The sequence below is a fragment of the Triturus cristatus genome, chromosome 6 (genome assembly GCF_964204655.1).
Source record: "Triturus cristatus chromosome 6, aTriCri1.1, whole genome shotgun sequence".
Lineage (NCBI taxonomy): Eukaryota > Metazoa > Chordata > Amphibia > Caudata > Salamandridae > Triturus > Triturus cristatus.
The window spans coordinates 986,385,581-986,457,669 of NC_140589.1; the positions used below are offsets into that span (position 1 = coordinate 986,385,581).

The window sequence follows — 72,089 nt, forward strand, 5'->3', positions numbered from 1 at the left end:
ATTGAATGATTATTGGAATTTGGGGATCCTCACTGAATCATTACAGGAAGCCGGGGACCCCGAACTAATTATTTTGATTAAATGAACCACAAAACAAAACACAAAAAATACAGAAGCAAGCATTCATCAAACAAATTCACAAATGATTAAATATTTTATTTAATTTGCAAACATAAAAAAAAACTAATAGGAAAGTTAGAACTTTTCTCAATTGAATTGAGGCCACTCATCGGCCATACTATATTCTGTTTAATGTACTTGCACTGCTCCAATGACTCAGTAGGAGGATACTAACTTAATTTTCAGTCTTCCATTTCAAATTCTTTCACATCTACTGAAAATTTTCAAACGTTTAATTTTGCATTTTGCTTTTTTATTTATACACACTTAATGAATCCCTTAATATTATTTCATCTTCTGAGCTGTCGCGGACCCCCTGAGAAGGTTTTTAAGACCCCCGGGGGTCCCCAGATCCCAGATTAAGAATCAATGTCCTAGGCCACATTGAGGGTGCATATGACAACTGACTTGCCTTTTAGTTCAGTAATAGACATTATTGTCAGGACGGGGAAGCATGAATGTTTCCAAGTTTATGCTTGATAACTATCACTTTAAAAAAAGAGCCTTTCAATGCAGTGATATAATCTGAGAAAGCAAAAGACACACAGATAATAGATGGAATGCATAGCAAATCAAACATTCACCCCCAGTCAATAGATCTGGGTTAAATCCATAATTCTTTTGCTCCCCATGCCACCCAGTTTATACCCAGCCATATGCAAATCAGTCTTGACCCTGTGTGTAGGAGAGTAGGATCTGCTTCTTATGGTTACCCCCACTTTTTGCTGCTGTGACACTGTTTTTCGACTTTAGTCTGGCTGGGGCCTTGCTATTCAGGACCCCAGCCTAGCTGCTTCCTCTCTAAATTGATTCCATGTACCCTAGGTACATATCATATTGGATCCTGAGGTGCCCTTATAAGTCCCTAGTATATGGTATACTATGTACCCAGGGCATAGGTACCCCAGAGGCCTACCGGGGGCTGAATCATGTATTATGCCACCCCTGGGAAGCCCTCCAAAATGACACCACAGGTCTGCTACTGCAGCCTGGGAAAGGTGGTGCATGTGATGCAGCGTGGAATTTTAAATCCTCCCTTCGTCACAGATCAAATATCACACTAGCTCATTCACTCAATACATTCATTGGTGGGGCCCATAACACCAACACTCACACTTCATTGATCCGTTCTCACGGGAGAGATAAATTGTCCAAACGCTGACATGAAAGGAATATCTTTCAATTAAAGAACCTAATTTACCTGAACATACATTAAGTACCTTTATTAAACTCAGAACCTCAAGATATTCCCCTCATTTAGTCGACAGATCAGTTAGTTGATTTTGGATATTTGGTGACTCAATTCTTTAATCTACATTTAATCTGATTCTAGTCTCTTCAAATAAATCACCCAACACATTTGTTTGTTGAAAGAATAATTTTGTTTATCTAATCAATTGCAAATTTAATAAATCATGAACCAAGCCACGAAACATCATATTTACCTAATCTGGCTATTAGTCGTCCTAAGTCAATCAAGTCGTGGAAAAGTCTTTAATTCATCAAAGTCAGGCAGCAATTTAGTCTTTCAAAGATTCAGGATAACAGCTGTCCAGCAGTGTCACCGTCCTCTCCGTCAGTATAACGTCAGGAAAAAGGAAAAGGATCGTATTAACTCCCTAATCTACCTTCTTTTATAATGAAACTAACGTCAAAATGTAACAAAAATCAGTTTTAGAAAGTCCTGATTGGCTGGTTTGGGTTCATTTTGTAAAGTTCTCACATAGTCCGTTAGGTTAAGTCATCACACTTGCTGGTTCCGGTTTTAAAGACAGTCCTTTGTTTCGTGATTTTGGCGAAGCTCCCAGGGTGTCCTTGATGGGTACATCTTGCCTGGGGTGAGGACGAGGCCACTGTTGCTGGCGGTGGTGCAGGCGCGCTTCACCCAAACCCTCATGAAACGGTAGCAGTCACATCGTGTGTCTCAGTCAGCCATCTTTTCTTAGGCCCAAATGGTCAACTTAAGCAAAACAAACACAAAATGTAATTAAAACATTGAAATAACTAATAAAATGTTAAACCCTCACTAATTCCCCTATGTGTAAGTAATTATCTAGCATGATAGCAACATTTAAAGTGTTTATATTCACCCAGTGATGTCAGCTGGTGCAACTTACAATTATGTCACAAAAGCAACATATATCATGCAATATTCTAATTTTCTATCATTAGTATGCATAAGAATATTAGTATACAGTTAGTTTAGCCATGCAAATGCAAATCCCACGTGTAATTCTTTCGTTAACATAATTGGTGTGTTATCACTTCAAACAGATTAATAATATTGTAATTTATAGATTATTCGGATTAATGTAAACATACAGAAATGAGGGGGTATACAAAATGTTGTACTTCCGCTCCAGCAATCCCCCCTTTGGTGATTATATCACCACACCACCAAAATTTTATATCCCTTTTTACGGAATTTCAAAGTGATTTCTTGTTTTTATTCATATTTCAGTTTCCCCTGTCTCTTCTCTTTTTGCTGATTTATACATACCCTCCTTAATTTCCTCCAATTCTATCTCATCAAATTCTCTCTCTTGTTTTATGTCTTTTCTCCTTACATTTTCTCTTTTTGACTTTTTCTAGTTTTTATTCTTTCTACAACAAATACTCCCTAATTTTATCATTAATACTATAAAAATCACACGTTAATGGGAAAAATATCTTACCTAAAAATGTACTACCTAAATTTACTAAGAAATTTTTAATAGCTGATATCTTCCTCCCAATCTTTTCCCATACACCTTCAACCTCCAGTGGTACAATTTCGTCATGCAATTCTGTAATATTTTTAATATAAATTTTCAAATCTTTACTTTCGTCAGGAATGTAAGTACAACAATGTTGAACTTTCAGCATTCCACAGACTCCACCCTCTTTTTTCCAATAAGATATCAAGGGCAAGTCGATTTTGCATTACCATAGCACGCATGGCAACCATTTCAGTGTTTACCAAAAAAAATCCTCCAGCGGTGCTTGTTGACAAGCGATCCACTACTGTTGAAAGTCTTCTAATTTTGTTTGCATTCAGAGATATTCCCACTGCCGGTATCAATGCTCCAAAAATATCACCTACAATTTCTGCCCAAGATTCTCTCTTACTACGTACTAAATTACTACCTAAGTTATGTACACCATCTTCTCCCCTATCCATGTGAAAAATCTTTGGAAAAACCAGGCCTACATAACATGTGCCATACCAACGGTCTGGCAAACGATAATATGCCCTGTTCCCACAAATGAAATATAGTCCAGGAAAAACTGGATCTTTTCCACCTTTAAATCCCCATCCACCCATGATTCGGTATGTATCATGGCACTCACTATTCCCTACAAAATAATTATCATATGCAGTTTGATTCCTTCTAATACACAATTTTCCTTTCTGAGGCCAATCTAAAGCCATAGTTGGACTCGTTTCCCCTTTCAAGTGTTTTTCCATCTCTACATCCCATACTGTTTTCTCCACTTTTCCTTCTGAAGCCTTTCTTTGCATTTTCAGTCTCCTTTCTTCAACCATATCTAAAAATGTCTTTTGCTCTTTCTTTAAACTGCAAGTCAAATTGTTTTTAAATATGTATTCTAATGTTAGTTCTTTAGTCTCTAGGAAAAATCCACCTAACACCTTTGCAGGTTTTACCTTATTTAACTTGTTAATTGACGGTACTTGTGAAAATATAGTATCTACATCTGAAAAATTATATTCTAATGTTCCTGTCTGATAATATAAACTGGCTATTACACTACATGTTATTCCATAAGTCACTGGAAGGTGATGATAAGTCACTACCTCTGATACAGAAGCAGGTAACTGCCTGCAGACATAGCAGTCCCTTACATCCATTGTTTTTACATATTCATACAATAATTTCGAAAACACATTATTAGAAAAATTTGTTATAGACGTCTCTTTATGTAAATAGTTTTTATCTATTCTAGTCGGAACTACCTTTTGAATCTTCCGTATATTAGTTATGTTTTTACTATGTCCTTCCAATGTATCTATAGTAACTTTAAATGAAATCAGGAGAGCAAGTACACTCCATAGAAGCATTAATAATCCTGTACAACAACAACACATTTTACACCATCTCTTCAAAAATTTAAATCTATCTTTTCTACTATCTATGTTTGCCATCTTTGCTAAAATGGACTGTGTCTTTTGACTTAGCCTCTTCTACTTCACAACTAGTTTTCTAACCCAAGGCTCTAAGCACCTACTTGGTTCTACCAGTTTTTGTCTTTTTCGTTATTTAATTGTCTTTCTTTCAGTTGTTTTCTTGTCTCATTCAGTTTGGCATTTCATCATTCTTCACTTTTCCTTCGTGATCGGTATACTGAATGTCCTGAACATTCGCTTCTTCTCCAATATCGGACAAGATAACTCTCAGGATTTCCGATTCTTCGTCTTCCTCAACCACTTCTGGTACAACCACCTCTGGATTTCCTTGGCTATCCGCCTCTTCTTTTACTTCAGGCAGGGCCACATACGTCCATTCTGATGATTTATACTTCTGGTTAGGTTTTCTGGTTCTTTTGCACTCTTTAATTTCAGTGGTTTCTTCGTCTCTTGATTTCACTTGACTTGTCACTTCATTCACCTGTTCAGCTCTTGGTGAACTTACTCGTGTCAGTCGGTATCTCAACCTTTTTATTTTATTTGGCCAAACATCATCTTTTGCTGCTCTTTTCAATCTACTTCCTTTATCATTCTTTTCAGTTCTCCAAGCTCTCTTTCTTAGAACTCGACCTTCAGGTATTTCGTCTTTGCTTTCTTCTGACTCTGTTTCAACTTGCTTTTTACTCTCAACCGTTTCTTTTTCCACCACTTCTTTCGTTTTCCCTACTTCGTCCCTCCTCGAATCTCCGTCACGCAATCTTCCTGCTAACTACTTGTCCCTGTTCCTAACTGGATGTTGGAGTTCCCTACACCTCCTCAGGGGTCTTCCGCAATAATCTTTCCCTCTCTCTCTGTATCTGGCACCTGTCCATCTAAATGTGTTGTTTCAGGTGGAATTTCTCTCAATCTTTCATCTGGGACTTCCTTCTCATGAATCTCTTTTATTGTCTCTTCACTGTCTTTTTCTTTAGTTTTCCTCTAGTTTTTCCTTTGAACACTTCACTCCTTGTTCAGTCTCTGAGTCTGAACTGGTATCAGAAATCTATAACCTTCTTCTCAGGGAAATACTTCTTGGAACATGTGTTAGACTTTGTTCTGCTTCCCCCTTTCAGGGTTTTCTTTTGTTTTCGGCTCTTCGTCATCTGACTCGGTACTGGATTCTGATTCATCAAAATACTCCTTCTCCTTGCCGTCTACTGGATTTGGAATTCTCAATGTATGGCTTGCATGGATCCAGTTTTTAAATCCAGCACACTTTACAGTTGTTGTTGTGGTCAAGATGACTTGTCTTGGTTTTCCCCACCTTGGAACCAAACAGTTTCTTCTTCGGTGTACTTTTATTCTCACCCAGTCCCCTGGGCTTAGATCATGGGCTGGCTTCTTTTCAAGGGTGGTGGCATCCGCTCCAACCTGATGAAACACAGAATGAACTGCGTCAGCCAGGCTTTTACAGTATTCCAACACCATGTCATCAGTTATAGCCATCAGCTTGTTGACTGGTATAAACACGTGCCGCATGGCTCGTCCCATAATGATTTCATGGGGGCTTAACCCTGTAGTTCTATCTGGAATTGATCTAATAGTCATGAGTACTAGAGGCAAGACATCAGGCCATTTCATACCTGTGGCTAAACACATTTTCCCTATCCTGTTTTTGATAGTAACATTCATCTGTTCCACCACACCAGAAGCCTCTGATCGGTAGGCACTATGTAGTTTTTGATGTACATTCAATGCTTCACAAACCAGTTTTATGATCTCATTATGAAAATGTCCTCCTCGGTCTGATTCAATTGTCACTGGGAACCCAAATCTAGGGATGAATTCCCTCAAAAGTAATTTTGCCACTGTCGTCCCATCATTTCTTCTTGTTGGGAATGCCTCTACCCATCTGGAAAACAGACAGACCATAACCAAAACATACCTCAGTCTGTTACAGGGAGGCATCTCAATGAAATCTACTTGCATTCTGGTAAAAGGCCCTCCTTCTCGACCTATTGTTCCTAGACTCACTACTGTCTTTCTTCCTGGATTGTATTGCTGACATATTAGGCATCTCTGACAAAGACTTTCTGCTACAAGTCTGAATTTTGTATTATACCAGTTTTGTTTAAAGGACCTGACCATAGCATCTCTCCCTATGTGTCCCTGTCCATGATACATCCGTGCCATGTCAGACATCATGCTATCAGGCATGACTGGTCTTCCATCTCGATAGACCCACACTTGATCTTTCTCTCTGGGTGCACATCATGCTTTTACCCACTGCTTCATTTCCTCTTCTCCTGCTTCTTCCTGTAATTGTCTCACTTCTTCCCATGTTCCCACAATGTTAGTAAACATCAAAGAGCAAGAAATCACCTCTCTTTCCTTAGCCCGATTAATTGAATTCTGATTTTGTGCACAATATTGTGCCATGTCATTTTCATATTTGTTACCAGTGGCGATATAATCACAACTTTGACTATGGGCGGCACACTTAACAACAGCCAATTGCTTAGGCAACTGTATCGCCTCAAGCAATTTTACAACCACTTTAGCATTCTTAATGGGAGTTCCACTTGATGTCAAAAAGCCTCTCTGCAGCCATATTTGACAGAAGCCATGTACGACTCCGAATCCATACTGGCTGTCAGTCATCACAGTCACTCTCACACTCTTTCCAATCTTACATGCTCTCATCAAAGCAACAAGTTCAGCTACTTGTGCCGAATTTACTCCTTTCAGATATGATGCTTCCATCACTGCTGCAACCGTACATACCGCATAGGCTGCACTTAACACTCCATCATCTGTTCTCAAGCAAGACCCATCCACAAACAGAACAAAATCACTTTCTGGTAAGGGTACATCTTTTATGTCAGGTCGAGGTTTTGTACAGAAATCAAGTAGATCCAGACATTCATGATCTGCTTCATCTCTGACTTCCACATTCTCAGCATCAGGCAGTAATGTTGAAGGATTCACATTCAAACATCTCACACGACTTACATTTGTGGAACCTAGTATAACTTCCTCATACTTAGTCAGCCGACTATGTGTCATATACTGAGTGCGACTCCTTGTTAAAAGGATTGCCACATCATGAGGTACGAACACTTTCACAGGATATACCATCACAATTCCCTCACTCTGTTCCAAACTTCGGCATGTACCAGCTACTGCTTTCAAACACCCAGGTAAGGCTACAGCTACTGGGTCCAACATTGATGAAATATATGCAATTGGCCTCCTCAGTTTTCCATGCTTCTGTATTAGCACAGAGAACGCACATCCATTTCTCTCACTGCAGTACAACTCAAACTCCTTTTCATAGTCAGGCATACCTAATGCAGGTGCTTCACACAACCCATCTCTCAATCTTTTGAATGCTGCCAATTCTTCTTTTTTCAAATCAATGGGATCTTTCACATCACTTCTTGTCAGTCGTACCAAAGGTTTTGCAATCAACGAAAAATTGCTAATCCATTGACGACAATATCCAACCATTCCCAGAAACATTCTCACCTCTCTTTGGGTCATGGGTGCACTCATTCTTTTTATGATCTTGATCCTGTCTATCGTTATTTTTCTCAGTACTTTTTCAATGTGATGTCCTAAATATTGTACTTCTTTCTTGCAAAATTGTAATTTTGATGGTGACACTTTAAGTCCTCCATCTGCCAAGTGATTCAGCAAGGCTATCGTGGCAAGCTCACAAGCCTCACGGGTTTTCGACGCCACAAGAAGGTCATCGATGTATTGGACTAATACTGAATTTTTGGGCATTTCTAGACTTTCCAATGACTTCTTCAATAGCTGATTAAATATCGAGGGGCTTTCTGTATACCCCTGTGGAATTCGGCACCAAGCCAAAATACGCTCGCCGAAACGAAATGCAAAAATTTGCTGACTGTCATGGTGCAATGGGATGGAAAAGAAAGCATGGCATAGATCAATAACTGTATACCTTTCTGCGTCATGAGGAATCTGATATAGAATCACAGATGGATTTGGTACAATGGGACAACATGACACAACAATTTTGTTTATCTTTCTCAGATCTTGTACTATCATGAACTTCCCACTAGGCTATTTCAGTCCCATTATAGGTGAATTACATGGACTTCTCATTATTTCTCTCAAAATACCTTGTTTTATCATCTTTTCAATCACAGGAGTCACTCCTTCAATTATTTCAGGTGTCAGTTTATATTGAGGGACATTTGGATAACTTACTCCTTCTTTTACTGTTATTTTTACTGGATCTACATTTCTCATTAATCCCACGTCTTCTCCTGTGAAACCCAAACTTCTGCCTTAACAGATTGTTTTAATTCCTTAGGTAATTCATCAGGGTTAAATACAGCAAAGGTTTCAATAACCTTATTTTCCCTGTTTGTCATTGTCATTTTATACAGCACATCTTCATCTGGGGTTTCAAATGCTATCCCATCCGGGGTACAAAATATAGTGCAGTTCATCTTGCACAACAAATCTCTACCTAACAAATTCACAGGACTGGTATCGCACACGACAAAGCGGTGCATTTCGGAACATTTCCCTATGCTAACTTTCACTGGGTCTGTAAGGTAGGTTTTAATCTGCTTGTTGGATACACCAACTACTTGGATCGTTTCATCCGAGAGAGGAAGATTCTTAACATCATCTGATCTGACTGTTGATCGAGTAGCACCAGTATCGACTAGGAAAGTAATGCTTTCATCATTAATCTTTCCATCTACAAATGGGCCTGACTGGTCTATTTCTAGAATTGCGCCAAGTACGCACTCTTCTTCCTCCCTTCGGCACCGTCAATAACTTTCTTCTGAATCACTCTCATTGCGTTGCAGCCAATACTGCGAAGCAGCGCTAGCGCGCGGCGGTTTATATACCTGTTCTCCGTTGTAGAATGCCGTTTCATTACTATACCTATGGGAATTTTTGCTCTGTGGAAAAGGCGGTTTTGCCACCTGATTCTGTTGGGTAAAAACCTGCTGCTGTCGTTGCGGTTGACCACTCACCTCATTCTGCACCTGTGGATTCAATGATGCATTTTCATCGTTAGTACTTGGGGGAAATTTACACTCGGATTTCCTATGCCCTATCCTACCGCAATTCTGACACGGGAATTTCTTCTTAGCTTCCTCTATATTTCCTTTACCTTTCCCAGGACTAATTTTTTGTCTTGATCCTGTATTATTCGCTTGTTCTGCTAATTGTGCTTCCTGTCTCTCTGCTACCTTCACTTGTGCCCACATAGCCTTTTCTTTCAATTTTCGCTGTTTAGCTTCAATTTCATCACTGAAATATTTAGCATGTCTCAATACTTCGTCTATTTTCTTATTCTGCCAGTCTACAGTATGCTGTTTTATCATCTCACTAATTTCTGGACGAAGACCATATACAAACCTGTATACGAAATGACTTAGATTCTTTTCACTCAGATTTTCATCTACACTAAACTGTTTAAAGGCCAAAATCAACCTTTCATAATATGCATGTACTGACTCTTTGCTTTCCTGATGCGTTCTGTCAATTTTTACCCAATCTGTCTCTTTAGGTGGAACATTATTCTTCAGAAAGGCAATAAACTGTATTTCTTCATTACCTCGGGGTCTGGAGCCCCTGTTTTTGGATCTCTTGGGTATTCTTGTGTTGGCCAATCTATCATTATTTTACACTCTGTCCATAGGTCTGCTGGTACTATTATGGCTACTAAACAGGCTATTTAGATCAATCCACAATACTTTGGACAATTTTACAAATCTATCTACCTGTCTATGCCACTCGACGGGTTTTTCACGTAGTCGAGGGAAGTCATTTGTGAATGACAAAATATTTTGCCTAGTCCATGGGACATGTACATATCCTCCTCCTGGAATTTCTCTCATAGGGCATTCTGTTACTACCTTCTCTTTTTCTCTAACAGGGAAAGCTGAAAAGGTTTTATCTGAAGCATCATCTCATTTTCGATACCATCTACTTTTCCATTTGTCCACATCTCCCCATTTTCTCAACAAAATAATTATTTCCTTAATCTGACTCATTCGTCCTATGGTATTCATATTTTCAATGTCCTTTTCAGTGAAATCTACTCGATATGGTTTCTGTAGGGCTTTTACCTTTTCAATATCTATATCCATTTCGTTTGCCACTTCTTCTAATCTTTCACGGAGACTTTTTGCTCTCAAAGTTATGCTTTTAAACAGAAATAACAACTCCTCATCCTGGTAGGTTTTTAACTTCTCCGTAGGGATAGTTCCTACTATTAACTCTTCCAGTACCATTCGTAGTTTGGCCACATCTATTGACTGAGATTCTTTGTCTTTCTTCTGCAAGCTTCTCAACCATTCACTTAATTCCTCTGTAGATGGTCCTACTGACTTCTCTACATTACCTTGTCCAGAATCCTTTTGTGTTTCTAATATTGGCTCCACTGTTGTTATACGTCTTTCTGCACAATTCTGGCCTACAAACGGATTATTTGAAACATTTGGTTCAATCATACTTATTGTCTGTCTCCATGGATTGTCATTTTGACTCAGTTTCGGCTGTTTACCCTGTTTATTGCTTTTATAAGGGACCGTTAAACAATGTTCGCCATCTTTTTGTTTATCAAAAATAGGCATTACTGGACCTATCATTATTGGGACTGTTACAGCTTCCAGATTTTTGGTTAATTCTCTTATTTTCTCTGTCAATTCTAAGGTTGTCTTTGCTAGTTCCGCTGAATTTTCACCATTTATTCTACTTCCAGACTTCCTTTCTACCTCTCTAATGGAATTGTCTTTTCCCAAATCTTGGAACTCTGGTTCCGATTTTATGATTCGTAAAGTTTCTTTCATTGGGGCACTTGGTGTTAATATTTCTGGTTCTGGCCGATATGGGGGTGGATTTTTATAGAACATGTCATCAAGAACATCAACCTCTGATTCATTCACTCCATACCCTCTCGATTCCACATTATGTCTCTTTTCTGCACATTTTCTTCCTTCATTTTCTCCTGCAGTTCTTACGGGAAACAAACCCTCAGTCATACTCGCATTCCGCCACCTTCTCATTCGATCATCATGATTCTCATGTCCGTATGACCTACCAAACATGTACCTATACCTTCCGCCACTTCTCTGTCTTTCTCGGTCATGCATCTCATCTTCCCATTCTGTCAATGCTTCAAATTGTGTTGGTCTAGTTCTTGGTTCTAAATTCATCATTTTCTCTCTTAAATTTCTCAAAACAGCCAAATTAAATGAACCATGTTCTGGAAAAGCCAACACTCCGTGATTCTCAGTATACTTGACCCAATTGTCTAACCAAATACAGGTGTGATATCCATATTTCGCAACCATAAAGGATGCGGGGGTTTTCGGTGAAGGAAGTAATTGTCCTTCCCTAGTTACAATCGGTTTGTCCTTTTTAAACAATTTTTTAATTCTACCAAACCAGGACTTCTTCTCCTTTTCGGGTGGATCGTAATACATCTTTTCTGCCTTTTCGTGTATCTCTAGTTTCTCCTCTTGATCGTAACGCTTTTCTGTCCAATTGTAGCGTGACTCACACTAACGCACCAATCCGGAACGTCTACGTCACTCTGTAATTTTCCAATTCCAGCGCGACTCACACTAACGCACCAATCCGGAGCGTCTATGTCACCCTGTGTTTCTCCACTCCTAGCGCGGCGTAAACTAATGCACCAATCCGGAGCGTTCTACGTTTCCGACTGACTGGCCAATCCCAGCGCCGTCGTTCTGACGTCGGCAGCCGCTGCCGCAGCTCCTGCTCCTGTCTACACCTCCTTTACAAAATTCACTCGGTAAGTTTTGTTTCCAATTTACAATTCTGTTAGTAACAAAACAAAAACACCACCATTGTCCGCTTTGCTAACCAAGGAATAGCAATAGACCTTTCTCACGAGAATTCCGTCTTTCCCGAGAGCAGCGCTTACCTCTGCCCTACTACGGAATCGTTACTTCTGCTGTTAAAGTAGCACATCCCTCTACCTCACCCTTCTAACAAGCATCAGCTAACCGTTTCTCCAGGTTTTAAGACACTTGGTTGGAGACCCAATGCTCCTGAGAAATAAAACTAGAGTTTCACAATTAACCCGAATGCCTTCACATTCACGCACTTTCACATGAGAAAATGTAGTGCATTCACACAGAATCCTGTCTTTCCCGAGAACAGCGAACAGTCTGTCCTACTACAGAATTATGACATACGTTGATAAAGTAGCACTTCCCTCTACTTTATCCTTCTAGCAAGCTCAGAGAACACCTGTTACCTTCCAGTGATAAGCTTTATCGGAATGCCATTTGGACTCCTGGTACCTAAGACCAAAATTTAACAGGTAACCTTTGCTATCATACACACTTCTTTCATACAGGAGTTATTTCTAATGGCAACACACGACGATGTCACTGGATTGAACCCAGACAATGCGTCGTGCAACTTCAATCGTTACACGTTCTTCCCTGTGTACCTACAGGGCAACAACAATACCGTCTTTCCCGAGAGCAGCGCTTACCTCTGCTCTACTATGGAACCGTTACAAACTTCCGACTTCCTACATCCCAGAAGCCGTGCACACAACATAGAACGCGACGCGACATAGAGTGTTAATACATAAACCAATATCAATCAATAACCAATAATCAATAAGCAATTTACAAGCTATACTCACCAAACCAAAACAATACCAACTATCATACTGCATTCCAGAAAAACTGATGCAGTGTGGAATTTTAAATCCTCCCTTCGTCACTGATCAAATATCACACTAGCTCATTCACTCAATACATTCATTGGTGCGGCCCATAACACCAACACTCACACTTCATTGATCCGTTCTCACGGGAGAGATAAATTGTCCAAACGCTGACATGAAAGGAATATCTTTCAATTAAAGAACCTAATTTACCTGAACATACATTAAGTACCTTTATTAAACTCAGAACCTCGAGATATTCCCCTCATTTAGTCGACAGATCAGTTAGTTGATTTTGGATATTTGGTGACTCAATTCTTTAATCTACATTTAATCTGATTCTAGTCTCTTCAAATAAATCACCCAACACATTTGTTTGTTGAAATAAAAATTGTGTTTATCTAATCAATTGCAAATGTAATAAATCATGAACCAAGCCACAAAACATCATATTTACCTAATCTGGCAATTAGTCGTCCTCTAAGTCAATCAAGTCGTGGAAAAGTCTTTAATTCATCAAAGTCAGGCAGCAATTCAGTCTTTCAAAGATTCAGGATAACAGCTGTCCAGCAGTATCACCGTCCTCTCCGTCAGCATAACGTCAGGAAAAAGGAAAAGGATCGTATTAACTCCCTAGTCTACCTTCTTTTATAATGAAACTAACGTCAAAATGTAACAAAAATCAGTTTTAGAAAGTCGTGATTGGCTGGTTTGGGGTCATTCGGTAAAGTTCTCACATAGTCCGTTAGGTTAAGTCATCACACTTGCTGGTTCCGGTTTTAAAGACAGTCCTTTGTTTCGTGATTTTGGCGAAGCTCCCAGGGTGTCCTTGATGGGTACATCTTGCCTGGGGTCAGGACGAGGCCACTGTTGCTGGCGGTGGCGCAGGCGCGCTTCACCCAAAACCTCGTGAAACGGTAGCAGTCACATCGTGTGTCTCAGTCAGCCATCTTTTCTTAGGCCCAAATGGTCAACTTAAGCAAAACAAACACAAAACGTAATTAAAGCATTGAAATGGCTAATAAAATGTTAAATCCTCACTAATTCCCCTATGTGTAAGTAATTATCTAGCATGATAGCAACATTTAAAGTGTTTATATTCACCCAGTGATGTCATCTGGTCCAATTTACAATTCCGTCACAAAAGCAACATATATCGTGCAATATTCTAATTTTCTATCATTAGTATGCGTACGAATATTAGTATACAGTTAGTTTAGCCATGCAAATGCAAATCCCTCGTGTAATTCTTTTGTTAATATAATTGGTGAGTTATCACTTCAAACAGATTAATAATATTATAATTAATAGATTAGTTGGAATAATGTAAACATACAGAAATGGGGGGTATACAAAATGTTGTACTACCCGCTCCAGCACATGCACCCCTTACTGAGATATAGGTTCACTATATCTCACCTATCACTGCACATAGAAACCTATCAGTCACCCCTATGGCAGGCCTTCTCAATCCTGAAGGCAGGGTGCTTGGTTTTGTGTGATAGGGTGCCCATGCATAAGCCGAGCCCCTCTGCAGCCTTCGGAATCTGCTCTCCGGTGTTGTCTGTGATGCAGCCTGACCATATACTCTTAAGTGCATTATAACCAAACGGTAAATGCTAACTTTGGACTGGCTGCATGGAAACATGTCGTGTTTGGTGTCAAACACCTTGGAATCATACCCCCACACCATGATCCCACCCTTCTAGAGGGAGATACATGACAGCACCGGTATACCCGGTACCAACTCAAAAGAGCCCTGGCATCACAAAATGGATGCTGCAGCCACAGACACTAGTCTGACCTCCTGATGCTGACCGAAACTCCGGCAGGGGAGGCCTGGACAATAGGTTTCCTGTCAGAGGGAGGTGTCACCACTTCCCAGACAGGCTTTAGTGTATTGGGGCTGGGTGGGTGCGCTCTGAGAGTGCTTTGAAGTCCTGCACTGGGGGCACATTTGGTGTCCCTGTCCATAATCTAGCTCAAACCAGTTCAGGGGCTACTAGCCCCTGCTCTGGCACAAAACTGGACAAAGGAAATGGGTGTAGCCACCCTCTTTCCAAACCCTCCCATAGGTGGGTCCCCTGAGTTAGTCCAAACCCTTCCTTGGGTATAAAGTAGGAGCCCCTGGCACCAGGACTTAAGATATCCCTGAACGAAACTCTGCAACTGAATCCTGGAACTTCAACGCTCTACTCAAGACTAGAGGACTGAAGAAATCTCCCTTGGGGTCAAGGAGTTACTCCCCTGCTTGGCAGGCACCAACAAAGTATTTGCCGGTCTGCATCTCCAAAGCTCCTGATGGACTCCGAAGTATCTGCAGCCCAGAAAGAGGATTTCCAGACTTCTCAGAGTCCGACCCAAGTTCCCAGCAAAGCTGAGACCCGCAGCCCTCGTGAGTGATGTGGAACTGGAACTCCTGGACACTGTGCAGATTAGCAAGTGCATCAACTTCTCAACATCTCCTGAAGTTGTGCTTTAGGTTACTTGTAGCCCAAGCCCTGCACACCTTTGCACAAAAGATTGTGAGCCTACACTCCATGAGTGTTCCGTGAGCCCGCTTCTTGCATCTCTACTTGAGGCTCCTTTGAGATCCCTGGTCCTTCGACTGGTGGGTCCCTGTGAAGGCAACACTGATTTTCCTTGGGCTTCCCTGGTTGCTCCAGATGTGCCCTGACTCCTCACCATGTGGTGAGTTCCTCAGACCTTGCTGGTCTGCACCGAAGCATCTTTCTCCTTTCTGCGTGGGTTGCTGTTGCCAAGGCTTGTTGTGTCCAATCCGGGCACCAACACTGCAGCACTCGACATCCTTCATGGCACAGCTAGAATCCAGCTCCTGGTCATCCTCCACGCCTCCTGGTCATCGTGGCTGAAGGGTCAAGCTTCACCTTCTTCACCTGAAGTACCCGACATCGGTGGGCATTCGTCTATTGTGCCCCTGGTCACTGGCAAGTGACCCAGACTCTGTCCCCTCTGCTTTAAGGTTCTTCAAATCTTCAATCCAGGCTTGGATCTCTTCAGACACTTTGTATCTTCCTGGCAGCAGCACTGCTTCGCCAGCTTCCATTGAAAGCGACGACGCGACCCGACACCATTTGACACCTATGCACCCGGCTTCCCTGGGTGAGGTAACTCGAGTACTCCGGTGCTCCCGTGGGTGTTGACCCTAGAACTGTCTATGTCCAAGAGGGTTTGGTCCTAGTCCATCTCTAAGTGTCCTTTATCTTTAAAAATCTAACCGCGACTTTCCCCATAGAAGCTAACGGGAGCTCGCGGCTGTGTTCTCACACTGCACACTGCCCCGTGGATCCCCTGTGTCACTACCTTGGGTGGTTCCTTGGGGCCCCAGCGATTCTACAGGCTCTAGGTCTTGTGTCTAGTTAAGTCGTGGTTCTTATACCACTATTTTAGTATTTGGTTTGGCACGCCCCTAGGGCGTAACGTGTATTTGTGCTACTTTACTGTAATATTTAAAGTTTAACTTATGTGTTTTGACCTCTAGCCTCATAAAGAGACTAGTAGGGTGTGTTTAGTAATAAATACATATATTTTATATTATATCATTTAGCTATTCAAAAGATTATAGACTGGTAAAACAAGTTGCTTTACATTCCTTCAAGAGTTAGCCTGAAGGCTGCTCTCCATAGCTACCACTAGGATAGCGTTCAATAAAGGTTGCCTTTAACCTATCATCAATAAGGGATTATTTGGTCTTGTGTAAGGGGTCCACTATAACTAGTCAACAGCATATACCAGGCCAACTTCTCACATTGGTGTGCAGCATGTGGGATTCCAGCTTGCTATTGTTTTACCAGATGATCTCAATTGAGTGACTAACTGAAAACCACTAAAGGTACCTAAGGTAGATATAATACACTACACGGTTTAGAAAACAGTAAGTTCTACTGAACTTAGAGTTGTGTGTCAGGGGCTTAGCACATCCTTTCTACATGTCAAGAGAGTTTAGTAGGCCACACTAGAATCGGTAGTGTATACACCACACCTCACTAGTGATGTCTTCAAGGTCAAGAACCAGTAGGTCCCTGCCAGAAGCCACTGGGCTTCTTCCAACCAAGTGTGATAATCTCCCATTCTTGGAATTGAAAGCATTATGCAGTACTAGGAGACTGAAGACAGGCAAAAGTGCAAACACCCAACGCCTCATAGAGGTACTTCTGTTGGATGATTTCAGAAGACCTACAGGGTCTGTAGGGGTAGGCAGAGTGGGTGGGGCAGCAGATGAGGAAGGACCTAGGGGTGAAATTCCCCATGACCAGACCTCTGATGTTGACCAGGAAGAGGACAATGATCTTGACCTGGATAATACAGCTCCCCTGGAAGATGAGGAAGAGGACCACAATGGCTCTCTCTTTGTCCCTCCTGAGGGAGTTGGTGGTGGGCCTAGAAGGTCCAGATCTCCCTCAGTGGAGTCTAACCATTCTGGTTCATCCATAGGGACCTCTATCTCTGCTCATAGGAGGGAAACCTCCCAGGGGAGGAGAGAGAGACTGCTGAAGTATGAGGAAGCTCAGCTTAAAATCAGAAAGCAGCAGCTGGCATTAGACAGGGTATCCCTAGAGCTCCTGACAGCTAGGAAAAAAGATGGGACTAGAGTCACATGGTGGCAGCAACTTCCCTATTGTTAGGGAGCGGTCTCATGACCAAAGAAACCCAAACAAGATTGTCCCTCCCTACCAGAGCGGGGATGACATCCACAAATGCATAACTGCACTGGAAAGGGCCTGTAAAGTTCAAAGGGTCCCCCAAGAGCAGTGGGCAGCAATCTTGTGGCTCTCCTTTGCAGACAAGGGTAGAGATGAGCTCCTCACTGTTAGAGAGGAGGATGCTGATGATTATTCCAGTCTGAAAAGTGCATTGATTGAAGGGTTTGGCCTAACCACTGAACAATATAGGTTAACGTTCAGAGATACCCAAAAGGCACACAATCAAGACTGGGTGGACTTTGTAGATTGTGCTACTAAGGCTCTGGAGGGTTGGTTACTTGGCAGCAAGGTGCATGACTTTCAAGGATTGTAAAATTTAATTATGAGGCAGCAGATCCTTAATAATTGTCAAAATCAGCTGTTGCATCAGTACCTGGGCGACTCTGATCTGACCTCTCCCCAAGAATTTGGAAAGAAGGCAGACAAATGGGTCAGAATCAGGGTGAGGTAGAAGGTTCAGAACCAAGGTGGTGACCAGAAGAAGCAAGATTCAAAGAACTCTGACAAGGGTGGGGAGAAGGGTAAAGACCAGAAGTCTTCACAAGGTCCCCAAAAATCTTCTTTAGGGGGTGAATCTCAATCTAATAAAGGAAAAGGCCAAAAGAAACCATGGTGCAAGATCTGTAAACAGAAAACTCACTGGACTAGTGATGGCACCAAGTCCAAAGACTCAACTCCTGCCACCATTGCCCCTAAGGCAACTGTTCCCCCTAGTGCAGCTACAAGTGGTGGTGGTAATACTCAGAATAAGGGTGTAGTAGGGTTAACCTTGGGTTCTGAGATGGACTCTGGCCTAGTCAGAGTTCCAACTCAGGCTGTCCTAGTCTGTGGTGGGGGCATGGATATGTCCCCCTTTGTGAGTCCCAGTAACTTGGGCAAATACAGACAGCAGCCTTTGATTAATGGAAAAGAGGCTTTGACATTCAGGGACACAGGAGCAAGTGTCACAATGGTGACAAAAGATCTTGTGGATCCTGGGCAGATTATACTTGGTGAAATGTGTTACGAAGCGGTCCCAGTTCAGATACTCCTCAGGCTTCGGGCGATGCCGTAGGGGGTCCACCTCTCGACGTCCCCAACTTCCTGCACTAAAGGCACGGAAGGCTGGAGCAATCAAGCGAGGGAAGGGAAGGATGGGAACAGCAGGGAGTAGATCCTGTAAAGAAATGTTGATACACAAAACACAACATAATACAATGCATGTCAAAAAACGCTACACTCAGTAATTCTCGCTATGATACCAACTAGTCTGATGGGTGAGCCTCCCTATTCTTCCATAAGCAAGCACCCTATCAACTCAGGACCGTAGCCATACCACTCACAAGCATTCTGACTCTTCAATATAGTATCCCAGTACTTCTGGGATATACTTTTGTTATAATGGAAACACTAGCGACCACAAGTTTCTCCTTATCTCAGGCCCAGGATTCTGGAAGAATGGACCAGGTGCCTCCCAAGAGGAGGAGCTGTAGGGATAAGGCTGTGCCTTCCCCCCTGAATACAGATCAGCCTCCTGAGGGAGATGATCCTGGACCTGAAGAAGGAACCTGAACCTGACCAGGTTGAGTTCTTGGGGACAGGGGGTCCTTCCAGGGCAGATCTGAGCCAGGAGTAGAAAACCTGCCCCACTCTTGAACCCCTCAGAAAGCAAGCGGCTGATGAGGCTGCTGGGAATGTTAGTGGCACCCACAAAGTCTATTGGGATGATGGACTCCTTTATTCAGAGTGTAGAGACCCCAAGCCTGGTGCTTCCAGGAGATTGGTAATACCTTTGAAGTTTAGGGGCTTCCTACTGACACTAGCCCATGATATTCCCTTAGCAGGACACTTGGCCCAAAACAAGACTTGAGACAGAATTGTTCCCCACTTTCATTGGCCCCATATGTCTGAAGACACTAAGGAGTTTTGTCGCTCCTGTGTGACCTGACAAGCCAGTGGCAAGGCAGGTGGAACCACAAAGGCCCCCCTGATACCAGTACTTGTGGTGGGGGTTCCCTTTGAGAGGGTTGAGATTGACATTGTTGGTCCCATGGATCCTCAAACAGCCTCTGGGCACAGATGTTTCCTGTTGGTGGTGGACCATGCCACTAGGTACCCAGAAGCCATTCCGCTTAGGACCACTACAGCACCTGTGGTGGCAAGGGCCCTCCTGGGAATTTTTTCAAGAGTGGGCTTCCCTAAGGAGGTAGTATCTGACAGAGATGCAAACTTTATGTCCAGTTACTTGACTGCAATGTGGAAGGAGTGTGGAGTGAATTACAAATTCACCACACTCTATCACCCACAATGCAATGGTTTAGTTGAAAGATTCAACAAAACCTTAAAGGGCATGATCAAAGGTCTACCAGAAAAGCTTAGGCGCAGATGGGACATCCTTTTGCCCTGCCTTTTATTTGCCTACAGGGAGGTGCCTCAAAAGGGAGTTGGTTACAGCCCTTTTGAACTTTTGTTTGGCCATTCTGTTTGGGGTCCTTTGTGTCTGGTGAAGGATGGATGGGAGTTACCTCTCAAACCCCCTAAGCAGGACATAGTGGACTATGTACTTGGTCTCCGCTCCAGGATGGCTGAGTATATGAAAAAGGCAACTAAAAACCTTGAGGCTAGCCAGGAATTACAAAAGGCCTGGCATGACCAAAAGGCTGCGCTGACTGTTTACCAGCCAGGGCAGAAAGTGTGTGTGTTGGAGCCTGTGTCCGCAGCAGCCCTCCAAGACAAATGGAGTGGCCCCCATAAAATTGTTGAACAGAAAGGGGAGGTTACCTACTTGGTAGACCTTGGAACCCCTAGGAGTCCCCATAGAGTACTTCATGTCAACAGACTAAAATCATATGTTGACAGGGCAGACATGGACTTGCTCATGGCTACTGATGAGGGGACAGGAGGAAGAGAGTGACCCACTCCCTGACCTGCTCTCTCAGAACCCTGATGATGGATCAGTAGATGGTGTAGCTTTGGCAGGCAGCCTCACTGTCCAGCAACAAACTGACTGCAGAAAACTTCTCAGCCAGTTTAGACATATGTTTTCTCTGACTCCAAGTCAGACCACCTGGTGCACTTGCTGCAGATCAGAGCTTCTAAATTCTCCCTACTTCCACGGACAGAGTAACTTCATAGTTATACGCACATACACTCATCATACGCTAGGGCCCATCACACCAACATTCATTCTATTACTCTATCCACACTGAATATACGAGAGAACTCCTAATTCAATCTGCATCTAATTTGAGGTCAATGCAACCTAATTGAATTGTCTCGAGTCATGATTTAAACAATAGGAACACATTTGAGATCTCAATAAAATGACAAAGAAATAACCACCCGACACTGAAATTCAAACAAAGTTATTTTATCTAAATTAGTTCAAATGAAAGTAAGTCATCCAATAGCAAAATCATTATTCTCATAGTTACCTATTCTAGCTAAATGTCGTATTTAGGTCAGGACAGGTCTCTCAAAGTCTCTCGAGTCACCGTCCTCTCATTCAGCATCGATCCTCTTGAGCATAAGTTCAGGAGGAAGTGGCCTAAGACCCTCTCTAGTCTAAAAATATTTATACCAAAACTTACACATTAAAAGTTACAAACAAGCTCTAAGCGTCCATTGAGCAGAGCGAGCAGGAAAGGATGTTGGCTCGCAACATTTAGAAAAAACCTCCGCTCTCGAATATCTCAAAAATAAAAACACAGAAAAAGGAAGCACAAACTAATTTTGCAACATCCATGGATGCTCTTCTCCGGAATTATAGTGAAGCCACCGCAAGTTTATCAAAAATGTTCACTTGTGACAATTGTTCTCCTCCAAGGATATCTGGCGATGAGCCCAGAGCTGCTGTCCTTTCATAACTTTTAGCTCAGACAGAGGCCGAGGTCATGTTCAACCATATTCAGCGAGGCCTCTCTTCATAATTCATCTACTCAAATGCAGGCTGTAGATGTCGGCCATTTCTCGATAGGCCAAAAATGGACAACTTAATTAAAAAGAAACACAAAACAACGTTACTACATCGTATTGATTATACAGTGTTAATTCCCACTAATACCCTTATGTGTATGTAATTATCTAGCCATTTGCAACATAAAAAAGCATTAAAGCATATTATTTTAAATGCAAACACATAACAAATAGCACTTTAGCCACACTTATTTAATTAATTTGCTCACCAACTTAGTTCACTTATTAATTAAGCCATGCAATTGCATTCCCACGTATAATTCTTTCATTAGTAAGGTTGATTAATTAAAACATTCGTCAAAAACTAATACTTAATAATTAATTCTTAGTAATTTTAATTATGACACATGAACATATAAACTGAAGTTTGAGTTTAAATAGAAAACCCTGCTCCAGCAATCCCCCCTTTGGTGATATATCATCACCACAAAAATACAACCCCAAAAATTTTGCCCCCTTTTCTTAGGAGAAGTTCAATTGTCTTTTTGCATTTATACTACACTCCAGTTTCTCTTTCATCATCTCTTTTCGTTTCTAAGTACATGCTCTCTCTAAATTCCTCTAATTCTATTTCTTGTGGGTCTCTTTTTGACTTCTTTTGTCTCTTTTTAACATTTTCTTTTATTATTTTCTTTTCACTTCTCCTGTATCTACAACATAAACACCCTAATCTAAGAATCAATAAAGCAACAATCACACAAGTTAAAGGAAATAATATCTTACCAAAAATGGTACTACCTATCTTAGCAATAAAATTCTTAACAGCAATCATCTTATTAGCCATTTTAGTCCAGATACTTTCAGCTTCCAGTGGTACTAATTCTTCATGCAAATCAGTAATATTTTTGATATAGACTTTCAGATCTTTGCTTTCATCAGGAATGTAAGTGCAACAATGTTGAACTTTCAGCATTCCACAGACTCCACCCTCCTTTGCCAATAGAATATCAAGGGCAAGTCGATTTTGCATAGACATGGCGCGTAAGGCAACCATCTCTGTATTCACCAATAGAAACCCTCCAGCGGTACTTGTCGATAAGCGATCCACCACTGTTGACAGCTTCCGAATTCCATATGCATTTAATGAAATTCCCACTGCTGGTATCAAAGCTCCAAAAATATCTCCTACAATTTCTGACCAAGTTTCTCCCCTAAAGCGTGTTAGTAGATTAATTTGTTCTGCATCTTCTATTCTATCCATATGAAAAATCTTTGGAAAGACCAGGCCAACATAACATGTGCCATACCAATGGTCGGGCAACCTGTAATAAGCCCTATTCCCACAAATATAATACACTCCCGGGAAAACTGGATCTTCTCCTCCCTTGAATACCCATCCCGTTGCAATAAAGTATGTATCATGACACTCACTAGTCCCAACAAAATGATTATCATATTGGGATTTCCTTCTGGTAATGCATAGTTTACCCTTCTGTGGTGCATCTAAAGCCAAAGTCGGACTGGCTCCATTCTTCAACTCCTTTCCCATCTCAATGTCCCACACTGTCTCACTCATTTTATATCCTCCTGCCTTTTCATGCATGCTTATTCTCCTTTTCTCTACCATGTCTAGGAAAGCTTTTTCTTCTTCCTTCAAACTACAAGTTAAATTGTTTCTAAAAATGTAATCTAATGTTAATTCTTCTGTTTCAATAAAAATCTCACCAAAAATGTTAGCTTCTTTAGCAGGATTCAGTTTCTTATTCATAGGCAATTGCCCAAAAATGTTATCTTTATTAGACATCTCATAATCTACTTTCCCTAACAAATAAAAAATACTACTTAACACACTACATGAAATCCCATACGTAGCTGGAAGATGATGATAAGTAACTCCCTCTGAAACGGATACAGGCAATTGCATACAGACGTAGCAATCCCTTACTTCCATTGTCTTTACGTATTCATACAACAATTTTGAAAAAACATTACTAGAAAAATCATTAATTGACCTATCCTTATGTATGTATATATTACTAATTCTAGTTGGTACTACTTTCTGTGAACTCTTCCCTATGTTAGTCATATTCTCAGTATGTATTCCAAAAGTGTCTATGGAAACTCTAAAAGTAACTAATAAAGCAAGCACACTCCATAGTAGCATCAATAGTCCTGTACAGCAGCAGCACATTCTGCACCATCTTTTCAGAAAGGTACATCTACTTTTATTATTTTCTGTGTTAGCCATTTTACTACTTTGACTGTGTCTTTTGACTTAGCCTCTACTACTCCACTACTGAGTCTCTAGGACACTAAATCGTTTCAATCTGTTAATTTTTAAGGCTCTTTGTCCTCACTCTTCTCCAAGTGACTCCTTTAGTTCACTCAGTTTGGATTCTCATCACTTTTCACTTCTTCTTCAGCAACATCAAATTGTATCAGATCTTGAATATCCTGAACATCTGTTTCTGTCAGTCAGGATAACTTTCAGGATTCCAACAGTTTTCTCCTCCTCAACCACTCTCCGTAAGGCCCCCTCTGGATTTCCTTGACTTTCTGCCTCTTCCTCTTCAGACAGTGCCACATACGTCCATTCCGGTGACCTATACTTCTGGTTGGGTTTTCTGATTCTCTTGATCTCCTCTGGTTCCTTCGGTTCTTCTTCTTTCGCTTGATTTTGACTTGACACCTCGTTCACCTGTTCAGCTTTTGATGAATTCACTCGTGTCAATTGATATCTCAGCCTCTTTATCTTGTTAGGCCAAAGATCTCCTTTTACACTTCTCTTCTGTTTCACTTCTCTATTGTTTCTTTCTCCAATCCAAGTTCTCTTTCTCAGAACTCGACCCTCTGGTATCTCATTCTCACTCTCATCCGATTCTGTCTCATTTGCCTTTTGTTCATCAACGATTCTCTCTTTTTCCACAGTTTTCTTCTCCACCAATTGAGATTTCCCTACTACTGTCCCTCCTCGGGTCTCCGACACGCAATCTTCTTGCTGTCTACTTGTCCCTTCACCTGGCTTATCAGGAATGTTCCCTACACCTCCTCGGGGGTCTTCCGCAATCTGTCCCTCTCTATCTTCTTCTGACCCTACTTCTTCAGAAGTTATCTCAGATGGATTTCTCTCAATCTCTTCATTTGACTCGGGTATAGTCTCTGTGGAATCGCTCTTTTCTTTCCTTTCTTTCTCTTTATCTTTTTCACTGTTCGTTAGAACTTCAGGCACTTTTCCAGAATCTGAACTCTCTTCTGAGGTCCGCAATGTTCCTCTTGAAGCTTCTCTTGGTAAGAAAAAAGAATCACCTGACTCTCTTTCTGACTCTCTTTCCCCCCTTTCAGGATTCTTTTTTCTTCTCACTGTTTCAGTGTCTGCATCATCACTGGAATCTGACTCTTCAAAATACTCCTTCCCAGTTCCATCTTTTGGATTTGGAACTCTCAGGGTATGACTTGCATGAACCCAGTTCTTCACTCCAGCACACTTCACAGCAGTTGTCGTAGTCAGAATGACTTGTCTTGGCCTTCCCCACCTTGGAACCAAGCAATTTCTTCTCCTGTGCACTTTTATTCTCACCCAATCCCCTGGGCTCAGATCATGGGCTTGCTTCTTTTCAAGTGTAGTGGCGTCTTCTCCAACCTGGTGAAACACAGAATGAACTGCGTCAGCCAGGCCTTTACAGTAATCCAAAATCATGTCATCAGTTATTGTCATCAACTTGTTGACAGGCACGAATGCATGTCTCATTGCACGTCCCATTAATATTTCATGTGGACTCAACTCTGTAGTTCTGTCTGGAGTAGATCTAATAGTCATCAGTACTAGGGGCAAGACATCAGGCCATTTCATTCCAGTGGCTAAACACATCTTACCAATTCTGTTTTTGATTGTGCCATTCATCTGCTAAACAACGCCAGAAGCCTCTGGCCTGTATGCACAATGTAGCTTCTGCTGTATGCTCAATGCTTCACAAATTAAACTCATAAGCTCATTGTAGAAGTGTCCCCCTCTGTCTGACTCAATTGTCACTGGGAACCCGTACCTAGGAATCAACTCTCTTAACAGTAACTTGGCCACTGTTATTCCATCATTCCTCCTAGTTGGATATGCTTCCACCCACCTTGAAAACAAACAGACTACCACTAGAACATACCTCAATCTATTGACTTGGGGCATTTCAATGAAATCTATTTGCATTCTGGTAAAAGGACCTCCTTCTCTGCCTATTGTTCCTAGGCTCACCACTGTTTTCTTTCCAGTATTGAACTGCTGACAAATCAAACACCTTTGACAGATGCTCTCTGCAATCAGCCTGAACTTTGCATTGTACCAGGTTTGTTTAAAAGACCTAATCATAGCATCCCTCCCCAGGTGTCCCTGGCCATGATACATTCTCGCCATTGTTGACAACATAGAATTTGGCATGACTGGTCTTCCATCCCTATAGATCCAAACATGATCCTTTTCTCTAGGTGCACAACCTGCTTTGATCCAATCTCTCATTTCCTCATCTCCTGCTTCATCCTGCAACTGCCTCACCTCATCCCATGTTTCCAGAACATTAGTAAACATCATAGTACAAAAAGACATCTCCTTCTCTTTTCCCCAGTTAATCGAATGATTGTTCTTTGCACAATACTGTGCTATGTCATTTGCGAACCGATTACCAAGGGTAACAAAATCATTTCCCTGTCCATGAGCAGCACATTTTACAACTGCTAGTTCTTTAGGCAGCTGTATCGCCTCAAGCAATTTCCCAATCACTTCAGCATTCTTTATAGGAGTTCCACTCGAGGTCAGGAAACCTCTTTGTAGCCAAAGCTGGCCGAAGTCATGAACCACTCCAAATCCGTACTGACTATCAGTCATTACAGTCACTCTCACATTTTTCCCAATCTTGCAAGCTTTTGTCAATGCCACCAATTCCGCTACTTGAGCAGATTTAACTCCTTTCAAAGGTGAAGCTTCCATAACTTCTGAAACTTTGCACACCGCATATGCTGCACTCAGCACACCTTCTTCTGTTCTCAGACACGATCCATCCATAAACAGCACATGATCACTCTCAGGTAGTGGCAGATCTCTTATGTCTGGTCTCGGTTTTGTACAGTAATCAAGCACATCCAAGCAATCATGATCAACATCATTTCTCACACTCACATTTTCAGCGTCTGGCAACAGTGTCGCTGGATTCACATTCACACATCTTTTAAGAGTCACATTTGACGCTCCCAGAATGATTTTCTCATATTTAGTCAGCCGACTATGTGACATATATTGAGTTCTGCTTCTTGTCAAAAGGATTGCCACATCATGAGGTACGAATACCCGTACAGGATATCCCATTATTATACCCTCACTCTGTTCCAAGCTTCTGCATGTAGCAGCTACTGCTTTCAGGCAACCTGGTAAACCCACAGCTACCGGGTCAAGTGTTGATGAGAAGTACGCAATTGGCCTTCTCAAACGTCCATGTTTCTGGATTAACACTGAAAGTGCACATCCATTCCTCTCACTACAGTACAGTTCAAACTCCTTCTCATAGTCTGGCATTCCTAGAGCAGGAGCTTCGCATAATCTGCTCTTTAATTCTTCGAATGCTGCCATTTGTTCTGCATTCAATTCCAATGGGTCTTTCACTTCACTTTTGGTCAATTTAATCAGTGGCTTTGCTATCAGGGAAAAATTACTTATCCACTGACGACAGTACCCCACCATTCCCAAAAACATTCTCACTTCTCTCTGGGTCATTGGGGCTCTCATTCCTCTGATAATTTTGATCCTGTCAATGGTCACTTTTCTCAGACCTTTTTCAATATTGTGTCCAAGATAATGTACTTCTTTCTTGCAAAATTGCAACTTGGCTGGAGATACCTTTAACCCTCCATCTGCCAGATGATTCAGTAAAGCTATGGTATCTACTTCACAAGCTTCACGTGTCTTTGATGCCACAAGTAGGTCATCAATATACTGTACTAGTACTGAGCTTTCAGGCATAGTCAGACTCTCCAAAGACTTTTTTAACAACTGATTGAATATTGAAGGACTCTCGGTATACCCCTGTGGGATTCGGCACCATGTCAAAATACGCTGCCCAAACCGAAATGCAAAAATCGGCTGGCTGTCATGATGCAATGGAATTGAAAAGAAAGCATGGCACAAATCAATTACTGTGTACCATTCAGCATCATGAGGAATCTGATACAAAATCACTGATGGATTTGGCACAATGGGACAGCATGATACCACAATTTTGTTAACTTTTCTCAAATCTTGCACTATCCTGAACTTCCCATTAGGTTTCTTCAGTTCCATTATTGGTGAATTACATGGGCTACTCAGTAACTCTCTCAAAACACCTTGCTGAATCATTTTATCAATTATAGGTGTTATTCCTTCAATTATTTCTGGTGTCAATCTGTATTGTGGGATATTAGGGTAAGTGATTCCCTCTTTCACTGTAATTTTTACTGGATCTACATTATTCATCAATCCCACATCTTCTCCAGTAAAATCCCAGACTACTGCTTTTACTGTGTTTCTCAACTCCTGAGGCAAGTCATCTGGATTAAATACAGCATATGTTCCAACAATCTCACTTTCTCTATTATCTAGAGTCATCCTGTATAAGACATCCTCATCCGGTGTCTCAAAAGCTATTCCATCCGGAGTACAAAAAATTGTGCAATTCATTTTACACAATAAGTCCCTACCTAACAAGTTCACTGGACTAGTGTCGCACACCACAAACCTGTGCATATCTGAAAATTTCCCTATCCTTACCCTTACTGGTTCGGTAACACGAGTCTTAATCTGTGTATTAGCTACACCAACCACTTGGATTGCTTCGTCCGAGAGAGGAAGATTTCTTATATCTGCTGACCTGACAGTTGATCTCGTCGCTCCTGTGTCTACTAAAAAAGTAACACTTTCCCCATTTATTTTCCCATCTACAAATGGTCCTGCCTGGTCTATTTCTAGAGTTGCTCCAAGTATGCACTCTTCCTCCTCTCTTCGGCACCGTCAGTAGTCCCCTTCAGACTCACTCCCCTCATTCTTTAGCCAGTATTGTTGCACCGGATTAGTACGTCTCGGTTTGTTTACCTGTTCATCATTGTAGAATCCTGAGTCCTGGTTATATTTCTGAGACCCTCTGTTCTGTGGCAAGGGCGGTTTTGGCTCCTGATTCTGCTGCTGGACAATCTTCTGCTGTTGCTGCTGATGATTACACCCCTCGTTCTGCACCTGTTGATTCAAGGATTTATTCACATTACTCACTAATGGTGGATTTGTACACTCGGATCGCCAATGCCCCAATTGTCCACAGTTGTGGCACGGGAATTTCTTCTTCGCCTCTTCTAAGTTCCCCTTTCCTTTTCCTGTACCATATCTAGGCCTATTTCCTGGATTATTTGCTTGTTCAACCAGCTGTGCTTCTTGTCTTTCTGCAACTTTCACCTGTGCCCACATTGCTTTCTCCTTCAGCTTTCTTTGTTTCGCCTCAGTTTCATCACTGAAGTACTTCGCATGTCTCAAGATCTCATCAATCTTCTTACTCTGCCAATCAACTGTGTGCTCACGTATCATTTCACTGATTTCAGGTCTCAAGCCATATACAAATCTGTATACAAAATGACTCAAATCCTTATCACCCAGGTGTTCATCTCCACTGAACTGTTTAAAAGCCAGTATCAACCTTTCATAAAAAGCATGAACTGATTCTTTTGCTTCCTGATGTGTTCGAGCTATCTTAACCCAATCTGTCTCTTTAGGGGGTACCTTATTCTTCAGGAACACAATAACCTGCTCGTATTTTCTCATAACCTCCGGGTCTGGAGCTCCTGTTCTCTGATCTCTCGGGTATTCCTTAGCAGGCCAATCTACAACTATTTTACACTCTGCCCACAAGTCTGCTGGAACAATTATATCAAACAGCACACTCATGAAGTGGACACTGTAGTCCCGCTGCGAAGGCAGAAAATTTTTCCAGCATCAGGCGCACAGCAGGGTTGAGCTCGTAAATCGACCGTGAAAATCGAGCCGGTCAAGTGCGTCAAAAACAATCAAATACTTCAAAAACGCGGCAGACGGGGGGTTTTCCTGATTAACCCGGGTGAACCATCTCGATCAGCCTTCTCCCTTTAATCTTTTGCGAGTTCAGGCAGGACCGGAGCGGTCAGCTCACACGTCCACTTGCACGGACGCCATCTTGCCTCTGAAAGAGTGTTTCCTAAGAAGAACCCGCTGTGAAAGAGAGGAAATGGAGCTGTGTAAGCCCAGTGTGCGCAAGTACATTGTGTTAAAAACTGTGCCAACCACCGAACCTTATCTTTTAGGACTCAAAAGCATCCATGATCGCTTTTTACTGACACGGTTTTGGCTTGACCTTTTCCATTTTCTCTTGGCACACCCTCGTGGCTCCCACAGAGGTCAGTGCCTCATGCCCTGTGGCTGCGACGATGAGTCTCCTCAGGACATGATGCACTTTTTAATTTTTTGTAGTTTTTATGCGGTTCCTAGGAAGTTATATATTATACCCATTCTTAAAAAGGCGGGTTTTAGGATGGTGAGACCAGCTTTTATCTTTTTACAACTCCTTTCTAACGACACTGCTCTGTATACGATTAATTTTTTACGGGTCACTGTCAGACTCAGGTCAAGTTGTGATTAACTTTTGTTTTGTGATTTATGTATTTCTGCTTAGATTAACTTGGTTGTACTATATTTGTCAATTTGAGACCCGGAAGATGTTTTACTAATGTTTTAATGACTTTTATAGTTTTTCTTTTATAAAACTGAATAAAGTTTGTTGATGAAATGGAGGTTGCATGACGACATGAGTGCCACGGCAAACTGTCTGATATTACGAGGGTCTCGCATTGTACTCCCTGAAAGTCTCCAGGCCCGCGTGATGACCCTTGCCCACGGAGGCTATCAAGGGGATGTTCGGATGAGAGAAAAAATCTGGTTCCAGGAGCTGGAAGCCACTGTGGATGAATTTGTGTGACAATGTCCATCCTGCCTGATGACAAGTACTCAAGAAACCCCAGCACCTATCATCACTGAAGAACCATGCACAATCCCAGACAAGCCTCGACTTCGGGAGCTACCCAAATGGAAGGATCACTACAGTAATGATCAACAGCTACTCCAAATACCAAATAGTTGAAATAATAGAGTCTACAGCATTTACAATTTTCCCCCCGGTACTGGAGAAGGCTTTTGCTTTATTGGAACTCCACCAAGAGATAAAGACCGACAACAGATCTCCATTTCAAGGGGCTGACTTCAGAAACCTACTCATATCTCTCGGCATAAGACATTGCCGCATCACCCTGCAGTGGCCCCAGGCCAATGGCGAAGCTGAGCGTTTTATGCATATGCTGAATAAAGCACTACAAATCACAGTGGCAGAGGGCACCAATCCTGAGATAAGCCTGCACCAGATAAGCTTGCGAGAATTCTGAGGAACGCCACACTGCACCACACAACGGTCCCCCTGGTCTTTAATGCTAAACGGACATTGGTAGGAAAACAGTCTTTTGTCCAGCCAGTGGACACTGATGCTGCATGAACTAGCAGATACCCAAGTCCGGCCCGCCCGGGCCAATGAACCCGTCAGCCTGAAATGGCATGCCAAGTCCTGACAGGCTCCTACCTGGGGATCTTGTGTTGATATGAGATCGACGGCCCGGATGGAAATTCCAGACGCTCTCTGAACCAGGCACTTGGACAATCTCACGTGTGAACGGGACCATGGTCACTGCCAGTTAGGAGCAAGAAGTTGTCACCATGAATGTGCTGTGGTTTTGGCGAGTAGCCCGCCCCAGCAAAGAACTCACCCCATCAAAAGACGAAGAAGCCGACTTGGGTGACCTGAGCCTGCAGCCTAATTTAGAAAGAGGTCCCCCTGCCAGTCCTCAGGTTGAGTCACCGGAGGTGAGAGAAGGTATGAACATGAGTCTAATGATGAGATCAGAAGCAGTCGTTTCCACCCTCAGCGTTACAACCTGAGGCCAAATCCACTGCCAAGCACTCAGACGCAGGTCAATGCCAATTTGGGGAGGGATGTAATGACCTCAGCACCGCTCTAGCGGTGCTGGGATGACCCAGAAACTACACCCTGTAAAACCCTCTGGCCAAGCGGCCAGAGATTATAAAATAAAGAGGCAAAGACCCCATTGGGGTCTTCCACTAGTAATTACACTACAGTGTGCTTGTGTCCTTTGCTGGCAGCTGCGGCGCAAGCCAGAGAGATCCTGTGGCCTTTGGCCATTGGGCAACATCTCACAATATACTTTTTATGTGTTAAGACAGGTTGATTGAGGGACCGTAGAGCACATAGGGGAAGTGAGCTCTTACATGATTTGTTTATCTCGGCTGGTCCCTCTAGCAGACGGAGATTGTGGTGACCTATTTTTGTGACATCTGTACTAACCACCGATGTTCTGTAAAGTTTCTGGAGACTAACAGAAAATATGGCCTATTTTTGGCCAGCAACTCAGCTAACTGACCACGAGATATTTCCTGACATTAACGTGTGATGTGACCTGTCTATTTCTGCTGAACCCAATGTGTTTCATCACATCTCCGCTTCTGTACACAGGCCTGTCGTTAAAACTATCTCTAACCTGAAAGATTTGCATGGGGGTCTGGGGTCTTAGATGTCTGTGAGTCTCTACTGTATGCTTCCCATTCGTCTGTGCACCACCTCAAACCATACGTGAGGCGATCCCCTCAGCAGGTCCAGCTGAAGCAACAGAGCCTTTGTCGCCGTTGCCTGATCAGAGTGGACTGTGATCATCTCGGATCACCCGAGCCAGCAAATACGAGTGCCTCGCCGACTAATCGAGGATTTTGTGATGTCTGCCACAATTTATTTAACAAAGGGGGATGTATAATTTTGATGCTATGAGCTCTAGTACCATGTAGTTCTGGGTGGACTCTGAAGAGGAAACACTTAAGATGCGGGGAGGTGTTAGAGTGTGATTAACGTGAAATATGATGTAATGCGCAGCGTGTGAGTATATTCTGAGGAATAAAGTAATGCTTGAAAGCAGCTCCTGTGTGTCGTAATCCATCTGCATGCTCATTGGCTGGGAGGGAGATGCTACAAATGGGCGTGATTATTTAACTGACAGCTTCATGTACTCCTGACGTTTTATCAAAGAGCAGTTTTCACTTCAGTAAGTAGGGTAGTAATCGGTTGTACGACGGTACAACGCTGGTAAATACAATTGCATGCCTTTGCCTCGCATGTTTTTACCACAATTATGCATCTACATCGCATGCCAATACCATGCATTGTTTTTAGATTGAAAAACAATGTATTTGTGGGGGGACACCCCCCCCCCCCAACTTATCTAAATACGTGGTATTGGCATGCGTTGTAAATGCATATTCACATTAAAAATATGCATGCTAAAAAATGCGAGGCACAGAGGCATGCGATGTATTTGTAAATGCTGCTTCCCGTTTCCGTAGTAATTTAGCTAAAACCCGAACCCCTCCCTCAACACACACCAAACCCTCGAGCACTGCAGCTGTTTTAAGAACATTTCTCCGGCAATATGTCATTACATGGCTATAATCACTTTGTTGTACTCGCAAGTGTCACTCACAATGCCTTGCAAGCTCACACATAAACGTAGTCGCACTGAAAACGTGCAAAATGTCACACATGAGCAAACTCAAAAAATGGCAGATATAATACGACAGCAGAAGGGTGACTTGTACTTAAAAAAGCAACATACACTTTAAATTGCTAAGATGTATTTCTAAATGGAGACGTGAACAAGTTCAGAAAGTTTTCCTAATAGATTAGACAACCTGTAAACTAATGTCATATTACTTTTAAGTTTTCAAGATGCCCCTCTTTCGAGCTAAACACATAGAATTCAATCTGATAAATATTTTGATCCAACCAACAAAACAGCTGGGTCTAGTGCCCTCAGTAGCCTTCCTTTACCTTTGTTCTGGCTTAAAACCGCACCATTCAGAAATGGCCGACAAGTCTGCAGGGTCGCTTCGTACAAAACGGCATCTTTCTTTCTTGTCTGTTTTTTTCTTTCAGTAGCGACGAGGGGCTACTGCTGTGTCCTTGGTGTACCGAGACTGGTGCCTTTATTTCCTGGTGGTGACCAGCTCGGATCTCAAAGGTGGCTGTTTGGAAGTTATGGCGAAGGCGAACGAGGTTCTGCTATGGAGGAAGCGGATGTCTTTCGTCTACGCGGGTGGGGTCTGGGTTGTGGTGAGCTGCTTCGGCTACAAATACCTCAAAGATCACTGGTGGACGAAGAAGGCGATTCCTGTTACAGGTGAGAGTCCAACAGACAACACTGTGAATGAAGAGGCAGCGCAAGCTGGACACGCAGGGGCAGGTGCACAAACCCCTTGCGCCAGTTCTGCGTCACGTTTAACATGGGAAAAGTGGCGCAATGGGCTTGTAAATCTGCCCCGCAGTGTCGATACAGGAATGAGGCACATGATGTAAGATAAAACTCAAACGTGCTTTTTTTCATAGACTACGTGGCCAAATAGAAGTTGGAGATAAAGTGTTGACTTCAAATTATGGTTTTTCCGTTTGCTTAAATAAAAAAAACAAGCATTTGCAATGCAACAGGTCTCGCATTTTTTTTAGAGTTAGAGCTATTGGTGTTGTGATGCAAATGTTTTTTACTTATGTGAGAGAGAGCGAGACGAGATGCATAAAGTGATAGAGTTTTTTGCGAGTAGAGTGAAGAGAGAGAATGAGGTAGAGAGTGAAAGAGTTAGAAAAAGGCAAAGTTAAAGAGAGACAGAGGGAGAGAGAGTGTTTAGTGGTAGGTTCTTACAGCTGGTGAGATAACTGTGTGGTAGAGGGAAGAGAGAGAAATGCATCAAGTGATTGTGGGAAAATCACTTCATCTTCCCGTGCCTACCAAAAAACAAGTGAACTGCACTTGAACATTCTGTGTGCGACTGCATCCATAGAGTATTGAACAACTTATGAAACAAGCTGTTGCAATGTGATGACACATATGCGTCACAATGCATATAATTCCAAGATAGCAGATGCCTATCTTGGAGTGGTGAATAAAAAAAACATATGCACACAGCAAATAAAGAAAAACAAGTATCTTAACTTCTGCTTTGCTGTTTACACGAAGCTCTTTGGCGCCAGTTCAAACACAGCAGGCTATATTAAAAGGATTGTAACTTGTGTCATAGTAGGGTTTGTTTATGCAACATAGGCTGTAACCCTCTGAGCTACCTGCATAAAATGCACATCTGTGTAGAGTCCTGCTACAAGCGGTGCTTCGCAGCAGACACAATAGCCTTCTATTCGGTTTTGTGATTAGTCAAAGCTGTGACTAGGCTACTTACAGATCTCTCCAGAAAGTGCATTGAAGGCCAGAGCTATCGCCTCTCTTACACCACAGAACGCACTGATCGCAGTGACGCTGCCTCCTCGTGCCCAGCCAATAACGAATGAGAACACGGCCTAGTTTTCAGGCTTGGCTGACTGAGGGCCTCTCCAGCCCTCCTCACTAAAAGGAAATAAACATCTTACCATCAGTGTCACGCGCACCCAAGCAGGCCTTGGCCCCACCATCCCCTTCTTGCTTCCATTTAGTATTCAAATAACAATCACGTGACTGCTTGTCAGGGCGCGGGGTGACGCTAAATACTCAGAGAGGCAGTCTATAATTCACCATTGCCGTTTCTTTCTCCCGAGCCAAGCACTGGCACTAAAGTCAGACTTCAACAGTTTGGAACCCCTTGAGTGTACAGGTCACAAAGCTTAAAACAGTCAGACAAACAGACCGATTTCTGTGGTTTATTCTGTGGCCATTCAAGTGTCCGTGGTGACGTAGTGGATTTGTGACGCCATTTGAAACCTTCCTGAAATATGAGTGCAGGCACAACTTAGCGCCTGTGTCATACAATCAGAACGGACACCTCGCTGCTTCCGCCTAGTGCCAGACAGTTCAACAGTGTGTGCATAAAATGTGCCAGCAAGAATCTACACCGCGCCAAGACACCCCGTGAGAATGAACGTTGCGCTAAACAAATATCCTAAATATATAAATAATTTAACAATAACATTTCTTAAGTTACTAGTGCAGAGGAGAAGCTGTACTGCCTCGATGATTATTAGGCGCAGGGATTTGTACAGCTTAGTGGCACTAAGGATGGACAAGGAAGCATGAAAGGCTCAGCCAGTCCCTTCCTTTAAGGTTGCAAGCTGAGCTCCGCAATATGCGCATTAACCCACTGATACACGTTACCAGCTGCTGAAGGAATTAAGTTTCAGGCAGCCCATGCAGTGTTCCAGCCCCTGAGCGTCAGGATGCTTGCTTAGCTCTCTCCTGTATGTGCATTAACCTATTGACCGGCATGAGAAGGATGAAAGGCAGATGTGTACGGTAATGTAACTCCTTACCACTTCCTACAAGAATACACACCACAAACACAGGCAGAGAGAGAAAGATGGAGCTATCTGCAGTGTAAGCTCAGTCACCCAGCTATATGAATGGGTATTAACTGAGGCAAAAATCACTTTCTTAAACCCACCACTGGTGAATGTCATGTTTCTCCCAGTACAAGCTTGCTAGCTCCAGCCGTTTACAGGCATATTTGGCAGTGCTGCTCCCACACAGACTCAGGGCTGTAAAGCTGTGAATGAGTCTGTTAATGCAGCGTCGAGGAAGAGGGGTTTTAATGTGCTCCGCCGCCCCAGCCTGGCCATTAAAAGTTGATCGTGCTGTGAAAGCTGCTAGGCCAGGTGCAGCCTGCCATGTGTGCCGTGTCCGGATGATGGATGTGTGGGGGAGCGGTGTGCAGTGTGGCTGCGCCGCCACTCTCCGGCGGAGGCCCGCTTTAATCACGCGAACTCCCCATAAAAGCAGAAGGAAAGGCGGGAAAGTAACTGCCCCTCCAGGGAGGACGGGGGCGAGCTGAACGCATCTCATCTGCTAAAATACAACAATTGGGGAGAGCTCAGGTGGGCAAAGAACAGCAAGGACCGTTTTACATAGCGGCTAAACACCTGGGTATCAAGGCGCTGCTGTGCTAATAAATGTTACCAGCCACATTGGCACGCATGCCGGCCACCGGCGATGGGTAACACACACAGTTTTGGAGCTTTTTGACGTCCTGCGCACAAACGGAAATAACTTGAAAAATACATATTTGAGTGTGTGTGGGGGGGGGGAATTCTCCTTCTCACAAGCCTGCTGACAAACAACACTTTTTAGACAGAATATACTGTTGTTTACTAAACAACCCATACACAAGAAAAATGCAAACCGCGCCTCGAAGCGATTATCATGTAAAGTTTCGCAGTATATCACGTGCACGTAGTGTTTAGCCTTTAAATTCCCCACAGCACTATTAAAAATTCTGGTGCCAACCAATTGAATACCCTCGTGAAAAATACTGTCCACTGTAGTAAAAACACAGGACCAGAAAAACAATTTGAAAAGAAGCTGAAGTGTGCAACAACTGCGGTACTTGGGTGCAGTCTGGCCGGGGTACGGGTCCTCGCAGGGTTCATCCTCCGAGGGATAACTCGCGGCAGGGGTATTCTATAGCGCCGCTTCGGAGGTACCTCGTCACAACGCCCCACGTACGCATTACTGACGAGCAGGCGGAAAGATCGCTGTCCTCTGCCAAAGTGTCAGGTCACACACACAGCCCCACCCCTCCCCCGCAGTGCATGGACAGGGTGCGGACACATCGATCAGCGCCTGGCACGCACTCTCGACATGTCCTCACCTCAGCGTTGACAACCAGTCTGGTGTGCGCTGGTAAGATCTATACGACTGTGGGGGTAAAAGTTGTTGTTGAGACACGTGATGACCCCCAAATATGACAACTGAAGTAGAAGTCCAATATGACCGGGACAACGGTCCAATGAGGGAATGATGGAATGGATGAATCTAACATAAAGACTAGAGGGTGGTTTCTCCACAGGACACCCACAGCGACCCTCGAACTTTTGTGACTGAAAAGGAACCCGCCCAGACTAGGTGAGACGGACAATAACTTTCCGGTCGAAGAGCTCGTAAACGTAACGCGTAAAGGAAATGTGACCTGTGTAGTTCTATTTAACCACTGGCTGCATATTCAGTGACGCACTACACAACATTAGCTCATTCGTCCTAATTTCAAGTTGCTTGAAACTCACCCAACAATATCAAGGATATATATAATATCTTGTAGGAAATACAAATTTATTATGTAGAGATTCAAGCAGATGAAGTCGCAAAAAGAACAAGCTCTCGGCATTACGCTAGCGGCGGGAAAAGTGAAACCGAACGCGCTGACAAATAAAAACTAGTAGTGCGCACGCACCACAGAGGAGCGGAGGGAGGAAGCTCGGCAGCGTGGCGGACGCGCGCTGCTCCGCGTGCTAGATATGGACAGGAATGGGTATTGCAAAGGCGAGACATGCGCCCGCCTTTGCCCAATCGCATGCCTTTTAAAAAAAATAAAACACGTGAAAGCCAATGCCTGCCGGCGCAAGCCTGATCACACGCACAGGAGTGTGGTCAGCTTTCAAAACCCCCTTACAAGAGGTCTTGCGCTGCGCGGACAGTGCTACGCACTGCAACGCTAGGCGTGAGACCTAAAAACGGAGTTTAAGCTCTGCCCACCTCAAAATGACACACTCCTTTACAGCACCTCGTTGTAAAATATAGATGCCATGCGTTTATGATTTGTTTTTATATACCAGGGTGTTGAAGGGTAGTAGTAAATGCACCTGTAATTATTATTGATCTACACAGCACAGACAGGACAGCTGGAATAAAAAAAATTGCTAGCATTCGCGCCCAGAATTTTCAATTCTATTAAGGACAAGGAGGCGAGGATTATGCTTTCTCTTTCATTACTGCAAAATCAACAGCAGCCATTTCAAAAGTTTATTACATATTGAAGAACTTACATTCCCAGAATGCTTAGCCTAACCACAACAATAACCATAGAGACTAACCCTATACATTAGTCTTTCCCCATGCACACTTCCTCTTTCTTTGCCTAACGAGCAGTGTCCAAGACTCAAGTGTCCATTGTCCAAACAAGACTCAGAATTTTGTCAAACAGCAACCAGAACGTTGTAAACAGGAATGATGGTCTCATTGACGAAGACCGTAGAATACATCTTCTCCGAAACCCAAAGCGATTGTTCATTCGTCTTTTTGCTCCGCACCTAGATTAGAAGTTAAACTCGTAATATCTGAAATAGACTTTGTCTCAAGGAGGGTAAACATGATAGTTATCAATAATAATTGCAATGTGGGCGTGATAATCCTCGCCTTCGTGTCCTTAATAGAATTGAAAATTCTTGGCGCGAATGCTAGCAATTTTTTTATTCTACTACAGGACCAGAGGCTTCGGATTATGCTAGTTTAACGCTTATCTAGAACCACAGAAGCAACATCGCCCACAGGTGTATAATAAAATTGCTTGAATGTAGAGCTAGACGACCAATCTGCTGCTCTCATTATATCATGTATATTGGTACCCAACATAAACGATGTTGATGCCATAGCGCCTCTCAAGGCGTGCGCTCCAAATAATTCTGTGTCAATACCTGCCTCTGACATTACATATCTGAGCCACCTGGCAATTGTAGCAGAGGTAACAGGCTTAAATGGTTTCTGCAAAGCAATCGGCAATCTTGAACAACCGACCAGTCTAATAGGTCGGTACATTCCTCATATACCTTGAGACATTTCACTAAACACAGTTTATCATTCAGCAGAAAAGCATTGTAGTTAATGGACTTTGAGAAAGTTTTATTTCGAGCTGTAATCACAAAACACACTCCTTCAGGAGAGTATATCCTACCCTCTAAAACCAAAACTCTAACATCAGAGACCCGTCTACATGCAGATAAACAGGGAAGCATGGCTAGTTTAGCAGACAGTTGTTTCCATGAGAGTAACTCATTGTTTGGCCAATTCTCAAATAAATGTAACACCTTAGATATATTCCATAAAGAAGAATACATAGCCTTAGGAGGGTTTGCCACACGTATTCCTTTTAAGAGTTTACAAACCACCGGATGCTTACCTACCGGTCTCCCATCTATGTGTGCATGCCCAGCAGAGATGGCCGATCCGAAATTGTTAATCGATCTATATGATAAACCATCTCCGGCCTTCTTGGAAAGGAAATTCAGAACTTGGGGAAGGTCGGCCTCAACGGGATCCAGGTGCTTTTCCAGGCGCTTTTCCAGGCATCAACCCAACCATGCTCTCCAGGCTGAAGAATATTGTTTCCTGGTAGAAGGGGCCCAGGTTTGTTGCTTGAAGCTTCCTCTGAAATTCCTGGAAGCGACCACTGCTGCCTGAAGGCCTCCAGACCATCAGGGACAACTGCCCCTCGAGATCTAGAGGGTGCAGTTCTCCCTGAGGGCCCTAGAGCATTGTCGGGAAGCACGACAGAAGGAGAGGGAAGTCACACGTCGGCTCCAGCAGGACTGGAAACCAAGGTTGGGACTTCCAGACCGGTGTGATCAGAACAATCTCCGCTGTCTGCAGAACAATGTGGTTCGCCACCCTGGGTATCAAAACAAATGGGTGAAATGCATAATTGAGGTTCTTCGACCAGTCCTGCATGAAGGCAGCCGTTGCTATCACCAGCGGATCTGGTCTCCAACTAAAGAATGACTCCACCTGACGATTCAGTCTGGATGCAAAAAGATCTATGTGACACAGGCCCCAGACTGACTGAGTCATTTGGAAGAGCGACGGATGGAGTTTCCAATCACTGTAATCTTTCAAATGACGGGAGTTTCAATCCGCTATCGCATTGTCTCGACCCGGAAGGTATTCCGCTATCACCGTTATCTGGTGCGCAAGGCAGTAATGCGAAAAGTCCTTGGCGATCTCCGTCAACATCAGGGATCTGGTGCTCCCCAGTTTGTTTATATATCTCACCGCGGAGTTATTGTCCATTCGTAAGAGTATACAACAAGATACCTTCCTGGGAGAGAGCGTGCGAATTGCAAATGATCCCGCCAGGAGCTCGAGACAATTGGTGTGTAACTCCAGCTCCTGGAGGGACCATCTGCCCCCTGTTGTAATCTCCCTGCAACGGGCACCCCAACCTGACCGGTTGGCGTCGGATCCTATGACTATCTCCGGGCGACATCCGAAGATTGATCGACCGTTCCAGGCATCTACATGGGCTAACCACCACTGATCTCTTCTTGGACTTCGTCCGTGAGCGGAACCTGGTCCGAATAGGAGAGACCCTTTTGGAGATGCTGGATCTTGAGACGCTGAAAGGGCCCGGTAATGCAACGGCCCCGGAAAGATTGCTTGTATGTATGAGGCTAACAGGCCTACTAGCCGTGCAATTGCCCGTAGGGACATCAGTTGTGTGTCTAGAGTCTTCCGCAATTCCTTCTTGAGATCTCTCAGCTTCTGTATGGGCAGCTTGAGTTGGGCCGTCTTGAGCGTTGATTACAAACCCTAAGAACTCCAGTGATTGTGCTGGAACCAGAATAGCAGTGTCATTGTCCTCTGTAGATGCTGATTTGCTAGAAGAGCAGATGGCGCCATTATCAGGATATCGTTGAGATAAATTATCAGACGAATACCCTGTTCCCGGAGATGTGCGACCACTGGTTTCATCCACTTGGCGAAACACCAAGGGGCCGAGGAATGACCGAAAGGCAGGACCAAATATTCTAGACGCCTGCCTCGCCATTGGAACTGCAAGAACCTCCGGTTAGGAGGAAAGTTTGGAACCGTCAAGTAAGCGTCCTCGAGGTCTAGGCCGACCATCCAGTCCCCTTGTCTCAAAATGTCAGTCAAAAGATGGATCCTTACATCTTGAAATGTCTGTACAGGACAAAAAAGTTGAAGTCCTTCAGATTTAGAACAAGTCAGTAATCCCCTCCTCTTTTCTGGACTCGGAAGACGTTGCTGCAGAACCCCGCTGGTTTCTCGTTGCAATAGGCCATTGCGTGTTTCTGCAGCAAATCTTATATTTCGTGATCTATAAAAAGTCTGTCTTGTTGGGGAAAAACAATAGAGAGAGAGGAGAAACACTCTGTGTAGGGGTTTGAAAGAAATCTATGCGGAACCCTTGCACTGTCTGTAGTACCCAGGCATCCTGAGTGATGACTGATCATTTGTGTAGGAAGTGTCGAACACGATCCCCCAGAGGACATAGAGATAGTGTTCTTACCTGCTGTAATTTGGGGTTGGAAATTCCCCCTCTGTCCTCCACGTTGGTATCTACGACGGCTGAAGCGTCTGGTAGGATAAAATGTGCCGCCCCTGGTGGAGTCCTGAAAGTCTCCTCTTCCCTGGCTGTATACTCCTCTGGGAGGGCCCTGGCGATATTGGCAGCCTGGCGAGCGGCCCCTGCCTCGCCCGGCCCGACCAAAATGCCAGCTTGGAAAACACGCTTGATTTTGGCTTGGGCCTTATCCAAGGAGGTGAAGGTCCCCACGTATTTGGAGACGTCCTTGACGAACTTTTCAACAAATAACATTCCTGCCGCCAAGCGGCCTGGCTCCGCGGACGCCAATTCCGCCAAGTTATTGTCCATTCGCATAAGGAGGGACTTTCTGTGTTTGGAGGAAATGGCACTGTTCGCGTTTCCTAAAAAACAGATTCCATCCTGCGAGAATATCTGGATCAATAGGGACCAGCGGTATCCAAGAGTTTATCTTGACACCCGCGCCAGGCCTGGTCAATGCCTTTCTTGGGATCCTTCGCAAATTTCTTTAAAAATGCTAGCATGTCTGGATCTATGTCTGGCGTATCCGCCACTCTGTCCGGGATGTCTGGACGGGGCATTCTGACCGCAACCTGCAGCGAACCTCCCTATCAGAATTTGGTGCAAATAATCCGCCACCTCCGGAGGAGGGGCCTGATCCGAAGATCTTGGATGGATAATGTCCTGCGGATTGAAGTCAAAGTGGGTTGGGGTCTGGTACAGGGAGGAAGATTGGGAATCAATAGGTACCCGCTTAGCTTTCTTCTTTTTAGGAGACGCGGTGTGCCCTGTCGAATCTGTGTCTGTATCCGTGTCGGTGATGTAAACCTTGTTAGCAGACGATGGAACAGGGTCTGGGGTCCCAGAATACTGGTGATCACCTGCAGCAGCCGGAGGTAGTTTAGTCAAAGCCTGTGCGTGCGGCCAGCTTGACGCCTTGGCTTTTGATGCAGCTTTCGCCCCTTAGGAACCTGAAGCCGGTTCCTGCGGAAGCATCCCATGTCTCTTTGCACAATTCCTCAGCTGCGCAGTAATGGGCCTGAGGGCGTCTGCCAGCGCCTTGTTTACAATCTGAGGGACCGCCTCCTCAACCTCTTTAACTGGAGGGGTGCATGTTCCTCCCCATAATATCCGTATTCATCCTCCTCAAAATAGGCCCAATCTTCCATCGCAAGTTGGTACACTGCGAGCTAGACAGAGAACAAATGCCGAGATTAAATTCCAGAGGAATTCGTCAAGGGGGAGCAACCCTTCCTGCAATAACAAATTTCAATAAAAACTGCTCCTCAGCAAAGCTGTGGTCAATGATTATAGCAGCCCACCAGAGGGCGTCAGGAGCCAAAATATATCCAACAAGCCAACACGCGGCTTGGGCCTTCCAATTTGAACAGCCTAGGATAGGCGTCGGGTACGGGTGAAGAAGCACAAACCAACACTCCGAAACCTCATTTAAAATGAGGGCGGAGTGAGGAGGAAACTAGATTGGGCATCGCGTAGCCTAAAAGCCGCCCAATGGGATTCGCGACGTGAGGCTCCAGAGGAAAAATGCGTGCCCAATGAGGGAGGGCACCGTGGCCGCAGTGTAAGCTTGTGGGCAATATCGGCACGGGAAAACAGCTACTCGGGCGGGGGCGAGTCACGTCAGTGATGTGCTCATCACCGCTCGATCACCCAGCTCACCTGCGGTGAAGCGCCTCTGTCGCGAGGTAATTAATACATCTGAAATAGCATCACGCATGTCAAATAAGTCCAGGCAATATGTAAAGCATTACCTATCACTGAATTAATCATGCACAGTGATTATAAAACACAAAATCCAGCTATTAAGGGACAAAGTAAATCGCAGCACTTAACTCAGCTGCGAGCAGCAAAGAAAGAAGTGCTCATGAGGAAAGAGTCATTTATAGGGCTAGTCTCTATGGTTATTGTTATGGTTACGCTAAGCATTCTGGGAATGTAAGTTTTTCAATATGTAAAAAACGTTTTGATTGGCTGCTGTTGATTTTGCAGTAAAGAAAGAGAAAGCATAATCCGAAGCCTCGGGTCCTGTAATAGAATTATGAGATTCTGCAGCTTGAGCAATTTCTATATAATTGTGCATTTACCATAATTGCCTCATATCCACTGTAGTGTCTTGTGAGTTAGAGAAGATGGGACCCTTTTGGGCCCTTTACGGACTCCGTAGAACAGTGATGTAAATGCTTGGGCGTGGGGGTAGAATTCATGCTGTAAATATGTTTCAGTCAACAGTTACACGCTGAGGAATAAAGACTTGCAATACCAAGCTCCACATGTTGCGTGATCACTTACATGTACCAAGGGTAGGAAGGACGCTACAGCCACCACCATCAAACTGATTTACATATATTTTTTAATAAATGCTTCTTGCTTAAACATAGGAATTTTCTAAAAAACGAATGCCGCAAGTGGTGCACACAGTGGACATCCATTTGCTGGGGTTAACTAGTTATGTTATAAATGGATGTAGTGGTTTTACTCAGCTCTTCATTCTTAAGTGATACCGAAGCACCGGGATCGATGTTAATGCCCTGTGGGATTTTGATGCTCCACAAATAGACTTGGTCAACATGTAAATACAATAACAATTAACACTTCAGAGTTAAATGTAAAGCACATAAGGCTTCACAATAAAGTCTGAGAAGTATTAAAATGAAAATCCTCAAAGTTCATTACAAGTTTAAAGGCATTGCAGAAAGCAAATAAATGGCTAAGTAGCTATTTATTTGTCAAATCTGTATATGAAGCTCAGAATAAAATGCACTTCATGAACTAGCATAACATAGTATAATGCAGCTCAATAAGTAATTCATAAATCAAGGATCAGTCGGACCGAGTGTTGCCTGCTAAAGTTCAGGGTAAAGTGAACCCAACACCCTCTGCGTGTAACTCATTTTGTAGGGTAAAATACATTAAGTTCTATGCATTTTGATGTGAACGTGCAAAGGCCCAAAGTCCTAGCAAATCATATTACAGAAAGAACCATACAGTTAAAAATCACATTTGTCAGCACTGCGGCAAGCATTTTACTATACAGTTTCCAACCCTGGTGCTCCTGTGACACCTAAAAGTTAGTATAAATTCTGTTACAAGTTAGTTACATTTTCAAGAGAATTGCATTGTTGTCCCAATAGACAGCCCCCAGGATTTAGCGATTTGCAAATAGATCACAAAATCTGCACTTTTGTAAAAATTCTGCGATTTTTACAAAAGTGCCTGCAACATATTGTTAAAAAAAATACTTGGCGTTCACCCTCTACTGGCTCTGTGCTGCCACTGAACCAGTAAAGGGAGGGTGAGCACAGGCCAGCAGGCAGCAGAGGTGTTAAATTCCTCTGTCACCTGCCTTCGAAATGCACAGAGCCCCTTTCTATGTGGTTTAGCCTGCAGCCACCTCTCCCATTTGTGTGCCCTGTGCGGACTCTGCAGGCCTCTGCTGCCCTGCACGCACAGGTTGTCTGAGGCCAAAAAGAGTAGGTTTCATATAGTAATCTACTCTCTTTGGCATCAGACACCCTCCGATTTCAGGCGCTGTGCTTCTGGAGACACTGCAACGTTACAGACAGTGATATAGCCCAGTCTACAGAGAGCACAGGCCTTCAATAATTTTGTAACCACCACAAAAATATAGCGAATTTTGAGGTTTTGGGCCTCAAATGTTGCTTTTTGTGGCCACGAAATGTGGCCTCAAAATCCTGGGGAGTCGGAATAGGAAAGGCCTTGAGAATAAATCAAACAGCATTTGTAAAGTGCAACACTGTCACCCCTATCTGGGTGCTCTGTCTCAGTCAAAGAGCCAGGTATTGAGTCTCTTTCTGAAGTGTGCCAGCTAGGGGGCTGTACGGAGCTGGGGGGAGGGAAGGTTGTTCCATGTCTTGGCAGTGATGAAGGAGCGGCCACCGCTGCAACTAATGTGGAGGTGTGTGTGTGTGTGAGGGCGAGTAAAGAGGAGTGCAGGTGTCTAGAGGGTTGGTGGAAGTTCAGTCAATGTTTGAGGTAGGAGGTCCTAGGTCACGGATGGCTTTGTAGGTTTGCGTGAGGATCTTGAACTGGGATCTTTTCTGGATGGGGAGCCAGTGGAGGTCTCCCAGCTGGGTTATGATGTGAGTTCACTTGGGGAGGTCCAGGATGAGTTTGGCTGCAGTGTTTTGTATGGTCTGGAGTCTTGTGAGGAGCTGGGTGGAGATGCTGGCGTAGAGGGCGTTGCTGTAGTCGAAAGCATTCAATTTGCTAGCACAGCATGAGAATGAAGCTTGAGAACATATCATCATGTTGTACATGAGAGAATTACATTCTGTTCAAAACATTGCCTACAAAGTAGCTCTTGTATGCACAATGTGAAAGAATATAAAGATGGCTATGTGTATGAATAAGATTCCATTGGGCATTAACAACCATTTTGAAATCGAGCCCTACATTATTTATATTAAAATAAACACAGCTTCCCACTTAAATATCTCAAATTCATTATGGTAATAAATTTAAGCATTTTCCTTAAAACCACGTCACCAAGATCGTAATCGCTGTATTTAGGTGTTTGATATGTGTGCGGAAAATTTAGTTAATGAAATTTCATGTAAATACCACATAATACTTGGCAGCTCACAAAATTCACTTTGCGGTATATTGTGCGAATATTTAACATTTGAGGAAACCTCACATTCAAGCGTCATGCAAGATACCAGCAAAGGAACTGGTTTGAGGTGAAAAATGATCCCCTTCAACAATTTGTTTTGCTTGTACAGCCTCCTTCAGAACAACATTTTTTCAAATGTTGTAGCTAGGCAATTTGTAAATTTGGTATAATGCAAAATATGTGCATTCCTCAAATTTCGGAGGCATAGTAAACATTTCATGCAGGCCTCGTGATAAAACGATATGAATTATTTGTACGTTTTCCCCAACAATAATAGTCTGTATTAAAATGACAAAACAAATAATAGTGCAACTGAATGAGTTGCATTACGCCAAAAAAGTGCTGTTTTTTGCTGCATAATTTGGTTCTCCATTGCAACTTTATTGCAGTGGCATTCAAGCATAGAACTATGAAAGGCTGAGCTTGCTAAAACAGCTTTCAAACCTGTGATCTTCCAGTTGTCCTTGAATAACTACAATAGGAACCTTAACTACGGTTTATTACGGTTTATCGATTTAATGCATGAATGAATAAAAATGAACAATGTAAATGATTATAAGAATAAAATGAAAGAATATTTATCTTCGTAGTAAAACTATTCATTTCATAATAAATAGTAAACCACTTAATCCCAATATTAATTTAAGGGAATAAAATTTTCAGATCAGTAATAAAAATATTTCTGTAGCAAAACCAGTGTGTATTTGCTCTGAATATCAATCAAGCTTATGTAGGGTGCATTGCGTAAGTTTATGTAAAACATTTTATATTAAGGCTAGTAAATGGAGGGAAAAAAAATCACTGCTAGCTGCATGATGTAAGAAATAAAATATTGTTATGAATGTGGCAAACTTGCTAAGGCACGTAAAACCGAATCCAAAACTTAAAAAAAACTCTCTCTCTCTCTCTCTCTCTGTCTCTGTCTCTGTCTCTTTCTTTGTCTCTTTCTTTCTCTCTCTTTCTTTCTTTCCAAACATGCATGAAGTAATCCCTTTCTGATTAAATAGTGGCTTCCAGAATGCATTCTCACTTCACTCATAATATAGAATTAGGAGTTTGCCAAAATAACTTGGCCTTTTCATTCTAGCAACCAGTGCTAGGCGTTCCCAGTTTTAATTTCGGAATTTGGTTTTTCCTCCTTTTTAGGAATGGTTTGTTAAACACACGACCAGCTGTAACGTCCTCTGGGTTTCTGGATTTCTTTTAGGTAGGGCTTCACGCAAATGCCTGTTTTCAGAAGAACATGATATATCACACCAGTGTGGTGAAAAAAAGTCTTTGAGTCTGTGAATAGGCTGCAGAAGTGCATTCTTGGTACGATGACTCAAACTTAACAAAAGCTGGCTATACATTGTCACTGCCTGCAGTGTCAGAAAAAGGCTAAGGTTTTTTTTTACCAGGGAATCAAGGAACATGCAAAGGTTGGGTAGATTCACATTAACCTAAACCCATTGTGCTGAGAAGGATGGTGTATAATCTTAGCAGGTGTACGAACAATGGTCAAGGGGGGCAGAAGGGAAACAATAAGTGGGTTATTGTTCCCTTAATTTGCATCCAGGAACACGCCCTCTGTATTTCAAAAGACCACATAACAAAAAGACTTAGTCTATTACTGATGCACAGTTCCACCCATGAAAAGTAGGTGTCATGGCATTTCGTCCAGACTCTCACTCATGCATGTTAAGTAGATCGCAAGACAGAATATAGTTTCCCAATTTAGTCCCCCCATGACCCGGTTGGGTCAGTGTTAGTATACTTGTTAATTAATTGTCAAACATACTTAAGTCTTGGGTTCACACAGTAGGTTTGGCATTGAAATCCCCCCAGAATTTTAGATACGGTTATGCTTTGGAAACGTTTTCCTCATTGGTAAATCATCAGTAATGCTAACGAGTATCTGATAATTTTGATTATTAAAATTAATAAAAACATTATTGTAAAAGTTAATTAAATCATTAATGTCCTTCACTAAGAGAATCTGAATCTCCTCACAGTGGGTCTCCACTACAGTTATCACAATGATTAAAGAAAGCTTGATCCATGTTGATAGACCTCCTTTGGCATGACCCGAACTGGAGGGGCAGAAAGTATTGAATAACATACAAAGCCATAGTCAATGTTTCTTGGAAGAGGATAATGTAATACTTATTGATCATGGAAAGCCATTCAGGCTGCTTCAGTTTTGATTAGATCCCTGCGATATTCCAGCTCATGATGTTAACTGAACGTGGAAGTAACTTAATCACTAGAGCTGGCCGGGTCTCTGAATGCGCTGGGTAGCTATTGGATTAAGGCCTGTGGGATAGCAATAGGTAACGGATTGTCAGTCAACTTTGGCTGGGTTTTGTAGTGCTGACAATTTATTATGCAGAATCAATTTGTGACTCAAGGCAGACAGCTGTTAATGAGTGCGTGGATTAAGTTGGATGATAAATCAGCCAGTGCTTTGATCCTCTGGGTTTATAAAATTAAAAGTGTGAGGGTTAAGGAATGATGAGACCATGCTTGGTAGCAGTAGATTTGAGATGGGCTAACAGATTGCACACGTAACTAGGATTTCTAAAGTTAATCAATACTCCGTTTCCTTCCATGGCTATTCTGAATGGGCCAAACCATGCAACTGTTTGACAAATAATCTGCAAGTACTGAAGCCTAAGTTTGAAGATATCCAATGTATGACTTTGTTCTTTAATTGTTCTCTGTCTTCATCCAAAGCAGGATTGAGTTAAGGTATGTTACCAAAATTAGTACATATAGGCAAGCAGATGGCAGTAGATTTAGGGTACTGGGCTGCCAAATTGATTTGGCTGAGGAGGGAGAATGCAGATGTACTCTACTGGTTATTTAATAGGGTTATGAGTAGTGCAAAGAGCACAGTTAGTAGGGCCAGCAGGCACACGATAGGTATTTGTAACTAGAGCTTGCTCCTGTAGCAAATTAGTGATGGCAGTTGGGTCAAATGCTGGACGAGGTAGTGCCGTGGGCTGAGCACAAGATGGAACACAAAGGTCAACATTATGAGAAACACCGCTTCATCGCCCTTCACTGCAGTAGACAACTTTGGGCCTGATTTAGGTCTTGGCGGAGGGGAATACTCAGTCACAAACTTGAAGGATATCCCGTCCGCCTTATTACGATCCCATGATATCATAAGACGATCATAATAAGGCGGACGGAATATCCGTCACGTTTGTGACGGAGTAATCCCTCCGCCAAGACTTAAATCAGTCTCTTTGTCTAGACGGCCACTAGATGATCATAAAGAGGCTTCATTTGTGCCTTCAGTAACACACTGAACCTAAGGCAGAGATGGTCCAATAGAGCAGGATCAGCAATGGGAGGGGATGATATAATCTCGGGGGTATTAACACATTTGTCAATCTTTTCTGCAGCACATACGTTTCACCACTGGTTCTACTGAGGAGTCAAAACCATGTGGAGTTAGGTTCAACGGGGTCAATGGAGCCAGTGCATGGAGCTTATCAATCCTGGTCTCTTGTGCGACTTTTTCTGGATTCATCATATGGGATTGCTCAAATTCTGAATCTAGCAGGTTGATTGAGGAATCGAGATCAGCTGTCTCCAGGTTTCACTGTACTGTTAAGTTGGCGCCTTTTGATAACGTGAAGCACAGTAGACACTGCCTCTCGATCAAAACAAGCTTTATTCAGTATGTAACAACAACCATAAAAGCAATAACGGTTGTACAAAAGAAGAAAGAAAACGCATTACAAGCAAGAATGAAAACATAGTAAAAAGATTGTTTCAAACGTTTTTTGCCAAGTTCCATAGAACAGATTTTCTTCATCCATGTTTCAAGCTAGCTTTATGTGATCTAATGATATGCATTATAAAAAGGGGTTTTAAAAAATGACATCTAAAATTAGAATACAAATCACAAAATAGCATAAAATGGATTGTACATTGCTTGGTCAGTCTGTCACAAGGACATGGGGTCGAATCAGGGGGACATAAATTCATGATATGGAAAGCAACTAAGTGGTGAACAATTCCGAGTCTGAATCTCGTTAATACAAAAGCGATGCAATGGGTTTGTGACCCGAGTTAGATAACTTTGAAAACCCTCCTTAGATGGAAGAGTTTGCTAAAAGATAACAGTTGGTTCTGTAGTTCATATAAATTGATCTTTAATAGACAATTTAGTACAATCACCTGAGAAGGATTAGGCTGTATCGACAAGTTAAACAAATGGCTATATGTGTTATCAATATAGCTCAAACATGGGATACTCGGAGCCTTGTCGAATGACATACAACCTAAAATGATTGACTTGGGAAAACTGGTCTCTTCTTTGGCCCATATATACCATCATAGGAACAAGGGGTGTAATGCAATTAAATCCATTAGATCCTGTAACCCTACCTCCTGATATATTATTTCAGTAGAGGCAGAGGCAGGCCAGCATAGTAAGAGCTTCAGAAAATACATTTTGTCTTCCTGCAGAGGCTTGCTGTTGCAGAATCCCAAAACTCCAGCTCCATAAATGGCAGCGGCAACCACTTTGGCCTTATAAATGGCTAACATGTCTCTAATTAGTAGATAGCCTGGTTTTGCTGCAAACCTAAAAACCTCATGAGCGCTTCTATTCATCTTGTATCGAACTTCGTGATTTCATGAGATAATGACCCATTCCCTGCAAAGGTCACTCCCAAATAGCAAAAGGTGTCAACAGTAATTACCGGGGTGTTATCAATATAAACAGTTTTGCATTTCCTTGACTTAGGCCCGCAGATCATCGTGTATGATTTATTAACCACCAATTTCCTTGCCGAAAGAAAATCTCCAAAAGTATTAATTTGTCGCTTTAAGCCCACTGGGGGTCCCGGATAGCAAGGCAGCTTTGTCTGCATAAAGCAACAATGGGATAGGTTTTCCGTAAATTTGTGGGGCATCTGCTTGAACTGCTTTTAGGATCTTATCCGCCACATTAATAAATAATGAAAAAAGTAGCGGAGGAAGGACACAGCCTTCTCGTATACCTTGTTTTACATTGAAGTTCATCATGCATTCGCCCCGGCGACCAAATCGCACTTTGCTTGACAAAGTCTCATATAACCTTGCAAGAGATGTTTACCGGTCCAGTGGATCCCCATCCCCTGGGTCCTGTTGAGTGGTGTGTTGACCCCTTCCCCTGGGACACTGCTTTGTTCCCTTCCCTGGAGAGTGCGGGCAGGGAATATATATTATTCCTTGCTACAATCTCCCAGACGGGGAACAGAACTTTGCTCCCACCAGGGCAGGAGCAAAGGCAAGCAGCCGGCTCATGCCTGCAGCCATGGAGGATGCTGGCAGGAGAACTGACATAGGCCACGTGGGCCTTGGGCCTTCACCACCCTCTAACAAGTAGTCATGTATTAGATGCCCCAGGTGGGTGCCGGGGCATCTTCTTTAAGATAACTTTAAAAAGAAATTGACGGCCCCGCCAGCACCTTGTATGGGTGCTAGCTGGGGAGCCGACTGTGGCCTTCCATTATTTGGATATGTTGGGGGTGCCGCAAAAACAACAAAGGAATTCATTGTAAAGAACTTTGACGTGATTTACTTAAATTCTCTGTTCCAAAAGTGACAGCTTAGAATAAATCTAGCTTTTGACTGTGCACAGTGGGGTTGGGTGCTCGTGGAGGGTTGGGGTCCAACCCCTTGCTGCAGACAGCAAAGGACATTTTACTCTGCATTAAACGAAGAAATTGCTGGAAAAAAACAAAGGTTAAAGTGACTTTATAGTTAGGCATTGTAAAAATGTTTTCCTACTCATTTAAAAAATATTGGAAATTCACTGACTGGGTAGCAAGTTATAGTTACTTTGAGGCATGAGTAATAGTTACTTGAGATAATTATAACCTGTGAAATTCAGCGGTTTTGTTCGTATAAAACGTATGTTTTAACTGACATTTTCACCTCACTTATGTCAAAGGGTGGCCAAAAAAAGGAGGGGTTGGGTGGTATTAATGCGTCATATTCCCATGTTAATTTCCATAGAATATTTTGGGAAGTGATACAGAAAAAACAGCTGAATTGAATTACACCAAATTTGGCAAAAAGTTCGATTTTTACTCAGAAAGCGTGCTTTTCATTTTTTGGTCTGATTCCGTTCAGCCATTTGTGTTTACAGAGGTGCTCGGTGAAGTCATGAAAGGGTTAATTATGTAGTGATATCTGGATAGTTGATCTTGAGGGATGCCCACAGTACCATAATTTAACAAACAAAAAAAAGACCCTCCGATTGGTATGGGGAGCATTTTTCCCCTGTCTGCATATTTGGCACTGGTCCTGCAGCACTGAGGAATCTGATTGGCAGGCAGCAGCATGGAGAAAAATCTTGCGGCTGCCATTACAGGACTCGGGGACTCTGTGTTCTGTAATGGCCTGCACACTGGCTGTTGGTAACTGGTTTTGGTCTATGACCACAACCTTCTCATTTAAAAAAAAAGAATAGTTCTTCAGTACTGCATTAGCAATACAAGTACTAGTACTTCTCTTGGGGCATCACTGGGTAGCGCAGTTCCGGGTGTTCGGACCACGGTTCTAGGGTTGCCCAGACTGTGTCCAACTCCACATGTGTACCCAACACCCCACAGGTGCCAAAATTCCGACCAGACCCGGCACACATCCAACGCTGGTGTCCAACACCCGAGGGTGCCTAACCCCACGCTGCATATTGCCTTTAGCCCTGTGCCACGGAGGGTTAGGGTCAGATGGATATATTTGTGTATGTTTTACACACACATGTGCATCATCTTCACAGTTGTCCATTACAGGCGTACCCATTTTGTATCACCCCTTAAAAATCACTTAGAGAGCCGTCACTGCATGATGCATCACAGGTCTTTATCAAGCATAATGGTTCATTAGAAACAGTGATGCAAAAGCTGGTGACTATGCAATGTTTAACCTATTATTTTATTCTTCTCAGATCATGAAGAACTGCACGAATTTTCTGAGCCTAAGCCACTAATTAAAGAAAAGGAGATTCGACCTTTTTTTGAACAACAATTTGTATATAAAGAGAATTTCATACCCTACACAACCCGTATTTACAATTACATGAACTCAATCTTTGGCAACCGTCCAGAAAAATAACTGAATGTGTGGGCGTAGACTCTGACTTTGGACATCTTGCACGTGGACTAATTTGCTATTATCATTGGAGTAATCGTCACCTAACATTTGAGTGATGTACATTTCCATGTGGGATTTAATTCAGATTTGCTGTAGAATAATTCATGACTGCCTCTTGCTTGCTACAGACTGCCATTTCTAATTAAAGATGTGCTATTTGGTAAAACGTACAAAGCCACATCGAACTTTAGAAATAAACATCTTTGACAATGTTGGTGTATAGTGAAACATGTTCCCTTTCCTACTGAAAGTGGTTTTAACCAGGGTGGGTTCTTTGGAGCAGGGGAGGGGCACCAAATTCTAATGTAGGTTCTGGTCACCTAGATTTGTTTTTTATTTTGGAGGAGCATAGTCTGTACCTTAGCCTGAAAACTAATTTAGACTAATTCCACTGAAAATAAAACCTTTTTTATTAAGTTTGTATGTTAACAGTGGTCACTGACCGCGTTAGAGGAATCACGTGCCATTCCTGAAACTTTATTTTCATTTTTTTTGGCAGAATAAGCTAACACATCATATAACTGAGAGTCTCTCAAAGTAAAGGATCACTATTCTCCACCATTGTTGACTGAGAAATAAATGTCACATAAACTTAGTACATGCTCAACTACTTGGAATTCTAGTGAGTTTGACAAGTAAACCAAGAATAATCACATCCCTGATACTTTGTGATGTCCCTGGATATTTTGATTTAGTGTACGGCCAGACCACATTAGACGTAATCTTCTACAATCGGGCATTTTGCATCTTGGATTTGGGATTGTGATCTATTAATGATGACCAGTTAGATAATTTCTAGATAGAAATGTATAAATCTGTAACCTACATTAACCCGCTGCCATAGAACAGTCACAAATGTTATTAAGTTTGGAGTCCATAAGCCCATGTTTCAAGTCTGCTCTAACTTAGCCTTGCTAGCCATGGGAAACTGTACCACAGCATTCTTGAAAATAGTGTAGATCTTGTTAAGCAAACACCTGCCACCTCTGTTAATTGAAAGAAAATGAAAGAGCGGTTTGGAGGATCTAGAGGTGCAACAATCCACAGGCTTTATAGTAGCTATCAACAAGCCAGCAACCATTGACCTCATTGCCTTTGCTAGTAGTGCTCAACGTCTTCCCTAGATTTAAGTGCAGAGTTGACAAACATATCTTACATGAGAAATATAGCCTAAAGCCACAACAGTAACGTTCTTCTTTTATCACAATGATTAGCACATCCCAATACCTCCGAAAAGATTGGTGCGAAGCTATTGGGACAGAGTCTAAATACAATCCCTTTTCATAACTTTAATAAGCAATAAGCTGGTTTAATCACCCGAATCGGGTGTTGATAAAGGAAGTACAATCAAATTACACAATTGGCCTACGTTTAAGTGCCTGTTTTTCCAAAGTCACATAAGGTAACAGGCATTCCTCATTAAGCCAGTACACCATGACCCGCAGCTAAGCAGCAAGGAAGTTTCTGTGTATATCTGCACTCTAATTCCTCCAGATGACCAACATTGTGCTATTGTGCTTTATGCTGTTTTGGAGGTGTGCTACAATCCCTACACCTCCAAGAAGTTCCAAAGTGAAAGATGTACTTTTAAAGAAATATGGAGCCCCAAGGTCTCGCTTTAAATTGGCAGAAATATATAGAATTTTGGAAACTATTAAAATCTCGGGCTCATCCAGGCTGTACTTGATATAGGAAGTCGAACCACTGGTTTAGTCACTTTTCCCTGAAATGCAGCTAAGGTTGACTTTTGATAGATTCAAGGTAAGACCTCCACCTTCTTCATAAGAACAATGATTCCCTGGTACACTATTTGTGAAGGGGCCCTTCAAAACTGAGTGTTTTCCACCACCAACTAGAAAGAAAACACTTTAAATGTATTCCATTTAATTTACAACCCTGACACATCCACCAATTGATTTATTCTGTTAAGAGCGTTGGGTAATGCTGTGCCTTAATTGGTCAGGTAAAGAAATTCATGATTTACTTATAATGAAAGAGAAGAGTTCACCCATAATTCTGATATTCATCCCATTATTTGCCTATACATCATGGCCAATGGCTGTTTGGCAGCTGGAAAGACAAGGACTACTCTGTGTTCCACTGTGAAGCTTAAAGAGTCAGAGCATGATACCATTGACCTTGACTTTCACTGTTGGCTGTGATGAAGTTCCAGTAAACCTAGTCAAATGCTTTTTCAGAGTCGAGCATGAGCACTGCCAGTCTACCTGCTCAGCCTCACCCACACATGATGCTAAAAAGCCTGCTCATGTTATCGATGGCAGACCGTGTGCTCAAAAATCCATTCTACCCTTGGTGGATGAACTTTGATAGGATAGGAGATATATAACTGTCATCGGTTATAACCTCATTGTGTGTGACTATTAAAGGACAGCAGCTGATTATACCCACCCACTCTGTCCCATGTTTACACAAGACAGAGATGTGCACCTCAAGCAGCATAGCTGAGCCAAGTCTAGTGATCCCTTCCAACAGGTTGGAGCAGTCTTCAATTTGCATGCGTTATATTTCTATTGACCCCTGATACCTTTCCATAAGATAGTGACTTTATGCTAGTGGCCTCTGTTGGCATCATAAGCAAAGATCCAAGTGGCTACAGCTGGAAGTGTAGGGACGGATAGTCGATTGAGGTATGCAACAACCTCACTGCTCACTAGAAGGGCTTGTGAATACATCTTAGTGTGGTAATAGGCAAAACACATAAAAATCGCTGTGTTGTCAATAATCTTTACTACCTGTGGAGAATATAGGATCTCTGTCGACTAAGCCCCCGACTCTGCGTTCCAGGAAAGCTAGCCTCGTACCCAGGCGATCACTCTGTGCATATCAACATGCCAACATCACAAGAGACAAAAATGTACTTTTCCTCTCTTCGTCCTCATCTAAAAGTATTTTTCCGGCTCCTGATATCTTGCTGAATGCTATAGTCATCATCCATCCACTTCAAGGACTATACTAGTATTCTCACATTCATATTTAAATCGGTTCCTAGCATTTTAAAAATCCCATCCTTGAGCAAAACACACATTTCAAGAAGGTGCTTCTTTTAGGCTTGCAAGATGGTGGAACTTGTAAGCTTTGGGGTATAAGTCAGTTCAAAGTATTGGTGTACATGCTCTGCAGGAGATGTGCAGAATATTAAGTCGGGCATAAATATGTGCTTGGACCTCTATGTTGGAGACCACATCTCCGTGCCCCGATATAGCATCCCTATGACTTGGCTGTGGTTGGACTATGACTTGGCTGTGGTTGGACAACATTCAAAGGAGCATGGCATATGCCATTAGGATATGTACCAAGTTGTCTAATAAAAAGAATAATTTGGGATGGTGTACACTGATGAGTAAAATGAAAATTGGCGATCACCGGGTAGGAAACTGTGTCAGATGTCATACAATCATAAACTGAATGCATCAGTTCAGTTCATACGTCTTTATTTCGATAGTTACATCATAAAAGACAGTCTATAAAAATAAAAAAATACATACACCATAATTCATAAAAGACTGTTTAAACAATTAAAAACAGCAATATGTAATCTTTAAAACATTTCATAAAAGATTATTAAACCTCAATTCAAGACGTGATTTGCAAATTTAAATTTGTAATCATATAATTTAAGATATCTCATCGTACATTAGACCTATCTGGCTCTAATGATCCATGCCCACCCTAAGAATTTCGCCACACCGATAACGATAAACTCTGAGGTATTATATCTTAGTTCACATAATGCATCTGCACACCTCCTGGAGTTCAACCGTTTGCAGATAGGCTTTAACCATTTGCACCTTGGCATCGAGTAGGCAGGGCAGGCAAAGAAAAAATGGCCAACACTTTCCCTGTATTCCTTACACCATTGACAGTATTCATTTGGCTGACCTTGCCAATTTTTAGTAAAGGATCTCAGGGGTAATGACCCCACCCTAAACTGATGGTATAGTTTTCTATCTAGACTCCTCGTAATTACATCCCAGTAGTCCTCCAGATGGGGATCCAGTTTATGTACTAGGAACTGACCTGTTAATGTAAGCAGGTCCGATTGCGAGACTAGTTGCTGCTTAACAGTTGCCCAATATAGCATTTTAAAATCTTTAGTAGAGGGAAAGACATTTGTGCCTGGATCAGACCACAGTAAACTAAGTCCCATGTTATCCATAATTTTCCTTACTTCTCTAAACCAGGGAATTTTTGCATAACCCGAAATAGATCTTACATCTTCGATTTCTTTCGCAAATAGTGCCAGTTCTGGAGTAGTCCAAATGCGTCTCCATAGTGCTACCAATCGGTACCGTGCTTGTTCCTTTACTGTTTTACAACCCATATCTAATAATAAGGGTTTAATTGGTGTAGATTGGGGTAAACTAACCAACTTACGTAGGAATTTATTTTCTATCCTATCCAATGGAGTTAAATCCTTATATCCCCAAAGATCAGCACCGTACAATATGGCAGAACTAATCCTTGCATTATATATTTTTAGGGCTGGCTTTACCCTTTTAGTCAGAGATTTGCGTTGCTCCTGGATTAGGGTACCCGTAAATCGCGCAAATTTTAAGCCAAGAACATCCACCTGTGGCTGCCAACGCAAATGAGAATCTAAAGTCACCCCAAGATAGGTCATGGCATCCACCTGTTCAAGCTCAACCCCGTTCATGCTAACATAGCTTTTTAGAGATCGAGTTTTAGTTAGTACCATGAATTTAGTTTTGCTCACATTCACCTGTAGATCATTTAGTTTACAGAAATCCTCGAATCTATTAATCACCTTCTGTAGACCCTTGCGAGTCTTAGAGAGGATTAACGTATCGTCGGCAAAAATGAGCAGGGGAACTTAGTACCTCCCAATATTGGGGCGTCAGTAGGGGTTTCAGAAAAAAAACGAGCCACTTGATTAATAAATAACAAAAATAAGGTGGGAGCCAAAACACACCCCTGGCGGACTCCACGGGTTACAGGAAAACAATCCGTCACCTGGCCCTGTCGCCCCCACCTAACCCTAGCAAAGTTGCCGGTGTGGAGTCTTATCACTAGTTCAAGAATGTCGTGCGGCATCCCGATACCCTCCAACACAGCCCATAGCTTTGCCCTGGGCACGAGATCAAAAGCGGACTTAAGGTCCACAAAAGCAGCATATATAGTTCCACCACCCAATAGCACCACTTTCCAGTATATCTGGATAAATCTAAATACCTGGTCAATGGTGCTAATACTAGACCTAAAGCCCGCTTGCATTGGTGAGAGAATACTCTCCTTCTCCATCCAGGTCTGGATTTTTGCAAGGATCATCCTTGCTACAACTTTCTGTAGGGCATCTATAAGGCTAATAGGGCGGTAGTTTTCTGGGACATGCATCATTATTTATGATAGCCATTTAGAAAGTGGTCTGTAAGCGAATGGTCCTTTGGACAATTCAGGGTCTAATTGAAATCCCCACTGAGTATAAATAGCTGAAGAGTTAAAAGATGTAGCAGCATTTTGAAAAATTGGGTGAATAATAATTCAGGCAAAATAAATTACAGCTGTCCTAGTTACCGAATCAAATAGTCTATGTACAAATACATAGCGGTCCTCTGCATTTTGAATATATTCAGAAAGTACTCTGGTATTAACTAACAATCAATGCCTGTACTCCTACTATCATACACAGAATAACAAGCAGATTCCTAGCCTGCAACAAACCATTGATGATCAGCCTAGGTCAGATGTGTCTCGTGGAGCAGGACAACATCTGCCATGTGCTTATTTCTGTAAACCACTATCTAACACTGTTTGATCCTACTACGGGGTGGCCAGATGTCCCAGGTTAATACCATGTGGAGCCCATCCATAACCATATAATCCATAGCCAGGGATCCTCCTGGAAAACATTCAAGCATGCCTCCAAACCCATCCCCCCCACTCCAAAAATATGGTACTTCTGTGCTGCACTGTGATGAACGACAATCCTCCAACAATGTCAGATGTAACTGGAGTATTACCAAACCAAAATCCCCGCTCCCTACTTTGGCACCTCAGAAACCGAATGTCAGACTTCGTCCCATGAACTATACAATTGACCAAGGTGGTCACAATACATTTTCCAGCACAGGAGTGCCAACAAGGCAGAGGACTGGCCCGCTTTTGGGACCAGCAATGGGTCTTGAGAAAACTCAATGACTCCCTCTCCCCCTTTCAGAAGCAATACTTCTGTATGATAAAAGAGGAAATTAGTGGGCACAATACAGTTCACGTTTGGTGAATCCCAGACTTAACAACTCGTGCCAGTAGCTAATGCATGTCCCAGCAGGTTGAGTGGGATAAACAGTAGGAAGTGTAACATAAGCCAAACAGTAGGGCAATCAGTGTTGTTATTCCCCAATAAGATATACATCAGTAAAAGCAAATCCTCTCTCATTACACACACCATCTCGTTTCCTCCACAGAGCTAAGGACATCCAAATGAGTACATCCTTCAAAGAAAGGACCCTGTGTGAATTGAAGACTGCCTCCAGTATGAGGCGCTAAACATCGACACATTGTGCCACTCAGTGGATAGATTCACCATAATAGGATCCCGGACCACTCTCTGTGCAGCTCATGAAGACACCTACTTATAGCCGTGTGGTAGGGCTTTAGTAGGTGCACTGTATAACCCGTAAGCAGAACACTGAGGCCTAACGCCATCAAACTCTATGTGTATTCTAGTTAACCTTGAGCAGAAGAATCAGCCAGAATCACTCTGAGCTTTCCTATAGCTTGGGCAGTAGGGTTGTCGGTACAGATGATCATCATTGATCCCAGCTAGGGTTCCACAATGGAGAATGCATGAAAAATTGGCCTTATCACCCTGAAGCATGTTGAGTTCTGCTGGGCGCAACATATCATCTGTAAAATATGTCCTTGCCCTCTGGACTGCCAACATGTAACCAGCGTAGAATCTGAATACAAGGTTTTCTAGTGTAATATGTGGGATCTCTTTGGCAGCTCACAAATGGCATCTGCCATGAAGTAATTCAAAATGTTCCCCGCTGTGGGCTTGGCATATGGGAGTTGTCATGTTCCAAGCGAGTGGTGCATCCCCTCCATCAGGAACAATGATGACAGTGACGCCTCAGGTAAAAGTGACCTAATGAGTCACATTGCTCAATGCTCCTCTTCTCAGGATCCAATGGGGCCCACAGGATTCGCACGTTGCACTGACAATACTTTGATATCTAGGTGCTCCAGGGCTACCATATAGGAAAAGAATGAATCCACCAAGCCGGACCTCGGCAGCGCCAGACCAGCACTCACCTTCTGACAGCCACCATTTGCCTTCTCGTGGGGCTTCAATAAATCAAGTAACAGAAGAACAGAGACCTCATTCATATGTTTCGAGATCATTTCTGGAAGAATCAAAGCTGTGGCTGCATCCGCAGCACCGATGAATTAAAGGCTGATGTAGATGTGGATTCCCCAGAGTCACAGCCAACCCAGCCGCCATATTTGATTCCTCTGACGCCTCGGAAATGTACTGGAAAAATGTGGAGATACGGTCTAACTTTTTTTCCCGCATATCGCCGTAGATCAGCAGGTCACACACCCGAGACACAGCTAGAGTCCAGAGGTGTTTTAAGGCATGGGCAAAGTGGGCTTTGGCCCAGGGCCCGCGCCTTTTAGGGAAGCCCCTGATAGACCCGGCTCTGTTTTGTCGAGAGTCTTGCCGTGAGGACCTTGAATACTTTTTTAACGGATTGTTTCAAATACGTTTAACTTTAATTTATTTTTAATCATGATGATATGTTCGAGTCTATTATATTTTGCAGAAAACGTTTGTGTTTATATTTAAAGCAGCATCCATCAAAACATGACCTCACTTCGGAGAAATGGGATGGGGTCACAGAGATTATTTGAAGTGATATTAGTGAGCAGCTGTTGTGTTACAATATTGAAAACGCACATCACTATCCCTGCATATTAGATGTTAACACATTTAGAATTTGGACGAGTGTGTCTGTGCACTGTCAGTGACCGGGCATGCAAGCGCGGACATTTGATAATATATACAAAGCTGTTCTGAACAGGGGCCACCAAAATCCTTAAGATGTCCCTGCTAGAGTCTGTGATGTAAGACATTAAAAAGTAGGGGCCTGGCACGTGAGGGAGCGGCAGGGAGCAGCAGCTCCTCCTTGCAGGTGTGCTCCGGGGAAAGGCCTCACAGATTAAAGTATTATCGCTTGGTACATGAAATAACCTTGTTTTTTCTTTTTCCCCAAGCTTTGGCCCCGATAAGTTAACAATTGACACAATGTTTGGAAGTTCTTTAGCTAACAAAAATGAAACATTTATGTGTGGTGCAGCGACAGGTTCAAGGCAAATGTGTTTTCGCCACAATAAATAGTAACTAACTCATGCTTACAGTATTACTTTGTCCCAATGTCCCATTTGTATATCAGATTCAGCACTTCCCCCGTTTGTACTCACTCCTCTGATAGCCTCAACGCTGCTCAGACAGGACCTGTTTCCTGTGCTTCTCTTAATGCACATTTAAATATTGGAGCGAAATATACAAAACCATGCAGCACCCCAACAATGCTATTCCCTCCACTTCCCTCTATTTGTTTGCATGTGTCAAGTTATTTATTTTACATAACTCCAAGTTTCAAGTTCATTTGAATAATTGCTTAGTTACTTAAAACCATTGCAATACAATTTAACTAAATATAGTTATATAATTCCAAGTTATACGTAAGTGTTATAGGATTGAGTATTTACACATGTAAAAAAATATCTAGTTATAAACGAAGAATAAAAAATAATATAAATCTAATAAATTAATGACCTAGGAGAACTACCATATAGCCTAAACGAGTTTAGTATGTAGTACAAAGGTACTTGTACATTGAATAAAAATAATTAAAAATGTAAGTCTTTACACACTTGCTTATTTACAATTCTCAATTTATAGAGTGAGAAATAGGGTTTGTAATGACCAGGGACTGCCACAGTGTTGTCAGATATAGAATCAAACTGTTCTTAAATACTATGTGTCCTTTAGATTGCAGTCGGAGTCTGTTAGGCTGGGCATACAGCATCGTGATATAAACTTTGCTCAACCTTTAGCAAAAAGTTAAGGAAGTGGCAATCCAGTGGGGGATCCCTTGGGTCAAAGCAAGCCAGGATTGCCTGCCTTCTTGTACGAATTCCCCGTTGGTTGAAAGCCCTTCCTAGAAAATGGCACCTTTCTTTGCGTACAGTTAAACAGGAGCAGACTAAAAGCATTAGATCTTCCTTTCTTGTCCTACAAAGACGACAAGAGACAGGAAGATTTCCACGCAACTAGGGTGCCAGATGATCTTTAACTGGAAGTAGCCCCAGCCTATATTTTAGGAATTGCTACTTAATGAAAGCTGGATAGCCTGTTGTGAAATAGTTTTGGGAGAGTAAGGGCTGTATAGTTTTTTTAGCGTCATCCATCCATGGGCTCTTTTGGATAGTGTTGCCTTCTCCTCCATGGAAGACTGGAGTTTAAGTGACTTTATAACCCGACGCTTGAAGGTCTAGGAACTGATAGGTGAGTACCAGAGTTCTCTCAGTCCTGTGAGATTGAGAGATTCTTGTAGGTACACTCTTGCGGTGATGTATAACGGTGCTGTAGTTCTTCCCGTACCTTTAGAAAGAAAGGGGGGAACCCATAATAACCCTTTGGCATCTGGGTACTTAAACAAGTGTAAAGAAAAAACTAACGCCTAGGGATTAATGATATTTCTACGTTCTGGTGACGAGAAAGATTAATTATCTCCTCCCTTGAGTTATTTTATCCTCAATGTGAACTATGTTATCATTATTTTTAATAGTCATACATGGTAATTCCAACCCAACAATGAGTATATCTTTCCTTAGATCTGTGTCTAAGTATATTTATTGTTTTGTATTTCAGCATCAATATATAAAGAGATTAATCTTTCAGACATATATACAAAAACATTTATAATATTTACAATCTTTACTTACAAGAAATCAGAAATCAATGAACATATACATCAATGAAACCCTATATTTCAATTAGGATGCTTATAGGACTAATCTACTCAAGCATTCCTTTCTAATGAAGATCAAACCTACTAGAGAACTTTTGAGACCTCTTTTTTCATTATGATCTCTACTTTCATAAAAGTACTCTTTTAAAGTGAATCCAAAATAATCAATAATTCAACTGAATGTCTTCCAAATCGTTGTCGACGCGTTTCAGCCAAAAAACTCTTAAGGCCTCATCAGGACTAGGGCACATGTATATATAATTTCTTCAAATTTCACCTATAGATACAAATTCAATATTTCTGTATTACTAATTTTATATGTACAATATAATACAAACATATATCATTATTTACACTATATATACACATCGGAGCATAAGACCGGGTCATATGACCCAAACATTGCAAACAAAAATACATTCCAAGAGAAACACTGAAGTGGCGGGCCAAAAATACCAAAATTAAGTGATATAAACATAAACCTAATAGTGCACTAACACCACTGTGTACTGGTTCTATCTGTTACTAAGAGTGATAGAGGTATATTGTACATATGCTCAAATCGATATGTATATGCATATCCGGCCTCTCTATCAACTAAATGGAGTATGGCCTTAAGATGTATAATATCTCTTACCAAGGCGGGTATTTTGGAGCGTACGCTATTTCATTTAGTCCCGTAGGGTCCCAAATCATCAATCCCTTTAACTGGGAATGCTATGGTCATCTAAATATCCAATACACGGGAACTTACTAAAGCAATCCTGACCATGATACTTCAATATTCAAAACTTACTAGTAGAAGTCGTTCTGTCGAGGTATCTTGTAATGTATTCGTAAATTATTTCTCCAAATCTCCATCCAATGTTGTTTTGACTGCAAAACAAACCAACCAATGGCTAAACGTAAACTGCCTCAACCCATTCCTGCTACCTACATCGAGGAATCATGGATGCTAATTGGTAAATCCTACCTTGAAAAATCTTCGGTTTTTCGAACTTGAATGCCTCAATTCATTGCACGAGAACCGTGAGAAAAAACGGAAAACCGTAGACGTTGCCTCTGTCGGGATAACGAGACGGAGAATTAAACTAAGGACCCACTCTTATAACTGGAAACCCTTATAATTTTAAGGGCGATTTCTCTAGTAACTCTCACCTTAATATGCACGTACTTGTCGTCTAGATACCTCGCGCTTCCGGCATCAGGAAACACGTGATACGGAAGCGAGAATATATCCGGAATGAAAGGTAAAGGAGCTAAACAACGGACTCTGTTCCTAAATAAATGAAACTCGAAGGCAGACTAATCACTACATCGGAGTGGCCTGTAGTCGTCATAATGACCAATTATTTCTACAAACAAAACCATAAATGGTAATGCCTAATGCGCAATATTAAATAATTCTAAAATAAAATAGAAGATAAAAATGAAAATAAAAAGGAGTGAATCAGTGACACCACCTTATAACCCAGTGTATACCCGCCACTCCTTACAGTCTTTGTAACTCATAACAATTCTTTATCAGAAATTTTTTATCAGAAATTTTCAGAAACCTGTATTTGCGAGGTAGCACCGAACAACTCACATACTTAATGCCTTTTAATCATTAAATTTGTTCTAATGCAGTAAAGACCATATTTCATCTCTGTCGTTCAGTCCCAAAACTGTAGTGTGGTATTTTTCAATTAATCTAGCTTCCAATCTATTCAATCTTGTCTGAAGTTGTGTTTTTTCCAAGTTGCCAGCTAAACAAAGTACTGACCATTTCAGATCATTTTCCGAGTGATTTAAAGTCTGGAAATGTTGTACTAACGGGGCTCCTTGGACTTTGCATTTTATTCTCGATTTGTGTTGTAATATTCGTTTTTTCATTGGTTGTATAGTCTGTCCAATGTAATATTTGTTACACGGGCATTTAATGCAATAAATTGCATTTTTGGAATTACAATTAGAAAAAACTTTTTGGTAGTGCATTTGGTCATTGATAGTCAATTGTTTGGAATCCTCTGTTAAACTGCATGCCAAACAATTCTGGCATCGGAAATGGCCCACTATAGGTGGTAAATTCCAAAAGAATTGGAAACTGATTGAAACCTTGGGAGTCCCCAAACCTCTTTTTGCCTTTTAAAAAAGGTAAAAACATTCGGCAACAACTGGTTAAGGCAACTAGACAAACTGTACCCCCTAAAAAAGATCTCAGAAATCTCTTGAATTTACCACCTATAGTGGGCCATTTCCGATGCCAGAATTGTTTGGCATGCAGTTTAACAGAGGATTCCAAACAATTGACTATCAATGACCAAATACACTACCAAAAAGTTTTTTCTAATTGTAATTCCAAAAATGCAATTTATTGCATTAAATGCCCGTGTAACAAATATTACATTGGACAGACTATACAACCAATGAAAAAACGAATATTACAACACAAATCGAGAATAAAATGCAAAGTCCAAGGAGCCCCGTTAGTACAACATTTCCAGACTTTAAATCACTCGGAAAATGATCTGAAATGGTCAGTACTTTGTTTAGCTGGCAACTTGGAAAAAACACAACTTCAGACAAGATTGAATAGATTGGAAGCTAGATTAATTGAAAAATACCACACTACAGTTTTGGGACTGAACGACAGAGATGAAATATGGTCTTTACTGCATTAGAACAAATTTAATGATTAAAAGGCATTAAGTATGTGAGTTGTTCGGTGCTACCTCGCAAATACAGGTTTCTGAAAATTTCTGATAAAAAATTTCTGATAAAGAATTGTTATGAGTTACAAAGACTGTAAGGAGTGGCGGGTATACACTGGGTTATAAGGTGGTGTCACTATGATTCACTCCTTTTCATTTTCATTTTTATCTTCTATTTTATTTTAGAATTATTTAATATTGCGCATTAGGCATTACCATTTATGGTTTTGTTTGTAGAAATAATTGGTCATTATGACGACTACAGGCCACTCCGATGTAGTGATTAGTCTGCCTTCGAGTTTCATTTATTTAGGAACAGAGTCCGTTGTTTAGCTCCATTACCTTTCATTCCGGATATATTCTCGCTTCCGCATCACGTGTTTCCTGATGCCGGAAGCGCGAGGTATCTAGACGACAAGTACGTGCATATTAAGGTGAGAGTTACTAGAGAAATCGCCCTTAAAATTATAAGGGTTTCCAGTTATAAGAGTGGGTCCTTAGTTTAATTCTCCGTCTCGTTATCCCGACAGAGGCAACGTCTACGGTTTTCCGTTTTTTCTCACGGTTCTCGTGCAATGAATTGAGGCATTCAAGTTCGAAAAACCGAAGATTTTTCAAGGTAGGATTTACCAATTAGCATCCATGATTCCTCGATGTAGGTAGCAGGAATGGGTTGAGGCAGTTTACGTTTAGCCATTGGTTGGTTTGTTTTGCAGTCAAAAAAACATTGGATGGAGATTTGGAGAAATAATTTACGAATACATTACAAGATACCTCGACAGAACGACTTCTACTAGTAAGTTTTGAATATTGAAGTATCATGGTCAGGATTGCTTTAGTAAGTTCCCGTGTATTGGATATTTAGATGACCATAGCATTCCCAGTTAAAGGGATTGATGATTTGGGACCCTACGGGACTAAATGAAATAGCCGTACGCTCCAAAATACCTGCCTTGGTAAGAGATATTATACATCTTAAGGCCATACTCCATTTAGTTGATAGAGAGGCCGGATATGCATATACATATCGATTTGAGCATATGTACAATATACCTCTATCACTCTTAGTAACAGATAGAACCAGTACACAGTGGTGTTAGTGCACTATTAGGTTTATGTTTATATCACTTAATTTTGGTATTTTTGGCCCGCCACTTCAGTGTTTCTCTTGGAATGTATTTTTGTTTGCAATGTTTGGGTCATATGACCCGGTCTTATGCTCCGATGTGTATATATAGTGTAAATAATGATATATGTTTGTATTATATTGTACATATAAAATTAGTAATACAGAAATATTGAATTTGTATCTATAGGTGAAATTTGAAGAAATTATATATACATGTGCCCTAGTCCTGATGAGGCCTTAAGAGTTTTTTGGCTGAAACGCGTCGACAACGATTTGGAAGACATTCAGTTGAATTATTGATTATTTTGGATTCACTTTAAAAGAGTACTTTTATGAAAGTAGAGATCATAATGAAAAAAAAGATCTCAAAAGTTCTCTAGTAGGTTTGATCTTCATTAGAAAGGAATGCTTGAGTAGATTAGTCCTATAAGCATCCTAATTGAAATATAGGGTTTCATTGATGTATATGTTCATTGATTTCTGATTTCTTGTAAGTAAAGATTGTAAATATTATAAATGTTTTTGTTTACCTTCACTATTGCCTGAGGAGATTACCTTCACTATTGCCTGAGGCTTGAGCCGGGCTGCTAGCTTTTAAAAAACGCTCTGATTCAGATTTTAACTTGTTACTGTGATTATCCTTTGTGTCCTACCCCCCCCTGCAAGCAGTCACGGAATTTCGCGCTGCTCGATCTATTTACCGCTCAGGCGATTTAAAATACTGAGCTTACTCTCTGGAGGGAGCGCTGCACTTTCGCTCACCTGCCTCCTTCCCTGGGTGTACAGCCGATTCAGGGCTGACTCAGGAGGGCCACGCTCGAGCAGACGGCGGCGGCCATTTTGGATAGGGACAGTATAAAAACAGACGCCCATTGCTTCGCGCAGCGAACGCGCACAGCGGGCGCGCCATAGTCGCGCCGGAGTCCAGCCAGAGTCCTGCCCGTCTGCGCTCGTCCGCGCTAGGCTGGGCTCTGGGCTCTGGCATACCCTTTATTGGTGAGTAAAGCCACTATATCCATCATGACTCTTACATACTCCTCCGAAGAGTTATTTGCGCTACGTGGTGCTCCCAATAATAACTGCTCCACCTACCGTTTCCCGCCTCACAAGTTCAGCTGTCCTCGCTGCAACTTTTCACTAAAAACCCCTACCACATGCAGATCCCTCCAACATCAAGGCAGACGAAAGAGACAGGTATGCTCTAGGACAACTTCCACTCGCCCCCTCTTAAGATTTTGGAGCATAAATTGCCGATCCTTACCACAACATAGATACAATATCCACGATTTTCTAGATCAAAATCAACCTGATGCTATATTCCTGACCGAGACGTGGCTCAGAGACTGCTCGGGCCCGGATGTGGCAGACGCCATTCCCTCTAACTACGCCATTCTTCGTCAGGATAGAGTTTCCGGTAGGGGTGGAGGAATTGCAATTATTTACAAAAATGTATACACTTGTAAATTGGTAGACACCACTCAAAAAGATTGTGAATCAGCCCTTTTTAAATTATCCATTACCCCCCAATTTACGCTGTCAGGGCTACTGGTATACCGTCCCCCTGGGACAGCGAGCCCTTGGATAACATCGTTACCGGACTTCCTAGCCCCAGTACTGCTTAAAGCGCCTAATTTCACAATCTTAGGGGACCTAAACATACATTTAGACGACCATGAGTGCCCTAATAGGAATCAGCTTCTCCCTATTCTGGAAGCTTTTAACCTTCAACTTCTAAACACAGGTCCCACTCATTGTGCCGGTCACTTACTGGACCCGATCTTATCTAATCTGTCCCTAGATTGTTCTCGTGAAGCCCTACAAATCACCTGGTCCGACCACTTAGCTGTCCCCTTCTCTTATGACATGGCTGATACAGTAATAAGACCTGAGGTGGAAACTACGCGGCCAGTTCGGAATTGGGGGAAGATTAACTTGCCAGAACTCAATAAACTACTGATCAAAACACTTCCATGTGTTGAACTACCAACTGCCGCTCTCAATTGCGCCACTGAACTCTGGCTAACCACTGCAGTCAATACAGCGCTTCCAATGACATCAAAGCCCGCATTTTCACACCACCCTCCTGCTCCATGGTATTCGGAACAACTTAAAAGCCTCCGCTCACATTGTAAGACCTTGGAGCGTAAATGGAGACAAGGCTATTCTCCTTCACGTAAAGCCACATATAAAGAAGCCTTAAAAAAATACCACTACAGTTGTAAAACTGCTAAAGCAGACTACACAAGGAAAACTGTGACTGATGCACAAAACTGCCCAAAGGTGCTATTCTCTGTTGTCAAAAAATTGACTGGTGCTAACTCGATCCCTCCTCCCCCGGCACTTGATGGCACTCAGTGTCAGTCCTTAGCGGATTACTTCATAGATAAAGTTGACCTTATCTATGAAAATTTCACTACACCTCTAGGTACTATGTACACTGCCCTTGACATAGTCCAAAAATTGGAAAACAATGACACTGATGCAGTAGTCACTACTTGGCAGCCCTTAGACGCCATTTCTTTCCTCTCCTGTTTAAATAGTGTGAGATCGGGCTCCCCACAGGACGCTCTCCCGGCCAAAATATTAAAACAATTAGACCCCCTCACTCATCCCCCCATCATTAAATTACTCAACGCTTCTCTGAGCGAGGCCCATGTCCCACAACCTTGGAAACACGCCATGGTTGTACCGTTATTAAAAAAACAGGGTGCAGATCCTTCAAATCCTGCTAACTTTCGCCCTATATCTTTGTTGCCAATTTTCTCAAAGATATTGGAGAGACATATAAATTCTCAGCTCTCCAAACTGGTTGAAAACACTGGATTTCTCCATCCTTCTCAGTCGGGCTTTCGGCCTAGGCACTCAACCGAGACAGCCCTCCTGGGGGTGACAGAGAGTCTTAGGCACGGTGTCGATCAGGGAAACACCATGGCGCTCATCCTGCTGGATTTGAGCGCAGCTTTCGACACCGTGTCACATTCCATCCTCATTGACTCTCTGAAATCTCTAGGTGTGGCAGGCCAGGCCTTGGCCTGGCTGGCGTCTTTCCTTAGTGACCGAAGCTTCCAAGTGTTTTCTTCTAAAGCTGCCTCCGCCATTTGTCCATCCACCCGCGGCGTCCCCCAGGGCTCAATTCTTAGCCCTTTATTATTTAATATTTATGTTAAACCCTTGGCAACCATAGTCGAACAAGCTGGGCTAACCCTGTTTTCCTACGCAGATGACACCCAGATTGTCTTCTCCTTGTCAGGGAGAGACGTAAACAACATCTCCGCACTCAAGTCGGGCCTCACTCTTGTGGCCGACTGGATGCGGAGAAATTGTCTCAAGCTGAATGGGGAGAAGACCGAGGTGGTCATTCTGGGACAGAACAAACATCTTTGGGGTCCTCGCCATTGGCCCATCGAACTGGGAAATGCGCCTACACCATCTACTGCAGTTCGCAACCTGGGCGTCATTATTGACGACAGGCTAACTATGAGACAACAGGCTACTAAGGTCTCAGCCATCTGCTTTTCAACCTTGCGATGGCTTCACAAGATTTTGTGGATGCTCCCCCTCTCCTCTCGCAGAACTGTAGTCCAGGCACTTGTAACATCACGCCTGGACTATGGCAACATTCTCTATTTGGGCGCAGATAAAGCTACTATACATGTGCTGCAGGTGGTGCAAAATGCGGCCGCGCGCCTGCTAAAGAATGTCCCCAGACGCACCTCAGCCACTGCCGCTTTGCGTGACCTCCATTGGTTGAGCATCCCAGAACGCGTTAAATTCAAGGCACTCTGCTATATGTTCAAGGCTAAGCAGGGTAGCGCCCCAGTATATGTTCAGGGGCTGGTAAAACCCTATAGACCCCTGCGCTCATTAAGGTCATCGGACACTGGCAATTTCACAGTACCAAGATGGAAGCTGGCAAAAATGGGAGGCCGCTCCTTTTCCACTCTTGGTCCTAAATACTGGAACTCCCTCCCATTGGCATTAAAATCTGAGACCAACTTACTCCGCTTCCGTAAGGCTTTGAAGACCCTGCTCTTTACTAAGCGTGACCAATAGTCGGCAGAGGCCTTAAGTCAAGGTGACATTCTCTTTTCTTCTACAGTCTATCCCTGGCGCCGGGAAACCCATTGTGGGTAGCTGTGCGCGGTACAAGCTTAAATAAATAAATAAAAAATAAATATATATGTCTGAAAGATTAATCTCTTTATATATTGATGCTGAAATACAAAACAATAAATATACTTAGACACAGATCTAAGGAAAGATATACTCATTGTTGGGTTGGAATTACCATGTATGACTATTAAAAATAATGATAACGTAGTTCTTCCCGTAGCATGTGATTTGGGGTGTTTGGTTCAGCTTTCCGAATCTTATTCCAACACGTTATGCATGCTCTGTGCCTGGCTAGAGACCGTTTTAACAGTCCAAATTCCAGTCTTATCTGGGCCTGTGAGGAGTAGTTGGGCACAGAAATATGTTTTTTAGACTCTGATTGTGGTATCATGGATGCTAGCATCTCGTCCTCTTAATGCTTCGCTTCCATATGAAATTGTTGGCAGAAGTTTCGCTCTTGAGACTTCGAGAAGAGGCTTCAGTGAAGGCCAGGTAGTTTTTTTTCTCAGGGTTATATGCCTCTGTGTTTTCCAGGAGGGTGTCGCTCCAGAAGAAAGCCTGCGTTAG

At 42.5% G+C, this 72,089-nt stretch overlaps 1 protein-coding gene and 1 long non-coding RNA gene across 2 annotated transcripts; one reads left to right on the forward strand and one right to left on the reverse strand.

The window, feature by feature from the left end:
- Nucleotides 1–20,991: 20,991 nt before the first annotated feature.
- On the reverse strand, nt 20,992–33,655 carry LOC146820898 (uncharacterized). Its single transcript, XR_014963062.1, has 3 exons — nt 33,520–33,655; nt 28,656–28,796; nt 20,992–21,626 (listed from the first exon to the last, which is right to left on the reverse strand). It is a non-coding gene; the product is annotated as an uncharacterized LOC146820898 (long non-coding RNA).
- On the forward strand, nt 33,553–53,782 carry SMIM26 (small integral membrane protein 26). Its single transcript, XM_085611772.1, is given in 2 exon segments — nt 33,553–33,868; nt 53,363–53,782. Coding segments are annotated over 2 exon segments (483 nt in total). The 3' UTR covers nt 53,530–53,782.
- The last annotated feature ends 18,307 nt before the right edge of the window (nt 53,783–72,089 follow it).